The sequence below is a fragment of the Nannospalax galili genome, unplaced genomic scaffold (genome assembly GCF_000622305.1).
Source record: "Nannospalax galili isolate Female #2095 unplaced genomic scaffold, S.galili_v1.0 scaffold284, whole genome shotgun sequence".
Lineage (NCBI taxonomy): Eukaryota > Metazoa > Chordata > Mammalia > Rodentia > Spalacidae > Nannospalax > Nannospalax galili.
In genome coordinates, this window is record NW_008354281.1 from 7235953 (window position 1) to 7308041 (window position 72089).

The 72089-nt window shown below is 41.7% G+C and overlaps 1 protein-coding gene across 5 annotated transcripts; it reads left to right on the forward strand.

Moving 5' to 3' along the window:
• The first annotated feature begins 23325 nt into the window (after window positions 1–23325).
• Azin1 (antizyme inhibitor 1) lies at window positions 23326–57937 on the forward strand. Of its 5 annotated transcripts, none has more exons than XM_008851553.3 (13): window positions 23326–23710; window positions 28585–28722; window positions 36308–36453; window positions 43819–44015; window positions 46177–46350; window positions 47474–47646; window positions 49142–49276; window positions 50634–50715; window positions 51456–51530; window positions 52245–52407; window positions 53144–53259; window positions 54015–54229; window positions 55629–57937. In XM_008851553.3, exons 4-13 carry the CDS (start codon window positions 43914–43916, stop codon window positions 55738–55740), a joined length of 1347 nt encoding a protein of 448 aa, XP_008849775.1. In that variant the 5' UTR covers window positions 23326–23710; window positions 28585–28722; window positions 36308–36453; window positions 43819–43913; the 3' UTR covers window positions 55741–57937. The 5 variants fall into 5 exon arrangements, with proteins under 5 accessions (XP_008849775.1, XP_029411059.1, XP_029411058.1 ...); XM_029555199.1 differs by having other exon boundaries at window positions 53147–53259; XM_029555198.1 differs by lacking the exon at window positions 36308–36453 and having other exon boundaries at window positions 53147–53259.
• Window positions 57938–72089: the final 14152 nt, after the last annotated feature.

Sequence of the window (72089 nt, forward strand, 5' to 3'; positions counted from 1 at the left end):
CTTTCTTCTCTAAACTGTCTTGGTTTAGGGAATAAACTACTGATCTTCCTCCTAATTTTAATGCATTTGGTCTCTGGGAAATCGTATTAAGATGTACTTGGGAAAAGAAAAAAAAATAAACTTGGTTCCTGGGCATTGTATTTTTCTCTTTTTTTGGTCTTTTTTGAGGCAGGGTCTCCCCAATGCCCCAGAGCTCACTATGTAGACCAGGCTAGCCTCAAACTCACAGAGTTCACCTGCCTCTGCCCTACAAGTGGGATTAAAGGCATGTCCCACCATGCCTGGGCACTCTATTTACTAGTTTACTTAAGCAAGGGCAGAAATGTACTTATGGGGGCTTGGAGGGATTGCTACAGATTTGCTCATCCAGTGTTTGAGTGTGTAATGGGAGATGAAGGGGTAACGAAGTGAGAGACTTCAGATCAACTGAACTTAAGACCCAAGCCAGGCATGATGGTACATCTAGGTAAGACCAGCAACCTGGGAGACAAGCAGGATTGCTCGGTTCCAGAGCAGATTGGGTTACATAATGAGTTCCAGGTCAACCTTGGCTACAGAGTGAGACTATGTCTCAAAGAGGGAAAGAAGGAGGAAAAGGAAGAGGAGGAGGAGAAGAAGAGGAGGAGGGGAAGAGGAGGAGGAGGGGAGGCGGAGGAGGAGGAGGGGAGGAGGAGGAGGGGAAGAGGAGGAGGAGGAAGAAATAATAATAATAGAGCTGAGATTTGTGTCCTCAGGCCCCATGTGAAGCCAGGCTGGTCAGACGCTGTTTTTCTAGGCTTCTGGGCTTCTCTCCAGAACTGCAGTGATCTGTGGATCCTGCCAGATTCCCCCAGAAGATAGTAGGTTTCCTAAGAGAAAAGACTGGATGTTATACAGCTTTTGTTCCCCAGTATTCAATCCCATACTTGCCACACAGGAAGTGCTAATCATCATCTTTTCCTAAATGAATGAATAACCACTAAAAAGGCTTAGCTGGCATGGTGGCACATGCCTGGAATCCCAACACTTGGGAGGTGGAGGAAGAATCAGAAGTTCAAAGTCATCTTTGGCTATATAGTGAGTTTGAAGTCAGCCCAGGCGACATGAACCCTATCTCAAATAACCAAAATAAGTAATAATAATAATAACAAATTGGAGGTTTCATGTCTTCATCTGTAAAAGGGAAAACCTAGCCTTTTAGGTCGTTCTGAAGCACTGAGATAGTTTACATAACAGGTTAGCACATGATTAGCAAGTTACCAACTTGCATTAAATAAAAACTTACATGCTATTGTTCATTATTTAATCATACTTAGCCTGGAATAGTGGTTCCTGCTTGTAAGCCCAGTACTTGGAAAGTAGAGGTAGGAGGATCAGTCTCAGCTACACATCACATTCAAGGCCTGGGCTATATGAAACTTTGTCTCTAACTAACTAACTGACTAACTAATGATCATAACTAATGATACTATTTTTGCAGTACTGGGAATCAAACCTGAGTCCATGTGTATTCTAGGCAAGCATCCCACTACTGAGCTACATCTCCAGCCCTGCAATGAAGCTTTTGTTTTAAAAATATATGTAAATGTGTATAGTTAGCATGAAATTCATAATACTTTCTTTTCTTTTTTTTTGAGATAGGGTCTCCTATGTAATCCTGGCTGGTCTGGTACTATGTAGCCCAGGCTGGTCTTGAACTTGTCTCAGTCAAGTCTCAGGCAGTCCTCCTGTCTCAGTCTTTTACCTCAGGCTTGTGAGTACTGTGAAATTATGTCCAGTGAAATAAGTTTCTTTTTTCTTTTTAAATTTCATATTATTATTATTATTATTATTATTATTATTTTCAGCCCATTATAAACTCATTTAGAAGTTTTAGGCAGATTAAGAAACAGAGAGAGAGAGAGAGAGAGAGAGAGAGAGAGATTGCACTATAGTACTCATGTAGCAATCAGAGGACAACTTTCAGGAGTTAGTTTTCTCCCTCCACAGTGAGTTCTAGAACTTGAGCTCAGATCATCTGGCCTGTGAAACAAGCACTTTTACCCACCGAACCATTTTTCCAGCCCCACCAAAATATATTTCTTACTGTGCATTGAAGTAAAACAAAGCTTGAGAAGCATTCTTACTAAAAATTATAGGGAACAGTCCAGAAAAGGAGTACACAGATAGAACATTTCATATATGAAACCCAAACAAGAAAAACATAACCAAGGGACATTAAGAGAATAAACGAGCACACAGATTCTTTGAAAAAGGTGTACAAAGAGGTCAGAAAGTTAACTGTTTTCCCCATGTTTTGATTTTAGTTTTGTCAGTGGGACCACAAATCAAATCATGCAAAGACTTTAAAGTGCCCCCTGCAACAAGATTGGGAAAGTTTTGGTTGGGTGGAGGAATAAGGGCTTTATCCTTGCAAAATGATGCAGTTCAAATTTTCTAAAAATGTCATGTCTGGATGATAGTTGACAGATGTTTCTTCTAAATATGGCTTTTGAGATGTGAGATTGCAGTTCTGACTTTCATCTGAGACATCACGGAATGAGGGAAGGTACCATTGTACTTATCACCATGATGTACCAAGTACCTGAAGACTTCTGAAAGGACTGAGTTCCTTCTTGAGTTTAGTTCCTCAAGGTTTAAAATTCTCCTTACTTTGTAAAGTTGTGCCTCATCTGTCCAAGTCATGGAACCTGGATTTCTAGTTTCCAGACAATATTGACTTCAAACTTTGAATCACATTGACCGTGGTAATAACCTGCTTTGATAATCGTTGCAGGTAAGATGGGGCTTGAATTCTAGCTTTTGCTGATCACTGGGTAACCTTGGAAATAAATTCTCTCTATCCCTTTTCAAGAGTGATACAAAGTTCATATTAAGTGATATGAACTTAAGTGATATGAAATTATTAGGCGTTTCTCTTTGTGTGAACCATGTGCTAGACCCTTCACATGTATTTCTAATCCTGTTACCAATCCCACTGCACAAAATCATTGTACTTAACAAATGAATACATTTAGATTCAGAAAACAAAATGGAGGTTAAACCAGATTGGAATGCATATATGTGAAAAGGCACAGGTTCTATGTGTCCCTGAGGCCTAACTGTGACTGTGACATAGTTTGTACTCAATAAATAGTTTTTTAGTATTTATTATTTATTTTATGTGTATGAGGGTATTGCTTGGATGTGTTGTAAGCACCTGTGTTGTGAAATGTACATGGAGGTCAGAAGAGGGTGTTGGATCCCCTGGAACTCGAGTTACTGATATGTTAGCCACAATGTGGGTACTGGGAATTGTACCTGGGTCCTCTGAAGAGCAGTCAGTGCTCTTAACTGCTGAGCCATCTCTCCAAGCCCCTCAATAAATGTCTTTTGAAGGAATTACTAGAGCGGAGATTTACGTTATATTGGGCATGGTAGCACAGGCCTGTGATCCTAGCACTTGGAAGACTGAGGTAGGAGGATCAGGAGTTCAAGGCTAGCTTTGTCTATACAGTAAGGGTCAGCTACTTGAGACCCTGTCAAGAAGAAAAGCAGGGGGGGGGAGGAAGGAAGGAAGGAAGGGAGGGAGGGAGGGAGGGAGGGAGAGGAGGAGGAGAAAGGAAGAGGGAAGAGGGAGGAGAGGAAGAGAGAAAGGGGAGGGGAGAAGGCAAGGGAGGGGAGAGGAGAGAGGAGCAAAGATATAGCAGATTCCATGAGATGGTTGTAAGGGTAATAAATTTAGCCAGGCAGGTGGCACATGCCTGTGATCCCAGCACCTGGGAAGGCTGAGGCAAGAGAACAGGAAGTTTAAGACCAACTCAGTCTAAGTAATAAGACCCTATCCTAGGGCTGGAAAGATGGCTCAATGGTTAAGAGCACTGGCTGATCTTGCAGAGAACCCGGGTTTGATTTCCAGCACCCACATGGCTGTTAACAACCGTCTGTAACTCCAGTTCCAGGGGATTCAACAGCCTCTTCTGACCTCCACGGACCTTGCATGACACAGGTGCACTTACGCACATGGGCAATATACTCATACACATAAAATTAAAATAATGAAATAAATTTTTTAAAAGACCCTGGCTCAAAAAAAGAAAGATAAATAAGTAAGATATTGCTATAATTGCCTGTAGTTTGCTGAGCAGTACTTTGTACCAGGTACTATGTTAAAGGCTTTACGTGTCTTATCTTTTTTTTTTTTTTTTTAAATCTTTTTGAGACAGAGTCTCCCTGTAGCCCCAGCTGGCCTGGAACTCTCTATGTAGACGAGGCTGGCCTCAAACTCACAGAGATCTTCTTGCCTCTACCTCCTGAGTGCTGCAATTAAAGGTGTGTGCCACCATACCTGGCTTTACGTGTATTATTTTATATAGAGGATTTAATACTGTGCTGGATAGCTTTAGTGTCAATGACACACCTGGGTTGAAGGACCCTCAGTTAGGGAATTGCCTCTATTGGACTGGCCTGTGGCCATGTCTGAGGGGCATCTTCTTGATGAGTGATGTGGGAGGGCCTAGCCCACTGTGGGTGGTGTCACCCCTGGGCAGGTGGGCCTGTGTTGCATAAGAAAACAGGCAGGGGCCAAGGGAGCAAGCCAGTATGCAGCATTCCTCCATGGCCTGTGCTCCAGCTCCTGCTTCCAGGTTCCTGCCCTGAGTTCCTACCTTGGGCTCCCTGATGAACTACAACCTGGGAGATGTAAGCTGAATAAACCCTTTCCTCCCCAAGTTGGTAGTGGTCAGAGTGTTTTGTCACAGCAATGAAGAAACAAACTAGGACAAACACCAAGTACAGTAATAGGCTCCAGTGTTATTAATACTATTACCTATCACTATCATCGTAGCTGTGCTCACTACAGTAATACTGCTTAACCACATTTCTTCCAACCCACAAAGCCTCAGTGCTGCTCCTAGGACTTACTAAACAGGCTAAATTGAGGGTGAACGCTGTCAGCAGCAAACCTTAGCTTCCAACCTGGCTTCTCCTTTTCAGAGGCACCCTTACAACATGCTGTGTTGGTTAATCTCTAAATTATATAAGGTGCTCCCCCCATGTGCTTTTCTGGTGGGAGGGAGGGGGTGGTGCTCTCCAGCTTGCTCTTACTTTGTATAACACTTCTCTTTCAGAGTTGAGAAAGAAGCCACGTGGTCTGGTAATAGCAGCTAGAGGAAGGAGTGGTGATTCAGCAAGACTCTGCAGGATCAGTGCCCCGCAGTTCTGGGGAGCAGTAAAGACCACCCCCAGCCCCACCCTAGGCCATGAGGAAGTTGCATCGCTGAAGTAAAGAAGAAAAGCAAGCAGTCAGTGATAGGACCTGATCAGGCTGTATAAATGGCCCCAGAGACCAAGGTCTGGCAAACTGGAATATGTGATTTTACCCTAGCATTGACAGGTGTTGGGGGAACTGAGCTAGTATATTTCAAAGTAGGGAAGGAACTGCAGGGTATTGCCCATGGTAACAGGTAAGATCTTAAAGCCAGAGTTTAAACTTCATACACTCAAGAAGTAGAGGGAGGAATATCAAGAGTTCAAGGCCAGGTTAGGCTATATAAAAGTTAGAGGGTTAGCAGGTTCAGTTCCCAGAACCTACATCAGGTGGCTCACAACTGCCTGTGATTCCAGTTCCAGGGGAGCCAATGCCCTCTGACCTCCAGGACACCTGCACTCATGTGATAAACATAAACACACACACATACACACACACACACACACACACACACAAATAAAAAACAATCTTCTTTTTAGTTTTTTGGTTTTTTGAGACAGGGTCTCCCTGTAGCCGCAGCTGGCTTGGAACTCATTATGTAGACCAGGCTAGCCTCAATCTCACTGAGTTCCATCTGCCTCTGCCTCTGCCTCCTGAGTGCTGGGTTAAAGGTATGCACAAATAAATAAATAAACCTTAAGAAAAATTAGAGGGCCAGGAGTTCAAGGTCATCCTCAGCTACCAAGCAAGTTCCAGGCAAGCCTGGGCTACATCAAACCTGGTCTCAGAAAATTAAGAATAAGAAAAGGAGGAGGAGGAGGAAGAGGAGGAGGAGGAAGAGGAGGAGGAGGATGAAGGAGGAGGAGGAGGAGGAGGAAGAGGAGGAGGCCGCAACAGCTGTGACATGTACTGAACAAAGAGTTGCCCGAAGTCTTAATTAGCTAGTAAAGGGAATCAAAAAAGAGGTGCCAGGCGTGGTGGTGCATTCCTTTAGTCTCAGCACAGAGAATCTCAGACAGAGGCAGGTGGATCTCTTTGAGATCAAGGCCAGCCTGGTCTACTTAGTAAGTTTCAGGCCAGCTGGGCTACAGGAAGACCCTGTTTCATAAAGCCGAAAAAAGTATAAATTCAGGTGAGTGTCATGGTATGGACGGAGTTGATTAGTAAGAGCAATTGCTTTCTCTACAGTCAGGATGTGCATGACTATTGGAAGCATTAATTCACTGAGGTAAATAGGAGATATTTATTGAGAGCATATAGAGATCTCACAGCATCGAGGGGTAGAAACAAAGTATGGGTGGGTTTCACACAAATTGGCTAGAAAACTGGGGATCCCAGGAAGAGGATGGTTGTCTCTCTGTCTCCCTTTTCTCTGCCTTTGAGCCACCTACAGCTTTGCCTCCCCAAACTTACCTCCCACAGGAGGCAGAGTAGCTGCTCATCCTGAATCCTACATCATGACCACCAAGCAGCAAGTCTACACCCAGCCTGCAGTGCGGAATCCCAGCTACTCAAGAGACCAACATGGGCCACAGAGAGAGTTTAAGATTAGCCTTTGCAAGTTAACAAGATCCTGCCTCAAGAATAAAAATTAGGGGTTGGTGAGGTGGCTCAGCAGGTAAAGACACTTGCTGCCAAGCCTGAGTTCAATCCTTGGGACCTACATGGTGAAAGGAGAACACAGAATCCTGAAAGTTGTCCTTTGGCCTCCACATCTTCTCACTGACACATATACACAAACAAATGGATGTAATAAAAATGTTTTGAATTGAAAATGGGCTGAGGGGGCTGGAGAGATGGCATTAAGAGCACTGGCTGTTCTTCCAGAGGACTTGGGTTTGATTTCCAGCACCCACATGGTAGCTAACAACTTTCTGTAACTCCAGTTCCAGGGGAATCTAACACCCTCTTCTGACCTCCCTAGGTATTGCACAACACAGGCACATTTACACACATGTAGGCAATACATTCATAGACATAAGATAAAAATAATCAATAAAATAGTTTTTCAAATAGGCGGAGGATGTAGTTCAGTGGTAGAGCATTTGCCTAGCATGCACAAAACCCTAGGTTCAATCCCCAGGAACATACATATGAATATACAAAAGAAAAAACAACCTTCTATTCCCCATAGTCAATTTGACAACACAAATTCCTTCAGGGAAAAAATGAAGTAGCCTGGTTCCTCTGTAAAAATATGGGCTGTACAAGTCACTCATGAGTAAATGACTGGCTGCCCCCAGGGCCCCATCAACTGCACCTCTCAAGTCAAAAGAGCTCACATTATCTGGTGTCTATATACCTAGGAGCTGTGGGTGCCAAGGGTGCCAAACTGCTGGGTGGAGGTATGATTATCTATCTCATAAGAAACTTATAAAGAGGGTCACTTGGAATGATGTATGATGGATTTCGGTTATAAGACAAGAATTTCCTAGTTAAAAGGAAAATCAATTCAATCATGTTGGGTTCTGAAGATACACATACGTCCACGAGACACATCCAAAATAACTGTACTACAGGGCTGGATAGATGGCTCAGTGGTTAAGAGCACTGACTGCTCTTGCAGAGGACCCAGGTTCAATTCCCAGCACCCACATGGTGGCTACAAAACGTCCTTAACTCCAGTTCCAGGGGAACCTGAAGCCCTCTTCTGACCTCTGAGGCAATGCAGGACACGGGTGCACTCACGTACATGTGGGCAATACCCTCATACACATAAAATAATAAAATAAAAAATAATTTTACTATAAAGCCATTTATGAAAGCATCTCAGAGAGTGTCTTATGAGATTTCATGGAAACAAACAAACAAACAAACAAACAAAAAACGATTAAGTCCCTGAGTCAGAAAATTGTCATTAAGTGAAACGAAGTATTCATTGATTTTAAAAGATTTATCTTTATTTAATTATATGTTCATGTGTGCCTGTGCATGGGTCTGTGCACATGTGAGTGCAGTTGCCCACAGAGTCTAGAAGAGGCCATTGGATCTTCTGGAACTAGAGTTACAGGAGGTTGTTAGTCATCCAACATGGGTGCTGGAAACTAAACCCAGGTCCTCTGGAACAGCAGCAAGTGCTCCTAACCACTGAACCATCTCTCTAGCCCATATTCTCTAATTTTTATGGAAACAGGTGGGAGATATCATAGAAACACTGAGAAGAGCAAAGAATTGGAGAAATGAAATTTCAAGTCCACTCTGAGAGGGCAAACACTAATGTTGCTGAAGAGGTGCAAGAGAGGAAAAGAAATCAGCATCAATCGACTGGGATCAGCTGCTTGCTGGATGTTTCCACAGTGTATCATGCTTAATCCTTTTCAATAGCTCTTGAGGTAGTATCTATTATCCCTATTTTACCAAGGTGCACCAGAGCCAAAGCCATTCCACTCAGGATGCTATGGCAGGGATGAAGTGAAGAGTGCTATTGAGAGCAGATGGTGGCCTGCCAGCATCCTAAGGGAATTATACCTGACTCTGAAGGCACAGGAAGCTGATGCAAGTTTTCTGAGTAAAATATTGCACCATTAGGTGTGAACTGTAGAAAAATAACACTGGCAGTAATGTGAGGCTTAAATAAGTATTTTGTCTCTGCTCTTCATTCGTGTAATTAAATATATATTTTGAAATGTACTGACTGTGTCTGGGCATGACATGGCTATTGCACTTGCATGAACTCAAAGCAACTGTGAATTCACAGTTACAAAAGACCAGCTCACGATTGAGTCTGTAATGGAGTAGGGAAGGATTCATGAGGCCTCACTCCTCCCTAAGGATGTATATAATGGTTGCTTTGGGAGAGTCATTTTCTTTAGTGGTATAGCCATGGGTAAGGTGCCCATGTTCCTGTTAAGAAACCCTAGTGAAACTCATTGGGACACCACAAAAAGATAAAAAGGAAAAGACATGAAAGTGGTTGGTTAGAAACAGGAAGGGGATCCATAGGACTAGCAGGAGAACAAGAGAGGGTAATGGGGGTGAATATGATCAAAATACATTATATTCATGTCATAATGAAACCATTATTATGTATAATTAATATATGTTCATAAAAATATTTTTTAAAGTTTGCTGTGGAGCCAGGGGTGGTAGTTCACATCTGTTAACTCAGACTTAGGGAGGCTGAGGCAGGAAGATTGCCAGGAATTCAAGGCCAGCCTGGGCTATGAAGCAAGATCATATGGGGGTGAGGGGGGAGAAAGAAAAGAGAAAATTCACTGTGGGCCAGATCATGTACCAAGCATTACATGAAAAATGTTACACTTGCCAGGCCTGATGGCTTATGCTTTTAATCTCAGCACTCAAGAAGCAGAAGCAGGCGGATCTCTGTGAATTCGAGGCCAGCCTGGTCTACATAGCAAGTTCCAGACTAGCCAGGGTTACCTAGTGAGATCTTGTTTCAAAAAAAAAAAAAAAAAGTTACACTTGATAGACATGACTCCTAGTCTCATGAATTTTTATTCTGTGTGTGCTTAAAATAAGAGTTTATATATGCCTTCTGTGTATATTTTATAATATATAAACACACATGTACACATACATTTAGAGACAGTTCTAAATTTTAATCCTGTAGCTCACAAAAATACAAGAATGCTTTTGTTTTTAAAAAGTAATTTGTAGGGTACCTCTTTTGAGGTGTGTACTGCTGACCTCTCAGATGGATCTCCTCTCTTAATGCCTGTGCTTAAATCTATATTAAAACTTTCTTAATGAACCCCAACTTCTGGGCTGGGGAGATAGCTCAGGTGGTAAAGTGCTTGCCTTGAAAATATGAAAACCTGAGTTGAATTCCCATAACCCACATAAAAATATCAGGGTTTTGAGGTGTCCACCTATAATCCTAGTGCTGGGGAAGAGGAGACAGGCAGATCCTTGGAGGTAGATGGGGAGTCAGCTGAGCCTCATTGGTGAGTTCCAGGCCAGTAAAATATAAAAATAAAATAAAAAGGTGAGGGACTGGGAAGATGGCTTAGCAGCTAAAGGTACCTGCTGCCAAGCTTGACAACCTGAGTTGGATCCCAGATCTACATGGTGGAAGGGGAGAACCAACTCCCCAAAGTTGTCCTTTGACCTCCACACATGTGAGAGAATACTATGCCTCCTGCCCCAGCACAATAAATAAATATGCAGTCATAATAAAGGCGAACATCCCCTAAGGAACTATACCCAAGGTTGACCTCTGTCTTCCACAAGCACAAGAACATACGTGCTTACCAACATGTACCCATGTGCACACACACACACACATGCAAATAAAATAAGCCAGCTGTGTTTGTGGACACCTTTAATCCCAGCACCTGGGAGGCAGAAACAGATCTCTGTGAGTTCCATACCAGTCAGGGCTACATAGTAAGACCTTGTCTCAAAATAAATAAATAGAAAAAGTAAACTCTGACATTGCTTTACAAAATCATTTATGCTGGGTGTGTTGGTACATGCCTTTAGCCCCAGCACTCAGGAGGTAGAGGCAGGTGGATGTCTGTGAGTTCAAGGCCAGCCTGGTCTTCATAGTGAGTTCCAGGACAGCTAGGACTACAGGGAGATTCTGTCTCAAAAAGGCCAAAAAAAAAATTAAATCATTTATGGGCTGTGGGGGGTATAGCTCAGTAGTACAACACTTGTCTAGCATGCAAAGGCCCTGGTTCAATTCCCAGCACCATAAAAATGTATTCTTTAGTTAAGGTTATTTAATACAATATAAAAATAAGCACATAAAGCAATATATATTCTAGATACTGATCAATCCCTGAGAGAAATGATTTGCAGTTATTTTCTCTGATTTTGTACTGTCCTTTTACTTTGCTGATAGGTTTCTTTAGATTGAACCTGTGGTCTCATGCTTGCCAGGTATGTGTTCTAGCACATGTCCTGCAGTCCAGTGGGTTGGTTTGTTGTTTGAGAGAGGCCTCAAGTATCCCAGGCTGGCCTTGAACTCAGGAAGTATCAAAATGACCTTGAACTTCTGATCCTCTTGACACTATCTCCGGGGTCCTAACATTATAGGCATGCACTACTGTGCTTGGTTTCTGCTGTGCTGGGGATCAAACCCAGGGCTTCAACCATGTTGCCAACTGGGCTACATCCTTAGTCCTCTGATAGTTTCTTTTAAGGCACAATAGTTTTAATTTTTTATGAAATCCAAACTGTCTGTTTTTTCTTTTGCTGTCTGTTTTCATGTCCTATCCAAGAAACTGTTTCCAAATCCAATGTCATGGAGATTTTCTGTGTTGATGATTGTGTTTACTTTTTAACCTTGGTGGGGTTTGTCCAAGATTATGGTATCTAGGCTGAATCAACAAGGGGTGGTAAGGTATGTATTTTCTTCTAAGAGTTTTGTCATTTTAGGTCTCTTCCAGGCTAATATTTACCCAGCTGTGCTATACCCTCAGCTCCAACTTCATTCTTTTGCATGTAGGTATCCAGCTTTCCCACCATCATGTATTGAAAACTGTTCTTTTGTCCACTGAATGGTCTTGACACCCTTCTTAAAAATCACACAATATTTGTGAAGGTTTATTTCTGGTTCCTCTGTTCTATTCCATTGATTTGTATGGCTGCCTATTTTGAATGCAGTGGATTTGTAGTAAGTTTTCAAATGAGTTACTGTAAATTGGGCATAATGGTGCATGCTCTCCATCCCAGCACATGGGAGGTGGGGGCAGGAAGACTGAGGGTTTGAGGCAAGGCTGGGGCAAATAGCTAATTGGTAGAACACTGGTCAATATGCACAAGGCCCTGAGTTTAAAAAAAAAAAAAAGTTTGAGGCCAGCAGAGGTTGCAAAGTGTGATCAATGGGGAGAAAAAAAAGAGTTAAAATCCCAAATTTAACTGGGTGTGGTGGTACACACCTATAATCCCAGCACTTAGAGGCTGAGGCAAGATTTTAAGGTCAAGGCTAACTTGGGCTACATAGTAGGACCCCATTTCAAAACATCAAAACATAGGCGTAAATGAGATGTCTGGCCATATAGAGCAACTATCTCACTTCATTGATGAAAAAACATGGTTTGAGATAACACAGGACATCCTAGAAGAGATATCCTAGAGCAGTGAACATTCATGGCAGCACTTTCATGATAAAATGTGTGAGTCTCATAGGCATCATCTTGCAAAGGCTTTTACAAGAATGGGTAAAATATCCAAAAGAGAAAGGAGCATAAGAAGACTGAAACTTGGGAGAAGACAGCAGAGAATTTAATTGAGAGGTAGGCATTTTGGCTCTTGCTATTTGATAGCTGTATGCATTTGATAATTTATCAACCTTCTCCAGGTTTCAGGTTGTAGTCATAGCAAGGTTTCACTGACAGAGGATCTGCTTCCAAATTCATTCACTCAGCTTCTGGTCCCCCATACCTACAGGCTACAATCACTGGTTCTTTACTACATAGGTCCCTTTAAAGGGCACTCACACCAAACAACTGGCTTCCCTGGATGTGAGAGAGAGATGGAGAGAAGGGGCTTAAGACAAAGTTCTCACAACCTAATCCCAAGAGATGACATCTCATCCCTTTCGGCAAATGTTGTTCATTAGAAACAACCAACATTCAAGGGGAAAAGATGATGCAAGAGCCAATGAGAGGACTCAGTGGATAAAGGCCCTTGTTGCCAAGCCTGACCACCTGTGTTTCAATCCCCAGAACACATATGGTGGAAGGACAGAACCAATTTTGGCAAATTGTCCTTTTTCTTCCATGTTGCAGGCACATGTGCACACACTAAATAAACAAGAAAGATCTATCACAACGAGAGGGTGTGAATACTGAAAGGGTAGATCCCTTGGGACTGTTTGGAAAAGCCGTTGCTACACTATCTAACAGTTATATTAGTAGCCATTTTTTATTATTTATTTATTTATTTATTTATTTATTTATTTATTTATTTATTTATTTATAGTTTCTGAGACCCTGTCTCATATAGCCTAGGCTGGCCTTAAACTCAATAGACAGCTGAGTTTGGCATTCTGATTTTCCTGCTGACACCTTCCAAATTATGAGACTATGGCCTGTATTGTGTGTGTGTGTGTTTGTGTGTGTGTGTGTTTCTGACATGTGTACACTGGCTTGTGCCCATAAGTGTTGGTGCAGAAGCCAGGGAAAGACATCTGGCGCCCTGCTCCGTCACTCTATCTTATTCCTCTGAGACAGGGTCTCTCACTGAACCTAGAGCTAGGCAGGTACCCAGTGAGCTCCATTCATTGATCCTTCTGTCTCTGTCCCTGTACCCCCAGCACTGGAATTACAGACACCTGTGCAGCCATGCCTGGCTTTTTACATGGATAATGAGGATTTGAACTTGGGTCCTCATGCTTGTACAGCAAGTGCTGTTACCCACTGAGTTGCCTCCTGATCCCTGCTTATATTTTTGTCCATTTTACTAATTTTGTGTTTCCCTCCTACCTCTAGTACCTTCCTGCTTTCTTGATCTACACAGTTAGTCATCTATATGCTTAGGATGAAGAGCATAAGTGAATATCCACAAGTGGTTTGACAATTTGCCAAAATGTGAAGAGTGGAAGAAGAGGACGTAGGCTTTCCAGAACCACCGGCTTCTCTCCCTGTGAGAAAGTCATTGCTGTAGAACACACTGTCCCATAATCTGTCCTGCAAAATCTAGTTTCCTCTCTGCAGCTGTCAGATGACCCAAGCTTTGGCCCAATCCAACCAGACTCCCTGGGAGCTAAGCAACCAGATGGCTGGAACAAGCAGCAAGGAGGGGGCCCTAAGTAATGCCAGTCTTTGAACGAATATTGGATTTGCTTTTCTGATCATGGTCTTTTAACAATTAAAACTTAGCTCATTATTTTACTGTGTTTGTACCAATCTCATTTTGGATCCTAGTGCTCAACGGTGCTGTAACCCTCCTACCAGTTACAGTTCCTGGGAAGCATTAGGGTGCACTACAACACAGACCCTCTTGCATTAAATCAGCTCCCTCTTTGAGTGGCTGTTGGCAGCTGGAAATTTGATTTAGGACCCAATTTACTGTTAAGGCCCATTGTTTTGCGTACAAAGAACAATGACCGAGGCTGTTTTTCTTCTTAAGCACTCTTGATTTTATATTAGAGTGTCCTTCGTTTTCTATTCATTTTCTTTCTTTGAATAGCAAACACTCTTTTCTTAGTAATTAAGGACAAAAACAAACATGAAACACCATGTTTTGTTTGGGGTGATTTTCCCCGTGTTTCTGGGCAGAGAACTGCCTTGCTGATTCTGAGCATCAACACTCAACTATGAAACTCCACTTCCAGTCATTCAATACCCTAGTGTCCTAGTTTGTTCTTCATTGCTGTGACAAAATACTCTGACCACTACCAACTTGGGGAGGAAATGCTTTATTTAGCTTACATATCCCAGTTCATCTGGGAGCCCAAGGTAGGAACTCAGGGCAGAAACGTGGAGGCAAGAGCTGGAGCACAGGCCATGGAGGAATGCTGCTTACTGGCTTGCTCCTCTGGCCCCTGCTCAGCCTGCCTTTCTTATGCAACATAGGCCCTTTACCTGCTGAGCCATCTTGCCAGTTCCTTGTTTGTTTTTTTTTGTCTTTTTTGAGACAGGGTCTCCCTGTAGCCCCAGCTGTCCTGGAACTCACTATGTAGACCAGGCAGGCCTTGAACTCATGGAGATCCACCTGCCTCTGCCTCCTGAATGCTGGGATCAAAGGTGTGCGCCACCACGCCCTGCATCCTTGTTTTGTTTTTTAAGACAGGGTTCCACACTGTAGCCCAGACTGAACTCACTATGTAGCACTGATAGGCCTCAAACATACAATAATCTCTCTGCCTCTGTCTCTCAAGTGCTGGGATTATGTGAACTGCCATGTCCAGCTAACACATTTTTCTTTCCTGTGAAATGGTTGATTTCCCTAGGGAAGGGGAGGAGTCAATCAAATGGTCAATCACAGGTTAAAAGCATTCTAATTTTGGTATGGATAAGCAAAGAAATACCACCTTTTATATTAGTATGGAATCAGCAACTTTATAGTTGAAGTATTGCTAAATTTTTTTGAAATGTGAAAAAAATACATCCTGATTAAAGAAATACAGTGTTCAAGGGGTCCCCTCTGGTCCAACCTACTACCAATGCAAACACTCCCATGTTTTGAGCAAGTCTAGTAACAAGACAGCCTTCTGCTCCATGAGACACTCCATGGCATTTCTAGACATCTTATGAGCTAGTCATTAGAGGTCTGTGCACAAGACACTGGACTGAGTGTTCTGTGCAATTAGAAAAGGATTGAATATGGGAAGGTGGAGGGAGAAAATGGGATGGTTATAATCATATTTTGTATATGTGTGAAATTCTCAAAGAACAAAAATCTATAATAAAAAATTAGAAGCTCTTGTCTTAAAGAAAATATCTTGTTTACAAAGTTCAGACAGTAATTATTACATTAGACAAGATATTCAAAGACCCATAGAAAGGAATAAACCAAACCTGATGGAAATTCAGGAGTGACTGGATTGCCTGTCTGGCTGAGCAGTCCTACTGATCTAATCCTTTCACTATAATTTCTCATTTACCTGCCTGAGCTTGACACTTTATGGCCTAAAAGCCCTGGTCCAAAGAGAGAGTATAGCTGAGGTTCTTGCTTGAAACTTGGTCCTGTGCATTAGACAACTGTGTGTGAGAGAGAGGTTGGGGGAGCAACATTCAGGAGTCAATTCTCTCCTTTCACCATGTGGGCGTAGAGATTAAACTCAGGTCTTCAGGCTTGGCAGCAAGCACCTTCACCTACTGAGCCATCTTGCTGACCCTGAAACCATTATTAACAATTATTTAGGAAGCAAAATCATCTCATGTGACAGCACCTAGGCTAGGCTACTTATTAAAGAATCTAGAGCAAACCATAATTCAAGCTAAATAAGTAGATTTCAGAGCTCATATTTTCTAAGCCCTCCACCAAAAAATTTAGGCTATCTGCCAGTCAGTTGTTTTGAGGTAAGAGAGTTACAAACCTCTCTCGCTATATATTGTACTACCCAACAAACAGTATACTTGATATCAGACAATGCCTGGCAACAGAATACAAATGAAGTTAATTTTCCAAGGATTACCTAACTTTCAAGAAAGACAGGGAGGCATAACAGAAAAAACTTATGGGTCATGTCTAGTGATGATTCTACTCATGTAAATTGCATTTAATTTATAAAATTTGATTATCGATTTGGCCTCTTACGTAGATTTCTAAATCAGTCCTTTTAAATTGAGTAATTTATTATTTCTTGAAGTAACAAAAGACGTCAGTGTATTGCTTATGACTCACTTGTCACAGAAACCATCCAGGTCACTCAGGAAAGCTACAATGCTGACCTACATCTAGTGACACACACAGCCACTGAAATAAAAACAAGACTTTTTTTTTTGTCTTTTTGAGACAGGGTCTCTCTGTAGTCCCAGCTGACCTGAACTCACTATGTAGTCCAGGCTGGCCTTGAACTCACAGAGATCCGCCTGCCTCTGCCTCCTGAGTGCTGGGATTAAAGGTGTGCACTACCACGCCCGGCTAAAATAGGACATTTTTAACTTCCTACACATAAGAGTCAAATCTGAGTTTTATCCCCTTTTTTCCCATGCATATCAGTCTATAGTTCAGATGTGGATCTGGGTGATAGCTGATACTAGGATGCAGGGCACCTCTAGGCTACAATGCAATGCAACCCTATTGATCTGGCCCTACATTTTGTATAAATACAAAATAATCAAGCATAATAAAAAATAAATTATTCCTTATCTGAGGCAAAAGCCAACCCAGATAAAGGGATTGCATCTATAAAAGACAACTCAGCAAATAAAGGAGTGCCTGTTTATATTCGCTTTACATATTCAGTTCAGAGGGAACAGTATATGGTCTGAACTTTGTACTTGGCAAAGTAATTTTGAAACATTTTACTTATTTTAGTTGGCCATAAATACCACAGCATCTGATTTAAATTTTTTTTTTTTTACATTTATTTGGTGTGTGTGTGTGTATGTACATGTGAGCAACACACCATGGTGCACATGTGGAGATCAGAAGACAGCTTGTGGGAGTTGGTTCTCTCCTTCCACGGTGTGGGTCCTGGGAACTAATCTTAAGTTCTTAGGCTTGGTGGCAAGCATCTTTACCTACTGAGCCATCCTGCAGGCTCTAGATTCTTGATAAGTGAGTTGGGTTTTAGAAAGGTTACCTGTACATAGGGAGAAAATTGGTAGTACTTGAAATACGGACTTATTTCTTTTTGAGATATGGTCTCAGGTTGCCCATACTGGTCTCAAACTCATTATGTAGTCAAGGATGACCCTGAACTCCTGATTCTCCCATTGTCACCTCCCAAGGACTAAGATTACACAGCACAATATCACGCCTGGCTCGCAAGGATTTTCTACTCGTTTGGTTTTTGGTCGGCTTTTTTTTTCAGTGCTGAGGATCCAGCCTGGGGTTTGCACATGCTAAGCAGTGTTTTACCACCCAGCTGAGCCATTTGTATTAAGGGTTGGAGAGATGGCTCAGTGGTTAACAGCACTGGTTATTCTTGCAGAAGACCTGGGTTTGATTTCCAGCACCTACATGGTGACTAACAACTGTCCTTAACACCAGTTTCAGGGAATCCAATGACCTCTTCTGACCTCCATGGGCACTGCATGACACAGGTACACATATATGTAGGCAATACACTCATACACATAAAAAATAAAATATTTAAATAAATATTTGCATTAAACACGTTCCTCCTTTCCCCTCCCCTCCCTTCATTCCTTCTTCCCTCCTCCTCCTCCTTTCCCTCTCCCTCTCCATTTCCCTCTCTCTTTCTTCAGGGTCTTGCTATGTAATCCAGGCAATCTTCCTGCTACCATACCACCACCTAAGCTTTTTTAAAATATTTCCATTGTCTGCCTGTTCTATTTTATGTTACTATAACAGAGTACCACAGACTTGGTAATTTAGAATGAAGAGAAATTGATTGGCTTATGGTTCTACAGGCTGGGAAGTCCAAGATGGGGGTGGGGCTGAGATCTGGTAAGGACATTCTTGCTCTGACATCTTCTAATAGAAGGGCAAAAAGACGGAGAGAACAGAGGAAGGGGGTGGGAAGCTGAACTTGCTCCTTTATAAGGAACTTCTTTCCTTCAAAATGGCATTCATGTAATCTCTTTGCCCTCATGACCTAATCACCCCACATTAAGCCACACAGACTAATACTACTTCATTGGGGTTTAAGATTCCAATTGGATTAAGATTAGCTCTATCTGGGATTTCTTTAATTTCAATTACTATTGGTCACATTTATGTATATGATTCCATGAGATCTCTATTAGACACTGATGGTTTTAGGCCAACCTATTATTTTTGAGTGACTTACCTCTATCAGTTAACTCAATTTTTTTTTTTAATCTATTGGCACAAAAGCAACTAGGTCTGACTCAATGGACCAGGGTGATGTAAGTGTGAATATAATTATAGGATTTTATCTCCAGCTATTTAATATTTTCACTGGCACTACCTGTGTATCTGTGTATGAGTAACCTGACTTGGCAAAATAACCCAAACCCCAAACCTCAAACACTATTAATATGCTGTTCTCATCAAATAGTTATCATTCTGTTAGTTATGTACTGTGTTGTCTGTTCTGATGTAGTGCAGTTTTCAAGGTTCTATTGTATTCATTAAAAGATAGTATTATTCTTTCCATTTGAGTACACAGGTACTCATTACATGGCTACATGGTTTTAATGAAAGTTGCTGAATCCTTTATGGTGCAAGAATGTTGGATTAGGCTCCAGTCTAGTACCTTGTACCCCAGGAGAAGTCAACATTCCTGACTCCACTTCAGAAGCTCCCCACTAGAATCTCTGCACCCTCCTGCCCTTATACTCCACTGAGATTGTGTAATGAAGTTAAAATGAAATTTTAACTTCTCAGACCCCTTTCTTCATCAATGACTAGAATTGATAATCCTTTTTTGTCCCTTTTTTTTTTTTTTTTTTTTGATACAGGGTCTCTCAGTAGCTCCAGCTGACCTAGAACTCACTATGTAGACCAGGCTGACCCTGAATTCACAGAGATCCACTCGCCTCTGCCTCCTGAGTACTGAGATTAAAGATGTGCTCCACCATGCCTGACTTCTTTTTCAAAATATTTTATTTTTTTAATTTTATGTGTGAGTGTATTGCCTGTTTGTATGTAAATTCACCTGTGTTGTACAAGGCCCTCAGAGGTCAGAAGACAGTGTCAGATCCCCTGGAACTGGAGTTACAGACAGCCACCATGTGGGTACTGGGAATCGAACCCAGGTCCTCTGCAAGAGCAGCCAGTGCTCCTAACCACTGAGCCATCTCTCCAGCCCTGGCCAGCATCTTTTCTAAAATGGGAATAACTCCTATGGATCGCCTTTCCCAATGCCTATATGATAAAGTCTGAACAATAGTTTACCAACAATTTTCCACTTGCTGACACCAGAACCTGTTTTTTCATCCTTTTGAGTGATATGCTAATACATTCCATCTGGCAACAAATACCTGCTTAATGGGTTTTTACTGCACAATTTTAATTCTCTACTTCTTCAGCCAGTCCTCCTGGTCCTTTCTGCCCATGTCCCCTTTCCCTGGCATTTCTCTAAGTATTGTGCTTATTATCTTCTGTTTCCTGTATACTGGAACAGTTCCTCAATTATCACATCTATAGAAAAGGCTCCCAAACCCACACCAGAAGGGCTCTAGATCACTCCATTTCCAGGGAACTACCTAGATTTGGATTTGTTTCCTTTGTGACAGGATTCTTATCCTGCCATCCAGGCTGACCTAGAACTAATTTCAAACTTATGGCAGTTCTCCTGCCTTTGTCTTCCAAGTTCTAGGGTTACAGGCATATACTACTATACCTGTTTTTTTAATTTGTTGTTGTCCTTATTGTTGTCACTGTTGTTTTGAGACAGTCTTACTGTGTAGCCCTGGCTAGCTTGGAACTCACTATGCAGACCTGGCTGGCCTTGAACCTGCCTCCTGCTTTTGCTTTCCCAATGCTAGGATTACAGGTGTGCATTAACGTATTCCACTTCTTAGTAATTTTTTAAACTTCAAGATTCTGCCAAACCTACCTCTTTGCAATCCACTGAATAAACTTTCAAACCATCTCTTTACCTGGATGTGGTGGTGTATGCCTGTAATCCCAGCAGTAGAGATGCTGAGGCAGGACTAGGAGTCTGGGCCCAGTCTGGGTTACATAGTGAGACCATGAAGCAACCAAAAACAGTAAATCATGGTTATACGTTCATTATAGGCTACATGGCACTATTGGTATGATACTCCATTATGTCCCTGGCTAATGCTTTTAGAATGAAGCCCAAATTCCAATCCCTTCTTTTTATTTTCATTTTACATGTATGAGTGTTTTGCCTGCATGTATGTAAGTCTGCCATATGTGTGCGATGCACATGTAGACAGGAAGAGGGAGGTGGATCCTGGAACTGGTGTTAAGGATGGGGTGTTAGCTGCCATGTGGGTTCTGGGATCTGAACCTGAGTCCACTGCAAGAACGCTAGTGCTCTTAACCACTGAGCCATAGCTCTGGCACCTACAATCCCTTCTTGGCCTCTCACCCTAACGCTAACTTTTCAGTCTCCTTTGCAACTTTGTCACTGGTGTGAGGTAGAAAGCCCACTCACAGTTCCCTAACCCATTCATTTCTGTGCTTTCTTTCATGTTTCCTTTGCTGGAACACTGGCTTTCAAAATCACCTGTTTCCCTTTTCTGGAACAAAAGCACTCAAATTCATTCTCAACTGTTGCCTGGCAGCCTTTCTCTCAGCTGGTTATTTCTTCCTTTTTCTAAGTTCCTTGCAGCATTTATATGTTTTCTATACGTTTTATTTCCCCTGCTAGACTGTAAGCAAGATTTGTTCAAGTGGGGTGTTCACCTCTAACTTTCCTTTTTGTGGGACCGGTGTAGAGGAGTCTGGGTGGGGGGGTGGTTGTAGGGTGTCTAGTGAAGATGCTGTGTTCTGAATAGGTTAGAACTTTTAAGAAATGGGAGAGGCTGGGCATGATGGCACACAAATTACAGCCCTCCAGGGGCCAAGGCAGGACTGCCATGAATTCAAAGCCAGTATGGACTACATACCTTGTCTAAAGATAGACAAAAAAAGAAGAAAAAAAGGGGGGATGGGGAGAAAACTAAGTCATCTAAGACATGTCAGTGAAAAATTTGGAAAAATAAAATTAGGACTTGAGTCTACAGTTCCTAATTTCTACCTAATACTCTGCCTCTGAGACATTCTGGCCTCGCAAGATCTCCTGCTCTCCCACTTAAGGCTCTCTTCCTCTCCACTTTGATGATTTATTAATCACAGTGCTGCTTACAGGGAAAATGTAAGGGAAGAATGAAAGACGGCAAAAAGAAAAGTCAGGGTCTTAATTTCAAGGATCTTAACCTTGGAGGATTTCTTTTTTTTTTTTTGGTCTTTTTGAGACAGGGTTTCCCTGTAGCCCCAGCTGGCCTGGATTCTCTATGGAGACCAGGCTGGCCTCAAACTCCCAGAGATCCGCCTGCCTCTACTTCCTGAGTGCTGGGATTAAAGGTGTGTGCCCCCACACCCAGCCTTTCTTAACTCAGACACAGCCTGTAATCCCAGCATTTGTGAAGCGGAGGTAGAATAATGAATTTCATAGCTAGCCTGAGCTACATAGTAATGCCCTATCTGCCCATCCCACTCCCATTTTTGCTGAGTCTGAGTTGCAAGCTTTAGAAAGGCAAGACCAAGTATCTGATCGCTGGGCTTTTAAAAAAATGATAAAAACCCGGGTGTGGTAGTGCACGCCTTTAATCCCAGCACTTGGGAGGCAAAAGCAGGTGGATCTCTGTGAGTTCAAGGCCAGCCTGGTCTACATAGTGAGTTCCAGGACAGCTGGGGCTACGGGGAGACCCTGTCTCAAAAAGACAAAAAAAAAAAAAAAAAAAAAAAAAAAAAAAAGAGAAAAAATTAGACAGGCGTGGTAGTGCTCGCCTTTAATTCCAGCATTTAGGAGGTACAATGCACGCCTTTAATTCCAGCACTTGGGAGGTACCGGCAGGCAGGTTTCTGTGAGTTTCAGGCCAGCTGAGCTACAGGGAAACCCTGTCTCAAAAAGAGGAGGGGGGGGGGAGAGAGAGAGAGAGAGAGAGAGAGAGAGAGAATGAGAATTAAAAAGCTACGTATGCTATTTCATTTTAGATCCGCTAGCAACTTTATTAAGCAACAGAAAAATTAAAATGAACACGAAAGGGAAAATATGGGTGATTAAAATCATGTATGTCTCTAACATTGTAACACCAGCAATCTCTCAAACACAGGTCCTGCCTTAAATTGGACGGAGTCTGACTGCAGCAACCGTTTTAGAAAATGAAGACCTAGAGCTCTGAGGAGGCAGAGCCAGGCGGATCTCTGTGAATTCAAGGCCAGCCTGGTCTACATGGTGAGTTCCAGAACAGCTGGAGCTAGAGAGAGAGAGACCCTGTCTCAAAAAGACCAAAAGACAGAAAAAAGCCAAGGTCCTTAAAAAAAAAAAAAAAAAAATCCCTACTGCACCATACGAACGTGAAGGAACCTTCTGGCGCGATCAAAAGCCTCTGTAACCACACCACCCCAGTCCTTCCTGGCCACGAGGAATTCCCTGCCATAAAGGAGAGCAGGACGCCGGGGCCGAACCTGTGTGTGTGTGGGGGGGGGGGGCAGTCCCGGGCGTAGTCCACAGTTCTCACCAAGTCGAGTCAGCAGCACTGAGAAACGCCCCCGGTGGCGCCCACCAACCTCCCCTGCATAACAGGTGTCGCGGTGCCCGAGACCCAGGACGGTTCGGACCTCCGCGGTCAACGTGGACCCAGCTCACAAAGCGCCGGGTTCGCTAACAGCGTAGAGCGCAGGCGCCGCAGAGGTGGGAATGGGGGGGGGGGCTCGCTACAGCCCGATCGCCAGCCTCTGCCCCGCCCACGCATCCGTCAAGCCGACGGGGAGCCCCGGGAGGCCAGAGGGCGGGAAGCCAGCGGCGGGCCAGCACCTGCCAGCCCGACCGTCCCCTCCCCTCGGCCCCCCTGCACCGCCCTCCTTCCTCTTCCGCCCCTCCCTGATCCCCTGGAGGCAGCTGGCCCCGCCCTACTCGCGCCGCTGCCTGACCGGCTGTGACGTTGACAGGCCACGCCCCCTCTGTATAAATACTGGCGGCGCCGGCGCCGCCTTCCCACACTCTGGCTCGTCTGTCGGCTGCGGTGTTTCCTTTTCTCCCTGTCGGTCGTCGCGTTCTCTGCCTCTTCTCACCCTTCTTGCTCTGCTTCTCTGCGGTGTGACGAGGCTGAATCCTCTCCTCACGTAGCCCGCGCCTTTCTCCTTTTACTTGCGCCGCTCCATTTCTCCTGTTCGGCAGCCGCCGCCACTGCTGTTCAGCTGGTGTCGGTGCCGCGCTCTTTCCCTCACGTCGTCCCCGCAGCCTATGGCCCAGGCCGCCTTGGGTATTTCTGCTCAAGGTAACCACATCCCTCTTTAAAAATTCCGCCGAAAAAGAGAAGACGCTTTACCCGACTCTTTGGGCCGTTATCTCACGTGAGTATCGGGCGGAGGGTAGCGGGAGGGGCTGGGCGCGGGGTGGTCGGGGCGCCTCGGCGGGGACCACGCCGCCCTCGCTGTCCCCGCAGTGCCCCGCAGCCGGCGGCCTCGAACATGGCGGCCGGCGGCGTGTGTGGCGGCTGTCGGTGGTCCGGGCTGGCCGCGCCTCGCGACCCTGACTGAGGTGGCCGGCGGCCGAGGCGAGGGGGCGTGTACGCGCGGGGGCGCGCTCGGGGGGCTGGCCCGTGGGGGTCGCCGTCCCCTCCTGGTGCCTTGCGGCCCCCACCCCGCTCCCGTGGTGCATTGCTGTTTCCGGGGAGGGGGCCCGGCCGCAGCCCTGAGGGGTCGAGGGTCCCGCCGGCCGGGCTGGCGCTGTGTCCAGGCCTTGGGCGGCGGTGCCGGCTGGATAGGCTGCGCGATGGACTGCGGCGGCCCGGTCGCGGGTTATGAATGGAGCGGGGCGGGCCTCGAGCCGGTGTCTGCTGACAGCTGGGAGGAGGCCGTATTCTTGAGGGGAGGGGTGCGGGGAGCGCGGTCCCCCTCTGGCGGAGGAAGGTTGACCTCATTCGGGGCTCGACGGCGGGGAAACCCCGGTGTCAAGTAGCGAGCGGGTAGGCCTTTGGCCCCTTCTGGAAGCCTCGGTGCTGCCGCTCCGCCCCTGCGGCTCTCCTGATTGGGCCAAGTCGCCTTCACTCACCCCAGTCACCTCCTAAAGCCTGTGGATTAGTCACCAAAGGTTTGGTTTTCTGGTCCTGGGTGCGATCACCGGGCAGAACGAGGGAGAAGGGTAGGTGGACGGGGCTTATCAAGTACCATCTTGGCTGCCAGCAGTTACTGGTAGCGTGACGTGTTGGAAACCCTGAGCGCCTGTTTTCTGGCCAGGAAGCAAAAAATGGTCCCTGCACCGTTTACAGCCTCAGGGTGTTCAACCAGAGGGAACTCGTTATTGGGTGATGTTGGTGGCTCTGTTAAGTTGTTCCGTGACCTGTCGAGTTTGACCATTGAATCTCCAGCCAGCGTGAGAATTTGAAGACTAAAAGGAACTCTTTTCCTTGCTGAGTGTTCAGGAAAAGTTTGCTGTGGACTGAAAATTAGCCTGGCATATGTAGGTCTGACGATTTTTTGGAAGGCCCCTAATTTCTTAGTGTGACACCTAGGCGAGTGTGCAGGTTCTCGCCTTGCCCCAGGAGTTAACATCAAGTAGGAAAGATTGTGTTTAAAGTGATCGTAGATGATTCAGAGGTAAGTGAAAGTAATCAGTTCTTTCTCACCGGAGGTTTTATTACATGATAACGAACCTAAAAATGTGAAAGTGGTACCTCCAACTTAGACACTGCAGCTAACTTTTTGCCTTACCTTATAGTATCTTGTTGTTCTTTGTCAGACACCAGAAACTTGATACCTCCAAGTTTAGCTTGTACACATCATTAAGTACAGTTCCATACTCTGCAATTAAAAAAAAAAAGTCGCCAGGCATAGTGGTACACACCCTTTAATCCCAGCACTCCCAGCACTTGGGAGGCAGAAGCTGGCAGATCTCTGTGAGTTCCAGGCCAGCCTGGTCAATGTAGCAAGTTCCAGGCCCCCAGTTGGGGCTACAGGGAGACCCTGTCTGAAAAAAGACCAAAAAAAAAAAAAAAAAAAAGTCAGTAAGATTCTTGCTCTTTTCGATGAGGGTTTTTTTGGTTATTATTGTTTTTTAACAGTTTCACTTTGTAGCTACCTTTGACCTCCAATTGCTGATTTACTTCCTACCCTAGTCTCCCATGTGCTGAAATTACAGGTGTGAGTGGCCCACTTCCATATGATGAGTTTTAACAAAGGATACAGTGCATGCACCTGTAATTCCAGAACCCTGGAAGATTGTTTGAAGCCAATCTTGGCTACATAGTAGCAAAATCCTGCCTCCAAAGTAGATACAACTTTGGAATCTAAATCTCTTTCAAGATATAGAACACTGCTAATATCTCACAAAGTTCCCTGAACAGAGGCCTCTTTTTTAAAAATCAAAGAATTTAACACATAAATGGAATGAGTTGATCACACATTGTTTTGTGCAAAAGACTTTAATTTAGTATGCTTTCTTTAATATCAATAAATAGGCTAGACTGTGTAGTGGTCCATTATGTGAATACCTAACAAAAACTTTTTAGAAAAGTTGCCAAGATAATAGTAATATTTGGTAAAGAATGCAAAAAAAAAATGATTTTGAAAAAAATTTGAGTAGTGCCAACTGGGACAACTGAGGCTGGAGAGATGGCTCAGAGGGCAGGTATTACTCCTACAGAAGACCCAGGTTCTGTTCCCAGCACCCACATCTGGCAGGTTACACTTGCCTGTAACTATAGCTCCAGTGTGAACACATGGATACACACAATTTAAAAAATAAGTGTTTTTTTAAAAAACAAGGTGGAGCTGGTTTTGAAGCTCAGTTGGTAGAATGCTTGCCTAGCATTCACAAAACCCAGAGTTTGAGCTCCCAACACCACATGAACTGGTGAAGTGGTACATACCTGCAATCCTCACAATTGGGAGGTTGGAGACCAGAGGGTCAGAAAGTTCAGTATCATCTTTGGCTACATAGAGTTCTAGGGCCATCCCATTTATACAAAGCATTCTAAATAGAGAGTAATTTATCTTTTTCCAGTCTGCCTTTTGTCTACATCACTTGCCTTTATGTTTTCTCTTTCTAGATAAACATTGTGTTTATCTTGTATGTAAATGCACATCTTACCTTACTTTTAAAAGTATTCCTTAGAAAGTGCCTTTGAGAGCCTTAATTCCCTAGGAGTATCTGTTAAATGGGAATGGTTTAAAGTTGTTGTTTTTGTTCTTTGCTTTTTGTTTTTGAGACAGGGTTTCACTATGTGTCCCTGGCCCACCTGGAACTTGATATGTAGATCAGGTTGACCTGGGACTCAGAGATCCACCTGCCTCTCTCTGCCTCCCCAGTGCTATGATTTAAAGCAGTGCACCACTGTGCCTGGCCTAAAGAGTATTCTTCAGTGTCTAGAAAGCACTGGTCTTGGGTTGCTGTAGCAGCAAAATAACTATGAATAAGCTGGGCATGGTAGGATATACCTTTAATTCTAGCACTCTGGACACAGGCAGAAACAGGTGGCTCTCTGAAATAGGGGCCAGCTTGGTCTACAGAGCAAGTTCTAGGCCACGCGGGGCTATAGGGGAGACCCTGTGTCAAAAAAAAAATGTGAATTAAAAAGCAGGGGAAAGATGAATAATAAATCAGCCAGGATAATTATCCCATTCCTTAGGATAGTTGAGGATGAACTGCTTTCCAGCATGGTTAGGCTTTTAGTTTAAGATTAGGTATTTGAAGAAAAAAAAATTATGTGTCTGCTTAGGCCTAAAAGGACTGGTCTAACCATGCTTGGTGGTGCTCATCTTTAATCCCAGCACTCAGGAGGTTAGGGAGCTGGGGATATGTATGCACATGCGTACATATAGGTTAGTGCCTTTGTATGCACATGGTCATAGGTTTGATTCCCAGCACTGCCAAAAAAAAGTTTATAGATTAGTATCTTATTTGGAATCTAAGGTCATGATCATCATTAGAAGTTGTTTTGAGACAGCATCTCATGTAGCCTAACTGGCTTCCAATTTGCTATGTAGCCCAGGCTGATGCTGAACTCCTGATCTTCCTGCCTTTACTGCCTAAGTACTAGGGATTACAGGCATGAGCCACCACACAATTGGATGTGGGTTCTTTCCCTCAGCAAACATGAATGTCTTTAATCTTTAAAAGTGGTCAATGTTTTTGGCTGGGTGTCGTGGCACATGCCTTTAATCCCAGCACTTGGGAGGCAGGAGCAGGCAGATCTTTGTGAGTTCAAGGCCAGCCTGGTCTACATAGTGAGTTCCAGGACAGCTGGGGCTACAAGGAGACCTGTCTCAAAAAGACAAAAAAAAAAAAGTTGTCAGTGTTTTTTACTAGGTGGAACATTTTTACTTTATTCCAAGTTGCCTTGAATCCTGATTGGAGGTAAGACAGGCTTTAGGAATGTATAGAGTATTCTGAAATCGTGCAACCTTTTGAACTTGTATATAATTTTTGCTTTAGTGTTTCTGGTATCCTTATTACCCTTTTCCTAGAAAATACTATCAGGCTGAACTGCTCTAAAACAGTAACCCCTTGGGACTGGATAGATTGCTCATGGCTGCTCTGCCAGAGGACCTGGGTTCAGTTCCCAGCACTCACATGATAGCTAACAGCCATCTGTAACTCTAGTTTCAGGAAATCTGATGCCCTCTTCTGGCTTCTGTGGACATTACTAAAACTAATTCAGCACTCTCTGAAGTGTGCCAAGCTTTACATTAATTTCTTCTAATGATAATAGAATGAAGTAGGCATAGATAGGTTAGGTATAAAAAAAAAAACCTTACTTTCTCAATATAAGGGTTTTTCCTTGGTTGCTTTCTGCCTTCCTAAGTGCTGGGATCACAGGTATGCACCACCATGTATAGCTTAAGTCATAAAACCTTTTAGTATTGTAGTAGGAATTTGTACTTTAAGCAGAGAATAATTTGAACTTAATCTAAAAGATGCTCCATGTAGTTTCTGAATATTAGATTGTCCTAAAACATTATGCATTTAAAATATTTTTAGTTTTGTTTGTTTGAGACAGGATCAAAATATCTAACCCAAGCTGGTCTTGAACTCAAAGCAATCCTCCTACCTTAGCCTCCTGAGTGTTGGGATTACAAACATGTATTACCATGTCTGGTTGTAATGTCACTTTAACAGAACACACTATTAAATTAAAACTTAATTTATAGGTCATGTTTAAGTCAACCTGTTTGAAACAACACAACCTGATTTCTAAATGTAGCACTATCTACTTTCATTTCTTTAGGGCGAACTTTCTGACCGAGTATACAACTACCCAGAAGGCCTAGGAGAAGTGCTGTATAGAGAGCAGTTCGACTTCAACGCTGAGCCACCTTGGGAACCTAGCTGATGATAGGGGGGTTCCATCTCCTAACTTGTCCATGTAAGTATCTTCACATCTGATGAACTTGTAACAAAATTGAAATATTACTTTAATGATTTTCAAAATTTGGAATTTGTACCTCTTCAAGCACAGTGACTCTTAAAACCTTTTCAAGTTACAGAGATTATATAGTTATAGGTTATAGATTTTAATGATAAGATTGTATGTGCTGTTTATCAGAAATGGGAACACTTAAAACTTTATCTTGAATGAATAATAAATAGTATTATAGTGTATTAAGACATTGTGCTAGGGGGCTGGAGAAATGGCTTAGTGGTTAAGAGAACTTTGCTGCTCTTGCAGAGGACCAGAGTTGGGATCCCATCACCCACATTAGACAGCATACAACCACCTGTACAACTTCAGCTCCAGGGGTCCAACATCCTGTTGTTGCCTCCTTGGGCACCCACATTCTTAGGACATATTCCCCCCCCATATACATATGCACGAGGACATATTCTTATTCCGTGTGTGTGTGTGTGTGTGTGTGTGTGTGTGTGTGTGTGTGTCTTTGCCTCAACACAAACTACAACCCTAAAAATTTTTACTAATACAGATTTTAATATAATTTGGAGAGCAGTTTTGGCTTTAGGATATAGTTTACCATGTTCAGCCATTTATTTAGTAGGTTCATACATTGGCTTGGTCAAAAAAAGTTAAAAACCCTTTTTTGGTATTGGAGCTTGAACCGAGGGCTTCCTACATTCTAAACATGTGCTGTGCTATTCAGTTAGCGGTCCCCAGCACCAAAGACATTAAAAAACATTTTATTTGCTGTTTGTGTTGGGGTGTGTTTACAAGGGCATATATATCACAGTGAGCTTGTGGGGATCAGGCTGAACTACAGAGGTAGGTTCTTTTTCCCCTATGTGACTCCCAGGGTCCTCAGATTTGGCAGTCAGCACCTTTTCCCACAGCCATTTTTACCCATCTTTGAAGACTTTTTAAAGGAATATTCCACTCAGTAAAGCTGTATATGAAAGCATGAATATAAAAGAAGTTTTAGCTTTCCTAGTTAGGAGCATCTTGCCAGGCATTATTATTATTTTTGGAAGAGTTCTTTTTTTCATAAGCTGGCTTCTCATTATTCAGCTGGTGGAAAACTTTAGGGGACTTTTCTGAAAGACAATGCCCATGTCTCCCAGCATGTCACATCAGGAGATAGTCAAGGCCAGTTTTTGATTACATTTTAGTGCTCTTAACTGCTGAACCATCTCTCTAGCCTCAGTTTTTGATAACTTGATCTGTGTACAGAGTATTAGAATTTAGCTACTGTACAAAACGTAATTCCCCATTAACTTGTTTAAATTTGAATTGTTCAATTTAATGGTCAGATTTGAGTAGTTTTTAATTTATTCTATAGGGCAGGGGAGATGGCTCAATGAGTAAAGTGTTTGCTGTGTAACCATGAGGACCTGGGTATGATGATGCATACCTGTAATCCCACAGCTAGGGGTGGAGATGAAAGTCCTTAGTGCTTACTGCCGGTCAGGCTTGCCTAATTGGCAAGCTCTCTTGCAGTATACTCAATAAACTATGCCTTAAAAAAAAAAACAAACCAGGGCCCAGCATGGTGGTGCATGCCTTTAATCCCAGCATTTGGAAGGCAGAGGCAGGTGAATCTCTTGAGTTCAAGGCAGCTGGGGTACAAGGAGACCCTGTCTCAAAAAGACAAGACCAAAAAAAAAAAGAGTAGTTGTAGTTGTAAGGTGAAGAAGTGCTTCATCTTTTTTTTTTTTTTTTTTTTTTTTTTTTTAAAAAAGGCTGTGTAGCTTGACTGGGAACTCCCATTTGTAGACCAGGCTAAGCTAGCCTTGAACTCTCAGATCTGCCTGCTTCTACCTCGAGTGCTGGGTTTAAAGGCATGTGCTACTACCATGTCTGTCTGCAAGTTTCTTCTTTTAAAGAAAACAATAATAAAAGATAAATATCCTTTAAAATATTCTCATGTATATGAGTATGCATGTATGTAAGAGTGCCCATGTCAGGCACTGCCTTCTGAGGTCAGAAGAAGGCGTTTGATCCCTTGGGAATGGAGTTACAGATGGTTGTTAGCCACCACATGGGTGCTAGGAATTGAACCTGGGTCCTCTTCAAGAGCTGAGTCATCTCTCCAGCCCCTAAATCTTAATTCAAATCTCTTGGTTTAATCAACATTAACTCTTTCATGATATATATGGAGAGAGAGAAGAGAACATTAACTTCAGAATCTGTTCTTTCCACCTTAATTTTTTTTTTTTTTTTTTGCATTTATGTTTCTGTCAAGGAACATGGGTCATGGTATGCATGTGCGGGTCAGAGGACAACCTGTAGTTCTCTTCTTCCATCATATGTTAATCCTGGGGATTGAACTCAGGTTGTCAGGCTTGGTGGCAAGTGCCTTTCTTTAACCCACCAAGCCATCTCTCTGACCCAGCCTAAAATAATTTGGGAGAAAAACTTGACCTGAATTTGTGCTGACTTTAAGGCTAATTTTATCCTATTCATTTAGTGTTAATGGTCTTAAATTTTACTGTGGAAATACTAGGATTACAGGGAGCTGACTCATTCTCTTGGAAAGTGTTACATAATATATAACATGAACTACATTATTGCTCTGAAATTTGACAAGTTATAAATTCAGAAAGATACATTGTCTCAAAGGTTTCATTAGAGTTAAACATACTACTCAGAAATACAGTATCTTTGTGTTTGATAGTTTGTGCTCTCTTGGACACTGAAATCCTGAGATTACTTTCTGGGGAGCAACAATATAAAACATTGACCTTCAAGCCAGGTGTGGTGGTGCACACCTGTAGTTCCAGCACTTGGGAGGCAGAGGCAGGCAGATCTCTGAGTTCAAGGCCAGCCTGGTCTGCATAGTGAGTTCCAGGCCAGCTGGGGCTACAGGGAGACCCTGTTTCACACACACACACACACAAAAAAGCCATTAACCCTTCATGGAAATACTTGTGCATTGTAAGATATGTCAGTGTGTGAACTCTATTTGAACTGTTGAATATTCCAGTACTCCGTTTGGGTTTCTGTGCTCTAGGATCTGACATTAGGTTGGGTTTTCTTTTCTACACCTCTCCTACATTCCCCCACTACTAACCCCTTTTTTTGAGATGGGTTCCTATGAGGTCCTGGTTGGCCTTGAACTCAGATCTGCCTGCCTCTCTGTGTGTCAGCACATCAACTTTTTTTCATTTTTTTAAGCAGGGTCTGACTATTGTAGTTAAGGCTGGCCTAGTTCTCACTGTGGAGCCCAGGCTAGCCTTGAAATCACTGCAGTTCTGCTTTTGCTTTCTAAGTACTGGGGTTTATAGGCATGTGCTACCACACTGGCCTTCAGGATAAGGTTTTGAATTAGCCATCTATTTTGAGCTAGTTCATGCCAGTAAATGTCTAAAAACTAGAAGTTCTGAGAACCTCTTGTATTCATTCATTCAGACTGGCTTGAAATTTACTGTGTAGCCCAGGCTGGTATCAGTTGGGATCTTTCTACTTCAGTCACTACTACTAGGACTTAAAGGCCTAATCAGGATAACCCCCTACAAGCATGAGCTATCTTGTCTTCCTTACCCCACCCTTTTTTCTCTTTAACAGGGTCAGTTATAGCTGAGGTCAGCTTTAAACTCCTGATCCTCTTCCTCAAGCCAGAAGTGCTGAGATTACAGGTCGTGCATCACCATACCTAACCAAGCTCCAGTTTTTGAAAAGGGGGATAAAGAGGTTTCTGGAATTTATTACCAAGGATAGTTAGTTGTTCCTTGATTAACAGTGATGATGTATATGAATGTGTGTGTGTATGTGTGTGTGTGTAACTTGCCTACATGTATATACGTGCACCGCCTATAGAGGTCAGAAAGTGTTGAAATCTCTGAAACTATAGTTATATAGAGAGGGTTGTGAGCTGCCATGTGGGTACTGGGAACTGAAGCTGGGTCCTCTGCAAAAGTAGCAAGCGGTCTTAACCTCTGAGTCATCTCTCCAGCCCATAAGCAAAGCTGTTCTAAAGTATATTATTTTTCATAAAAGCATGGCGGTGCATGCCTTTAGTCCCAGCACTGGGGAGGCAGAGGCAGGCAGATCTCTGTGAGTTCGAGGCCAGTCTGGTCTACATAATGAGTTCCAGGCCAGCCCCAATGACTTGGTCAAAATAACCAAGATAACTCACAACCTGATGCCAGGTGTGGCAGTGCACACCTTCTATCCCAACGTAAGAGGCAGGTGTATCTCAGTGAGTTCAAGTCCGGCCTACATAGTGAGCCCACAGCTAGCTGGGGCTACAGGGAGACCCTGTCTCAAAACGACAAAAACAAACAAACAAACAAACAAACAAAAAAAAACAAGCTACAGCAAATGAACAAGAAGCAATTTAGATATGGTGGTATACACAAACACAAGTGGATGTTTAAATTTAGTATATTGGGACTAAATAAAATTTAGGGGCTGTGAGTATTGCTCATTAGTAGAGCACTCACCATGTATGAAGCCCTAGGTTAGATCCTCAGCTTTGTTGGGGGCAATTGACCTTTAAGACATTCTCTAGTTCTAGGGCTGGCTCAGTGGTTAAGAGCACTAACTGCTCTTAGGAACCTGGGTTTGATAACCAGCACCCTTATGGCAGCTAATAACTGTCCTTAACTCCATTTCTAGAAGATCTGATGGCTCTTCTGACTTCCCTGGGAATTGTACAATATGGCTGCACACATGTAGGCAATAACCTCATACACATAGAATAAAAATAATACTAAGATATTTGTGAAAGAACTTTGCAGTTCCTTGGTTTATAATGTTTCCAACATCTGGGAGCTATACCAGTAAGGAATATTTCAACTCATCAGAGAAAGTACTGCTATATAGAACTGGAGTAGCATTGACCATAGCAAACATCTTAAATAGTTACTGGCTCATGCCATGGCTATTGTACTTACGGACTCACTGCAGCTGTGGTTACCTGCACAAGATTGGTCAGCATACTGACAGGCAACACTAATTGGACTTGGTGGGTTACCAAAAAAAGGAGAGAACATGAAGAAAGGGGGGAAGGCATGTGGGGGGTGTCTTGGGGGGAGTGAGAGAGGGGAGTTGAATGGATATGATAAAGATACCTTGTTTACATGTAAAAAATTGTCAAAGAATATAGCCAGCATGGTGGCAACACTACTTTAATCCTTGCACTCAGGAGGCCAAGGCAGACTTCTTGAGTTTGAAACCACTACATAGTGAAACTGCCTTCAAAAAAAAAAAAAAAAAAAATTGCTGGGCTTGGTGGCGTACACATTTAATCCCAGAACTTTCAGAGCAGAGGCAGGCCAATCTCTGTAAGATCCAGGCCAGGGAGATCCTTTCTGAAAAAAACAACAAAAACTAAATTAAAAAATCACAGTTCTTTTTGTCTCCTTAAAAAAATCTATTCATGCTGGGCATGGTGGCACATGCCTTTAATCCCAGCACTTGGGAGGCAGAGGCAGGCGGATCTTTGTGAGTTCAAGGCCAGCCTGGTCTACACAGTGAGTTCCGGTACAGCTGGGGCTACAAGGAGGCCCTGTCTCAAAAAGACAAAAAAAAAAAAATACCAATAAAAATTATTTCACCTGCTTCTGTTGAAAGGATATTTTAGGTTGTATATAGTTGGATTCTTTACTTAGAATACAGTTCCTTATTGACTGTGCTCATGTAGACTGAACTAGTATTAGCTGTATGTTGACTTTTAATTTAATTTGCAGATATCTTACTGCAAAGATGTCACCCAGTTAGGTTTTTTTTTTGTTGTTTTAATAAGTATAGTATTGGTTTGGCGCAGTTCTCCATGGGTAAAGGCACTTGTCGTGTGAGGATACAGCCCTGATGACCTGTGCTTTTCTGCTAGAACCCACATGAAAGTGGAGGGAAGAACCAATTCTAGTTCTCTTCTGACCTTTACATGCTCACGTACAATAATAATAAATGATAAAAAACAATATTTTCTTAGTTTATCATCTAGGTTCAACATACTTTACATATTCTCTTTAGTATGATGAGAAGTAGGATGGTATATTCTACTGTGTTCAACATGGAAACTAGTTTTCCAAATGAAACATAAACTCCTATAAACTGTAGAGCATGTCAATAATGAAAAACAAATACATAATGAAAAAATGAAAGACTTGAAAACTATCTGCCACTCAAAGTCTTGTAACAGTTTCATTCCTAGGTGTGTGCCCTAGATTGAGCATTTGGCTACATTACCAGTTAGCAGGATAGTAACTTCTTTATCTGAGTGTAAAGAAGAACACATCTAAGCATGGCAGTTGTATATGTATAAATCACATCACTGAAAATTGTACATTAAGATAATTTTTTAATATTTGGGACTGGAGGGATAGCTCCGTGGTTAAGAATGGGTATACTGCCTTTACAAGAGGACTCCAGCTACAGGTGATTCAGCACCCTCTTCTGGCCTCCATGGGCATCTTATATTTATTTTGAAGTAAATCGAGCTCATTTCCATTAACACCTCCCCCCATTAACTATTAGTGGTTTTTGTTTAAATTTTTTTGTTTTTATTTATTGAGACAGGGTCTTAACTGTGAAGCCGCAGCTGATCTGGTATGGAATTCAGATCCACCTGTCTCTGCCTCCATAGTGCAGATATTAAAGCCATATGCCAACATACCTGGCTCCTATTCATTCTTGTCCTTTTTAAATATGACTTCAGTATTCTTTCTCTAGGTGTACTGAAGTCATTTTCCCCTGCCCCCCTTAATTTATCCCTTGAAAAATAAATTTATTGTGTTTATTGTGATTCCAGTTGCTGTCATTGAGGCAAACCTGTTTGGATATCATGAGGACTCTTTGTAGGCATTTTTGTCTTGTCACCTGTTTTTGACCTGTTGTGGCAAAGGCTCTTTTTACCGCCCACTAGAACATCTTAGCTACCAGCTTTAGTATGTAGCTTTCTAGGGCTGGTTTTTGGTTTTTTCTTTTAGTGGTTCAGACCCCCTTTAGGTAGAGCTTATAGTGCCAGTCATCCTTTAGAACCCTCTTCTAGTGGTTTCTGATCAGTGCTTCCAAAGTTATTCTGTGGTAAGTAACATTTTTTCTGTTGTAGGTAGAGTACAGATACACACCATTGTATTATTTTTAAAAGCTGAATGCCACGTCATCCTGTGCTTACCTGAAGTAAATAGATAAATGCCTTTAGTTAGTCATCTCTACGGTTGTAGTATAAATTTCAAAATATGGTGTTCTCATTTTTTTATTTTAATTTTTATTTTATGTGTATGAGTGTATTGCCTGCATGTATATGAGTGCACCTGTGTCGTGCAGTGCTGCAGAGGTCAGAAGAGGGCTTCAGATGCCCCTGGAACTGGAGTTAAGGATGGTTCATAGCCACCATGTGGGTGCTGGGAATCAAACCTGGGTCCTCTGCAAGAGCAGTCAGTGCTCTTAACCACTGAGCCATCTCTCCAGCCCTGGTGCTTTCATTTTTAATAAAAAAAAGTCCAAAAAAAAAAAAAAAAAAAAAAGTCCCGAGTAAAGTGGTTGTTGACTATTAAGGTAAATTTCCTGTGAAGTGATACTCTCAACCTTTCAGCTCTCCCTGTTCTACTTCCAGGGAGGTCTTCACTTCAGAAACCCAAGACTCATATTCATCCAGCTTGGTGTCAAGTGGGCTGTTGCTGCCAGAATTATCTTGTGATTATATGAAAGATGTATCAGTTTCTTCTGAAGTACAATCAACTGTAGAAGCCTCTGTAGCAGGTGTGTAACAAGGCAAGTGCCCAGCTGCTGCAGCCTCTGCTCTTGGAGTTATGCTCCCAGATATGAGGACTCAGCCACCTCATGAGAGGCTTCAGGGAGCAATGTGTGCATCTTCAGAGCTTTTGTTTTTTGGTGTTTTTTGTTTTTTAAAATGTATTATCAAAAACACCAACATAAGGGTGTATATAAGGAATGTTACACATTTTTTTTTTCAGATACAATTCCAAGAGGAAATTTACAAAAGTAGAATTAAGATTTCAACAACTTGAGATAGTGTGAAACAAATGAGCGTTTTCATTCAACTGTGTTAATAGGATGTTTAAAGTGGCTTTCAAAGTGCTAGTGAGTAGAAAATACTTTTAGTAATTGTTTTTGGCTTTTGAGTCTCACTGTACCCCCAGCTGGCTTTAAAACTTGTAGGCCTCAGCCTCTCCCTAGTGTTGGGATTTGTAGGCCTGCATCACTAGACCCAGCAATTTGGTTTTCTTAGTAAAGAGATTAAAAGGTTCAGAAAAGAGTTTTCTCTAGTATTAAAAGTTGAGGTGGAAATTCTGGCTTGTAGTATAACTGTTCCCTCCTAACACATAAATGCTTTATTTTCTTGCAGCCTTCCTGTAACATGCTGGTTATGAGGCTTTTTAACGTACTGTTTATTATTTTGCTTTGTTTTTGTTTTCTGAGATAGGGTCTTGCTATGTACCCTTGACTGGCTTGGAACTCACTATGTAGACCAGGCTGGCTTTGACCTTGGCAAGTATCCTTCCTATCTGCTTCTCATACAGGGATTACAGGCATGTGCCACCACACCTGGCTTTAACATTGTTAGGTTAAAATGTTAATAAGTTAATATCCCTTAAAAGCAAAAATATTCTTTACTTGATACTTTGAGGCAAAAATTGCTTTTGTGACAGTGGAGCTATAAACTGTTTTTGTTAAGATGAAGAAAATGATTTAGTAAAGTTACTTGCTGCCAAGCCTGGTAAGCTTTCGTGGTGGGAGGAGAGAACTGACTACCAAACACTGTCCTCTAACATCCACTTTCGTGCATGTCACAGAGTATACACACAGAGACAGTAAATCAATAAATGTTTAATAAAATCAACTTAAAAGTTGCAAGCAAAAATTCCTGGAGTCTTTGTACTGCTTTTTTAAGGTTTTTCAGTGACATAAGGTATAACAGAGATGGGAAAGGTGTGGGGTTAGCCTACCTGGACTCATATTTACCCTTTTCAATTGTTGAAAATATTGGGCTAGCAAATGACTTTTTTGAGACAGTCTTACATAGTCCAAGCTACCTTCTAACTCCCTGTTGCAAGGATGACCTTAACTCCTACCCCTATCTCCCTAGTGCTGGAATTTGTTTGAGTTGGGCCAGGGATTGAATCTAAAGCCTCTAATGCATGCTAGGCAAGCACTCTGTACCAACTGAGCTATGTCTCCAACTCTCCAAATGACATTTGAGTTTGTTAATGCAAAATGTCTTAGAAAATTTGCCTTCTGCCAGGCTTGGCGGTGCACACGTTTAATCTCAACACTCTGGAAGCAGAGTTTTAGGCAAGCCAGAGCTACGTAGTGAGACCCATCTTCTGAAGGTATTTGTAAATGGTAGATTCTTTACAGAATTAGTTTTTTTAGCTTTGCATTTATATGTCAGTCACTTGTGTATTAAGCGTATAGGCTCCTTAAGATTGTGGAAGATAGGCTTTCTCTATTTGAGTTTTATTGTTGAGACTGGTTTCAGGTAGCCTAAGCTGGCCTCTCTAGCTGAGGAAGATCTTAAAGCTTATAATCCTTCTACCTCTACTACTACCACTGCAATACTGGGATCACAGGCATTTCACCAAATCCAAGGCCCTTGTGCATGCAGGTACTCTATAAAACTGAGCTATGTCCCTAGCTCTTGGAAAATGAGCTTTGTGTTTCAGAATACCTACAGGGAGTTTCTTACACTTTTCTTACACCTTTTAAGTACAGGAGTGTCCCAGTATGGCTAGGGCTATATAAGGTCCTGTGTTTGATCTCCAAAAGCAAAACCAAAAAATCTGAACTCTTTTTTTTTTTTTTTTTTTTTTTTTTGGGGGGAGGGGGGGTTCTTTTTGAGACAGGATCTTCTTAAACCCTCAAATGGCTGGAATGTACTGTGTAGACCAGGCTGACCTTGAACTCACAGAGATCTGCCTGCCTCTGCCTCCCAAGTGCTGGAGTTAAAGGCATACACTACAATGCCAGGCAAAATCCAAGCTCTTAATATTAGAGTTGTGAAGTCCTTTGTCCTGGAGATCCTAATCTGGCTTGGAATTTGTAGGACTCTTAGAAACGAGAATCAACACATCAGAGCCTTTTTAATATTTTAGTGTTAGTTTTAGCTATTTTGTTGTGGCTTTCAGTATAAGAAATCAAATAACATACGAACATTTGTTTTCGTGGTTTCAGATGTGGCAATATTTTTTCTCCTAATACAGAATTTTATTTCACTTTCTAACAGTCTTTTGTCAGTCAGGGTTCTGGTCAGCAACCCACAGTTACTTCTGAATTGGCAGTTCCATCTCCCAGATGAGTATGCAGTCACCAAGCATCTTTTCTTTAGAACCAGGGTATGCTTTATTAATATTAGTGTATTTTTATTCCTATCAACAGAGCCATTATTTGTCCATTGTTTTGGTTTGGTCTTCAGTTAATATTTAAAATTACAAAGTGTTTGGCTGATTGGAATGGGTTTGGAGATTGATTGCTAAGGGACTTGAGAGAATGTGTCTTTATGATAATGGTAACAGTTATATGTATTTGGGTACACATTGTTGCATGCAAAATAGAAAACGTGAGGTATTCATCTCTCAGAACCAGACAAGTTTCAAAAAGAATAACAAGGGTTAGTGTGCTCAGCATGTCTATCTGATGTACTGTGTTCAATCCCTAGCACCAATGGGATAAGGAAAACACAGTAATATGAAGATAAGTAAAAGCTGTGAGTACAATAGAATGATTTTATACCAGTAAGAATAAACTTAACCAAGGGAATTTGAAGAAAAGGAGAGCAGCTCTGTTCCTAGTTACTTTTTGTTTCTGTGGTAAAGCAAGGGAATTTGAAGAAAAGGAGAGCAGCTCTGTTCCTAGTTACTTTTTGTTTCTGTGGTAAAGCACTGAACAAAAAAGCAGCTTGGGGAAGAAAAAGGATTTATTTCATCTTATACTTAAAGGTTAACAGTTAATCACTGAAGGACTGACTCTTGAGGCAGGAACCTGGAGGCAGGAACTGAAGTAGAGACCATGGAGGAATGCTGCTTACTGGCTTGTTTGCTTCTCCTGGCTTACTCACCTACCTTTCTTAACTCCTGCTCAGGCCCACCTGCTCAGGGATGGTACCACCCACAGGAGGATGGACTCTCCTGCATCAGTTAACAATTAAGAGAATGCCCCACAGACATGTCCACAGGCCACTCTGATGGGGGACAGTTCCTCATTTGAGGTTTCCATCTCCCAGCAAAGGGACAGAGATTTACAAAGATTGAGAGTGATATAGGTTTCCAAAAACCTGAATCCTGCTTTTAACAAAGAATGAGGTGCTGGTGAAACAGGTTTTTCATTTTGCTTCAAACATAATAGTTTTGTCACACATGTTTTAGAGCAGTGCCTTTTACAGTACTATAAACATGTTTGCTATTCAGTTTAAGCTATTTTTATAGGCACTGAGAATTAAACCTAGATTATATATTTAGAAAATATTTGAGTAGACATAACTGATACTACTTTATAAAAAGTTCGTGAAGAATGTGGGCATTTATCAGGTAAGAATCATCCAGTGGATCTTATTTTGCAGAAGATATGAATATTAAGGAAAATTTACCTTTCTTGAGCTATAGTAAATTGAGGCTATATTGTCCCATCTTTAAAAGCCAGAGCTGAGCCAGGGTTAATGGACTACGCCTTTAATCCCATCACTTGGGAAGCAGAGCAGGTGAATCTGTGAGATTGAGGCCAGCCTTGTCTGCATAGTGAATTCCAGGCCTCCTGGCGCTACAGGGAAGACCTTGTCTCAAAAAAAGGTCAAAAGGAAAAAGAAAACAGCTTTTGCAATTGACACCATTTACCTGTGGTGGTCTACAGCCAACCCAAGGGACCTAAGTAAATACATAATAGTAAAAAATATATATTGCGACTCGAAGTGAGCAAAGGTTGGGGTTAATTATTTTTTGTTTAGTTTGGAACAGAGCCTTTGTGTGTAGCTCAGTCTAGCCTTAAATCCTTCCTTGGTCTGAATCTGTAATTCCACCAAAACCCTGGATAGGGATGTGTGCTTTCACAGGTCATCCTGTAGCCGAATTTTCTATATTCTTGATACTACATTACAGAACTACCACAGGCAAACTTTTTTTTTTAATTATATTTTATGTGTATGAGTGTATTGCCTGCATGTATGTGAGTGCCTCCATGTTGTACAATGCCCGCAGGGGTCAGAAGAGGGTGTCATATCCCCTGGAACTGGAGTTAAAGATGGTTGTTAGGCCCCCGTATGTGTGCTTGGAATTAAACCTGGGTACTCTGAAAGAGTAGCCAATACTCTTAACCACTAAGCTATCTCTCCAGTCCCAGGCAAATTTCTTTTTATTGTAATCATCATTGATGTCTTGGACAGTGCGGGTAAGGGTCTTGCTGTCTCTATTGAATTCTTAACATTGATAAATCCTCAGTGCCACCAGGAAGCAGGTCATTGCTTCTATAAGCAAAAGTGTTGAAAGAATGGAGGTTCTGGATAACAGACACATGATACAATTCCTTTTCCTCAATGGAAAGGGCCTGTGGAAAGCATGTGTAGAAGGTGGACTGGTGGAGTGGAACATAGGAAAGATAGGCAGTTTGAGGGGAAAACAACTGAGTCTATGACAGCAGCTCGGTGACTGGGCTAGGTAGGTTTTAAATCAAGTAGGTTGCCCAGAAAGCTAGTCTTATTTCAATTACTAGTATGCAACCAGAAACCAGTATCAGCAGTGATTAGTATCCTGTGTGGAGAACTTGTTTTATCTTGTTCCTGCTGTCGTGATTAGCCGTTATGTCAGGATGTGCTGCCTCAGAGAATTGGTGACTGGGAGGAAGAGAAGGTTTACTTGACTGATTGAGGAGGAAAAGGATAAGTTAACCTAAAAACGTCTTAAAAGTTAGGGCCAGCATAGGCTACATAATGTAGCTAGACCATGTTCCTCAAATTTTTTTTTTTTTTTTAAATTCACTAGTTCACGTGCAGGTACTTGGTAGACCAGGCTGGCCTTGAACTCACAGAGATCTGCCTGCCTCTGCCTCCTGAGTGCTAGGATTAAAGGTGTGCACCACCACACCCGTCTAAATTTTTTGTTTTGTTTTTCCATCTTTGAGGCAGCGTCTCCCTGTAGCTGCAGCTGGCCTGGATTCTCTGTGGAGACCAGGCTCGAACTCACAGAGATCCACCTGCCTCTGCCTCCCAAAGTGCTGGGATCAAAGGCATGTGCCACCATGCCCGGCAGTATTGGGTTTTTTTATGAGCCCAAAACAGCATTTTGCTGTGTATCCTTGGCTAGCCTTAAACCTATTATGTAGCCTAATTTGGCCTTAAACTTGCAAGAATCCTCCTGATTTAGGTTCTCAAGTGCCGAGAATATAGATAATGCACCACCATGTGATTATTGACTCTTTTTTCCTCTTCTATTTCTGGCATTTGAGAACTTAGTTTTAGAGAATTCTATATGTCTGTCCTGTACATCCCATCTTGTTTCCTGAGAATAAGGGTCACCCAGACTGGCTTAAAATGTGCTCCCTATGTAGCTGAGTGTTACCTTGAACTGATCTACTGCCTCTACCTTCTGAGTGCCGGGATTATAGGCATGCTCTACCATAACCCATTTATGTGGTGCTGGGAATCCAACCTAGGACTTTGTACATAATAGGCAAGTACTCTACCAACCTAGCTACATCCCCAGTTCCCTAGTTTTAGCACTTCTGAGGCAACACTAAAAATGCGTGGGGTTTTGGGTTTTTTTGGTTTTATAAAGTTTTTATTTTTGTGTTTATGACTATTGTGCCTGCATGTATGTAAGTGCACATGTTTGTGCCTGGTACCCATGGAGGCCAGAAGAGGGTGTCAGATCCTCTGGAATTTTAGTTAATGAGTGTTAACCACTGTCTGGGTGTTGGGAACTAAATCTGGGTCTTCTGGAAGAGCAGTAAGTGCTTTTAGCTGTTAAGCCACCTCTCCAGCCTCCTTTAAACAGTTGTAAAAATTCATGGCTATATGATGCTTTCTGTGGCCCTCACTTACTCTTGCTAATGTTTCCGTTGCTGTTCTCGAACTCCTGATTATTGGGACTACAGGTGATTCTCACAATATACAGTTATAGCTAAGGTCTGAGCAAGTTACTGAAATAGTGACAGTTTACAGAAATTGTTGAATGTTTATACATTATTATGTTATATTGCCAAGAATCTGGTCTTTTGATGCCTGTTTGAATCTTTTCACAAAGTCACATAATCATAAAGGAGCTACATTGCCACTTTGATCAGAGTATCCATTTAACTTGAAGTAAGAGCTAGACAGTTTATATCAAAGCTGGAGATTGTCTCTCTCTAAAAGATTGAGACTGTGTCTCACTTGGTACAGTGTAGGCTGGTTGCACCCTGTAATGCAGGCTTTCCTTGAATGAACTATGGCACTCTCTTAAGAGCTTTGGCCTCTCAAGTGCTGGGATTACAGGTGGGAGACACCATGCCTGGTGTTCAGAATTTCATTTAGAATACATATATCTGCAGGTAACTTCAGTGCTGTCATATACCATATATATGGGATTGCTTTTTCAATAACTTCTATTGAGCCTATGTTTTGTGTTTAAAATCTACTTTTACTGATTTGAAGATTTGTCCTTGAACTCTTACCTCTTGTCTCTACCTCCGAAGTGCTAGGATTACAAGCATGTACACCTGGCTTTCATTTGTTTACCTTTTCTTTGCCTTGTGGGTGTGGAGGCCAGAGGCCAATATTAAGTATTAATCACTGTCTATTTTACTCTTTTGAGATAGGGTCCCTTATGAATCTAGAGCTTGCTGACTGTCCAGCAAATCCTAAGCAAGGATCTTCCTATTTCTGCCCTCCCAGCTCTGGGATTACAGGCACACTACACCTGACTTTTTACATGGGTACTGGAGATACAAACTCAGGTCCTCATGCTTTGATAGCAAGCACTTTACCACCTGAACCATCTCACCAATCCCCCTCATTAATTTACTTGTTTCTGAAAATGTAAAATGATCCCAAAATTTCCTCACAAAATGAGGCATTTGGCAACTTGTGCATCATGTTTAACTATTTTAATGCAGACTTTGATCTAACTTATATTTTGACAGTTTGTTGCATATTCTAAGGACCCAGATATAGGCTTGGTGGCCCGTCTCTTGTTTTTCCTGGTTTATGACTTTCGGCTTTGTGGAATACGGCTGAGATGAAAGGATTTATTGACGATGCAAACTACTCCGTTGGCCTGTTGGATGAAGGAACAAACCTTGGAAATGTTATTGATAACTATGTTTATGAACATACCCTGGTAAGTGTGCCATCCCACATATTGTTAAGTACAGTGTTAATAATTTTGCAGAATTGAAACATGAGTGTTACATTTCTTAGGGTGCTAAATCTGATGAAAGTACTTGGTTCAGTTAACCTATAGTTTCTTATTTAACATTGCCACTTCAATCCCAGTTCTTTTTAAATAGTGTGTGCTTCTTTTTAGACCACTTCATTGAAAAATGCAGTGCTTCGCAGTTAGATTTCTCTGCTATGCCTGGCTCTTGTATTTTGACATTTCCAGAAAATCTTGAGTACATGCCATCATACTCATTTTTCTCAACTTTTCTTCATTTGCTTTTAATTTATTTTTGTATGTTCTTGCCTGTGTATGTGATAGAATTTAATAGTCTGTACTGGTTAATACTCTTACTCTTCCCAGGAATCAACTTCCACAGAACCAAATTCATTGCTGCTCTATATCATTTATTTGTTTCTGTGAATGGTGTGATACTTTTTTGTTTCTTTGTGAGAGCCAGTTTCCTGTATTTTGCATGTTCATTGAAGACTTTAACTCTGGGTTACTCTCGTTTTCAGTATTAAAATGCCCCCAAAATGTCTTCTTGACCTTCAGTTTACAAACTTGCCCAAGTCTCCAGTCCCCCCAGCAAAATCCATTTATTTCTTTATTCTGTTGTCAAGTTGGGTTTTTTTTTTTTTTTTTTTTTTTGTCTTTTTGAGACAGGGTCTCCCTGTAGCCCCAGCTGTCCTGGAACTCACCAGGCTGGCCTCAAACTCACAAAGATCCACCTGCCTCTGCCTCCCAAGAGCTGGGATTAAAGGTGTGCGCCATCAAGCCCGGCAAGTTTCTTTCTTTCTTTCTTTTTTAAAGTATTTTATTTCTTTTTCTATATGTGTGCATGTATTGCCTGTGTGGAGGTAAGTGTACCCATGTCCTGCAGTGCCCAAGGAAGACAGAAGAGGCTGTTGGATCCCCTGGAACTAGATTTGTTAGCTGCCGTGTGGGTGCTGGGATTTGAACCCAGGTCTTCTGCAAGAACTGCCAGTGTTCTTAACCACTGAGCCATCTCTCCAGCCCCTGTTGTCAAGTTTCTTAAAAAAAAAGAGGGGGGGTTGCTTGATAATACCAGAGCCCTTAGAAAGCAAAGCCATTCTTCATTTAATTATATCATTAGGAGACTCCTGATCAGATCTTCATGGACTTTCTCTAACTCGTTTAACTTTCTCTTCTGACTATCTTTCCAAGTTGGATAGAATCTTAAGAGTACTTCTTTTATCCATTCTATCTCATATTTTAAAGTCATCTCACACTTAATGAAGATTCATCCTCTATTCTGTCTTCTAGGCTCATCTTTTATGACTCAGGTTGGTATTTGTTTTTCTGAGTCTACCTTTTGTTCCTCAGCCTTTGTCTTTCCTCCTTAATTCTTATTTCTGGTCTGCCTTTGCATATGTCATTTAGTGGCCTTCTGGTTTGCATCCCTTTTCTGTTTTCTGCTGTTTCTTTCCTACATCAGCTTAATTTTGTTGAGTAGAAATTAAATACAAAGCTTCCTTGTTCTCCAGTATATTGTCTTCTGAGATTTTTCCAGATTTACATTGTGCCTAAGAATCAGTTTCCTTGCTTCTAATATCTAAACACAGTACTCCCCTCCCCCTTTAGTAGTGTAAATATAATGTCTCTAGAGCACTGTGGATGGCATGCATTAAGAGCATAGGTAGTTTCTTAGTTTTCCCCATGCAGCCTATAATTTTCATTAATGCTTTTTCAACAGGGCAGTATATTTTAGTTATGTTCATTCTCAAGTAATATGTGTTCATTTTCATGGCATCCTAAATTAGATACTTTATTGCTGGCCATGATGGTGTGTTTCTTAGCCCCAGACTTAAGCTGAAGCAGCAGGAGGGTAGCAAGTTCAAGGACAACTTGGCCTACATAGTGAGATCATCTTAGTTAAAACAAACCAAAACAAATAAGCAAAAATTCAAAGGAATATGTGAGTGTAACACAGCAAAAAGTCAAGTTTAGAAAGAGCAGATTTGCTTAGATTTTCCTTTAATCTTTTTAGATCTAGTTTAATAACTGTATGCTTTAAATGTAGTATATATACTCTGTCCTACCTATGATATCCTGCTTTCAGTGTTTTTTGATGTTTGTCTTTTTTTCATTATCATAATAGACAGGAAAAAATGCATTTTTTGTGGGGGATCTTGGGAAAATCGTGAGGAAGCACAGTCAGTGGCGGAATGTAGTGGCTCAGATAAAGCCTTTTTACATGGTGAAGTGCAATTCTACTCCAGCTGTGCTTGAGATTCTGGCAGCTCTTGGAACTGGATTTGCTTGTTCCAGCAAAGTAAGTATTTGCCATTATTTTTTATCTAGTGGCAACATTTTAAAATTCATTAACTTCTAGCTACCCTTAAAAAATAGAACAGCTGGGCATGGTGGCGCACACCTTTAATCCCAGCACTTGGGAGGCAGAGGCAGGTGGATCTCTGTGAGTCCCAGGACAGCTGGGGCTACAGGGAGACCCTGTCTCAAAAAGACCAATGAATGAATGAATGATTAATGAATGAATGCAGTTCAGCATTGTAAGCCTTAATTTTTTAAGTGTATTAGTGAAAGGGACATTTCATTGTCCTTTGGAGGAATTCTTCATTAAGAACTTCTTTATAGCTGGCAATGGTAGTTGTTTGTTCATGAAAGCCCTTTGAAAATGGATGCAGGAGAGTCAGGAATTCAAGGTTAGTGTTACTAACATAGTGTATTGGAGCCAAGCAGGAGTACAAGAGACTTTGTCTCAAAACAGAAAATGTCTTCATCCTAGGACAGAGGTAGCTAACTCCTTTAGACAGAAATAATTCTAGCTCTTTTTTTCTTTTGAGACAGGATCTGTAGCCCTGACAGATTTTGACCACCTTGTATAACTGAGGATGACCTTGAATTGCTCCTCATGCTTCTACTCTTCAAGTGATGGGAAGAGGCATAGGTTACCATGCCTAATTTATATTTTAGGGATCAAACTCAGGGATTTATATATGCTAAGCAAGCACAAACTGAGCTGCTCAATTGTATTTTATTTTTGTGTGTATGTGTGTGGATATGCTCATGCCATAGTGTAAGTGTAGAAGTCAGGGCAACTTAGGGGTTCTGTCTTCTATGTAGGGCCAGGGAATTGGAGGATTGAATTTAGGTGGTTGGGCTTGGTGGCAAGCACTCTTACCTGCTGAGCCATTTCAAAGGCATTGTTTGTTTTTAAGCACAAAGTAGAGCAAGGAAGCTTTACCAAAATGTGTTTTCTGATATTATTATTTTAGTTTAAAACCTAAGGGATTGGGAGTGTAGCTGGTGATCATTTGTCTAGCATGCACATGGTCCCAGATTCAATCCCCAGCACTAGAAAGGAAAAAAATGTAAATCAAATCAAAAGTAATAAAATTTTGCTGTTAGATGATAGTATTAAATATTTTCCACAGAATGAAATGGCTCTAGTGCAAGAATTGGGTGTGTCTCCAGAAAACATTATTTATATAAGTCCGTGTAAGCAAGTTTCTCAGATAAAGTATGCAGCAAAAGTTGGAGTAAATATCATGACATGCGACAATGAAATTGAATTAAAGAAAATTGCACGGAATCACCCAAATGCCAAGTAAGTGTAAAACTACTTGAGAATGTCATTGTAGTTGCTCTTTAGGAGTTGAATTGTGAAGCCTGAGAAAAGGGGTTAATTGCAGAGCAGTGTATATATTGGAATTTAACCTTATTAAGAATTCTAGCAGCAGGCTATAGAGAAAGTTCAGTGGTTAAGAGCACTTACTGCTCTTACAGAGGACCCATATTTGGTTCCCAGTACCACATGGCAACTAACAACCATCTGTAGCTCCAGTTCCACGAGATCCCATATACCCTTTCTGGCCTCCATGGGTATTGTATGAATGTGATACGCTTACATACTAGCAGGTAAAATGTACACATAGAAATAAGTTAATTTTAAAAAGCAAAATAAATAAAAATGTGAGCTATGTGTTCCTAAAAATGTATTTATCCTTTGTCTATACTTAACTGACTTTAATGTTGTTCATAAGGCATTGATTAACCTGTAAACTTTGGGGTACAAACTTTTCAGGGGAAATTATAGGGAACCACTTATTTTAAAACTGCCCCTTGATCTTCACAAGCTTTGTCTTGGTATTTTCTGTGTCAGGCTATACAGTAAGTGGTAGTTGAGTCTACCAGTAAGTAAAATAAATTTGCTTTGTCAGTCTTGCTTTCTGATCTTGAGTCATTTATCAAAGCTTCCTTGGAAAGTTTTACAAACTATTTACACATTTGTAACTTTTTAATACCTTATCATTACTTATCTCTGATAATGTTTAATCAGTCAATCATTTTGTTTTAGTTGTCATGGTTTAGAAGGAAATCACTAGATTTGAAGCATCTCAGCTTTTTTCAGTTAGAAACCTGAGGTTTTAAAAAATTAGTAGAAACTGGGCAGGGTGGTGTATGCCTTTAATTTAACCCCAGTACTCAGGAGGCAGAAGCTCTGGTCTCCAGCTGGGCCTACAGGGAAACCTTGTATCAGAAAGACCACAGACAGAGAGGGAGGGGAGGGAGGGGATTAATAAGAAACTTTGAAGATATTTAAAAAACTGATATTTTGTGGTGCACACCTTTATTTAGTTCCAGCCCTGGGGGCCAGAGGCAGGCCAGTCTCTGTGAGTTCTAAGCCAGCCAGGACTTACACAGTGAGATTCTGTCTTGAAACAAAAAAGGGCCAAAACTTGATTTTTTTTGGTGGCATTGCTATTGAATTTAGTCTTTCTTGGTGGATTTATAGACTGGTGGACTTCATTTGAAAGTAATGTCATCTTTCATTACAGCCCAACTGACTCTCTTGCTGCTACAACAGTCTTAACTTGCTGCATTTTCCAAAATCCCGTCCTTTCAAGCTTCGTGCCTTAGGCCCTAATTGCTAGTTTTTTCTCTATACAGGATTGTTTTTCATTAGGTTCACTTGATTCATCCATCGCTGGATTTGGGAACACTGACAACATAATCAACACACTCCCTACAATCTTCAGGCTTCACATGTGCTGATGATGATGTAAACCAACTCTGCCCCAATCATCTTCCCCTTCTCTTAGGGTCTTACTACATATTGCAACAGAAGATAATATTGGAGGTGAAGATGGTAACATGAAGTTTGGCACTACATTGAAGAACTGTAGGCATCTTTTGGAATGTGCCAAGGAACTTGATGTCCAAATAATTGGAGTTAAGTGAGTATTTGTAATACTATGTTTTTTACTACAGAAAAGCCTTTCATACTGTTTTGTAAAGGCACCCTTTCTTTCCTCCTGATAAAGTGGCAAAATAATAAGTGCAGAGTATTTTAAGTCTGAATGTTGGTTTGGGGTTTTGGTTTTGCAATGTTAAGGATAGAACTCAGACCTTTGTATATGCTACTAAAGTGCTCCGTCACTAAACTACTATATTTTCTTTCAGAGATTTTTTTCTTAAAGATTTGTTTTTATGTGTGTGTATGAGTTTATGTGTACCATATGTGTGCAGGAGTCTGAGGAAGCAGGAAGAGGGCCATCATGTGGGTGCTGGAAACTGAATCTGGGTCTTCTGTAAGAGCAGTAAGCAGTCTAACTGCCAAGCATCTCTCTAACCTTTCTTTGAGTGTGTTGAGACTGAGTCTTACTATGTAGCTCTGGTTGACCTTGAACCTGAGATTCTGCTGTTTCCCAAATGCTGAAATTACTGGTGATTTGTGTCTTGTCTCCAGGATAAACCTCCTTTTAAATTCAATAGAAGGAATTTGGTATAGTTCTAATGCATTTTAATCTTTTAAGTTGTAGGCATCAGTTTATTTCTCATCTGATTTTTCCTCTTAATCCCTCAGAGGCACTTCAATAAATCAGACTTTGAAACTAGCTGTGTTATTTCCCTCCAATGCCAGCACTCTAGAAGTAGAGGTAGGAGGCTCATGAGTTGAAGGCCAACCTTCAAGCAAAAGCACTGTCTCAAGCAAAACAAAAGTTAGATTTTGGTTTACCTTTAAATTTTTTTATATGAGGAAACCAAGACCCAAATAGAAGTTTGATTTTTTGAGACAGGGTCTCTAGCACAGACTGGTCTGGAACTCACTATTTAGTTTGATTCAGTGTTCAAATAAAAGATTTTATGCTGTTACAAAATCTCATTTGATTGGTGGGACTTGTTAAATTGCCGTATGTACATAAAAGAATGCTGTATATTTTTATATCCATGAAGTGTGGCTAATACTAAAAATTTTTATAGCATTGTAATCAAACATTGGTATTTCTAAAAAGCTGGTATTTTAACTTATATAATTAGATGCTAGTCATATTAAGTATGTGGTGCCATGTGAATGATAATTGAAAGGATTTACAAAAATGCTTCAAAAACATACTACTTAGGCTGAGTGTGGTGGTGCATACCCTTAATCCAGCACTCAAGAGGCAGAGGCAAGCAAATCTCTAGCCTGGTCTACATAGGGAATTCCAGGCCAGCCAGGGCTACATAGTGAGACCTGTTTCAAAAAAACCAAAACAAAACAAGTAAAATTAAAATAAAGCCATGCTGATTTATTACTTTTATTTCTTTCAGATTTCATGTTTCAAGTACTTGCAAAGAATCTCAAGTGTATGTACATGCTCTGTCTGATGCTCGATGTGTGTTTGACATGGCTGTAAGTATGAGCTCTCTAATTGTAATATTTTAAACCAGGATGTCATTAATTAGGACTTAGTATTGTTTTCAGCTATTTTGAATATTCTATACCTAGTATGGCACAATACCCGATTTTTAATACTAGAAAGATTGAGGACTCCTCATAGGCATGCTTTTGTTTTTTTTTTGTTTTTTTTTGGTTTTTTTTGGCCTTTTTTGAGACAGGGTCTCCTTGTAGCCTCAGCTGTCCTGGAACTCACCATGTAGACCAGGCTGGCCTCGAACTCACAAAGATCCGCCTGCCTCTGCCTCCGAAGTGCTGGGATTAAAGGCGTGCGCCACCACGCCTGGCTACTTTTGTTTTTTTTTAAAGTGGGCAAAAGAATTGAAATAGAAATTTATTTAGCAAATGTCTTAAAGGATAGTGCAAGCAAGATCAGGGAGACAAAATAGAACTGAATTCTATTAATATGTTTCTGTTAATAAAAGTTAAAGAAGCTGAGTTTGGTAGCAGATACCTGCTAGTAACTTCAGTACTTAGGAGGCTAAGATCAGACTCAGTTGGAGGCCAGCCTAAGCTATATTATATGACTGTGTCTCAAAAATAGCTGATCATGGCCTAAACAATAAAAAAGGAAGAACTAATACTAAAGGTCAGACAGATATTTACTTAACTAGGAGGAGGCGAGGTGGGTTTGGGGAAAGGGGGTTGATTGTACACATTACAATTTGGACACATGGCTATTTTTTCATCTCTAGGGAGAATTTGGCTTTACAATGAACATGTTAGACATTGGTGGAGGCTTCACAGGAACTGAATTTCAGTTGGAAGAGGTAAACTTTTCAGGGGATGAGTATATTTGAATAATGTGTCTGCTTTCTTTGCTACTTATTTGGGTACATAGATCAGAATTTTTACAACAGCAGAAACTAAGTCATACAATATCTTAAAATTTTCATTCTAAAGTAATGAACAGGAAATTAGAAGACCTAGCTAACTTTAAAGTTTGAAATGCTCTGATCCTGTCACATCTCAAAAGATTCACTTCTTGTTCATTTATTGATTTTTCTAGGCACTAAATGAAGGGTCTCACTCACATGCTAGCCAAATGCCCTATCATGGCATGTCCATAGAAAGTATTGCTTCCATTGTGTTTTATATATTTCATGTTACACATAAACTATTAACTTAGACAGCAAAAGCTGAAATAGCCAGATGCACATAACTTCTGCTTTTCCATTGTGCTCAGCCTTCCTTTCTTTATTCTGGAGTGTCTAAAAGCTATGGATTGAAATTTTGCTCCTGTTTCTAAATACTCAAATACAATATTAGAGGTTTTCTTTTGATTAATGCTATTGTGGTTATTACCAAGTACACTGATGTGAAAGCTTGCCTGATTTCCTTGAAGATACCTCCTAGTTAACTAAGCGTTCATGTTCTGTAATTGCAATTGCTTAATTTTCCTAGGAAACTTGGCTAATAGCTATTAAATCTTGAATTCTGTAATGCAATATTGAAATCATAATCTGTAATTTTAAAATCCATAGGTCAATCATGTTATCAGTCCACTGCTGGATATCTACTTTCCTGAAGGCTCTGGCATTAAGATAATTTCAGAACCGGGAAGCTACTATGTATCTTCTGCCTTTACACTTGCAGTTAATATTATTGCTAAGAAAGCTGTTGAAAATGATAAATTTTCCTCTGGAGGTAAGTTAGGAAGTTTATAGTTACACTCTAGTTTTATTACATGTTTTATATTAATTTCCACCACCTGATTCTTACCCTTGTTAAAAACCAGTATTTTTTTGTAGTTTGTTACAAAGTGGAGAATCTTCCACATACTGTTACCTAACAAGGGCCAACAGTGTTCTTTAAATCCATTGTCAAGTGAAACAAAAGGCACAAGCTTTATTGTATCCAGTGTCACTGTAAGAAATATTTATAGTATTAATGACTAATTTTTTCTCACTATGGAATAATCCTTAGTCCATAGGAAAATTAAGGTTCCCTAATAACTGTCCTTTACAGTTTTTCCATTTTTCTTAGTTAGAATTTAGTCCAGGATCACATGTTACATGTGTCAGTTCTCCTCTGCATTTCTTTACCGTAATGTTTCTGAAGAGTAGTTTTGTAAGTGTCTCAGTTTGGATTTGTTTGATGCTTCCTTGTGGTGAGGTTCACGCTGTGCATTTTTGACAGGAAGTCCCCCAGAGTGATGGAATCTTCTGTGTATCACATTAGAAAGCACATGATAATAGTCTGTTCTAATATAAGTGATGTTGGCTTTGGGATTGGCATTAAGAACTTGATTTTTTTTTTCCCCTTAAATTTTGAGAAATATAAAAATGACATTAACTAGTTCTAGTAAAATCCCCTTTACACTAACTATATATTAGACTTTTTACTATGTAAGTTCATCTTCCTCTCCTCTCTTTCATTTTAGTAGAAAAAAACGGGAGTGATGAACCAGCCTTCGTATATTACATGAATGATGGTGTTTATGGTTCTTTTGCAAGTAAACTTTCTGAGGACTTAAATGCCATTCCAGAGGTTCACAAGGCAAGTGTTTGTTTTAAAACTTACTCATGATTTAAAAAGAAAAAAACAAGCCTTAGAGATGATTGATCTTCAGGGCCCACATGGTAGAAAGTGAGATCTGATTCATGCAAGTTATCTATCCATCTATCCTTTGATCTTCACACCTGCACTTTGGTATCCACACATATGCCCAACCAACCCCTTCCTCAAATGTGATTTTAAAAAATTTTTTGGTCTTTTTGAGACAGGGTCTCCCTGTACCCCCAGCTGGCCTGGAACTCACTGCGTAGACCAGGCTGACCTTGAACTCACAAGAGATCCACCTGCCTTTGCCTCCCAAGTGCTGGGATTAAAGGCATGTGCCACCATGCCAGATGTGATTTTAAATTTTTTAAAAAGAAAAAAAAAAAACATGCAAATGCACCTGTCTAGCCACTTAGAGTGCAGCTCAGTGGTCAAGTCTATTCTCATATTGTACAAGGCCCTGGATTCAATCCATAGGAACCGGTTTTTACCGTAAACCTTAGCTATTATGTTTAACATGTGCAGTTTTTTTTTTTTGTTTTGTTTTGTTTTTTTTTTGAGAAATACTTTAGGATGGGCAAAATGTCCTTTTTCAGGATTCTTTATTCTTCTGGCCCCTTCAGTTTGTTTCCTTGGTGTGGCGTTAATGCCTGACCCTCAACTTTCATTCCATAGACATGAGATATGAAAAATTGAAAGTTGGTGGGCTTCTTGTTTACCTACAGAAATTGACACCCTTTCTTTTCCTACAGAAATACAAGGAAGATGAGCCTCTGTTTACAAGCAGCCTTTGGGGTCCATCCTGTGATGAGCTTGATCAAATTGTGGAAAACTGTCTTCTTCCTGAGCTGAATGTGGGAGATTGGCTTATCTTTGATAACATGGGAGCAGATTCTTTCCATGAACCATCTGCTTTTAATGATTTTCAGAGGCCAGCTATTTATTACATGATGTCATTCAGTGATTGGTAAGGTGTTTTTATTTTAAAGCAGATGGAATATTTGAAGTGACATTTTAGATTAACTGGTTACTTACATAACAGATGCATAACTTCAAATAATAAAAAGAATCATTCAAGTGAAAGTTTTAATATCACAATCATGACATATGATAAAGTTGATGAAGAATCCTTGATGCATTTGGCCTTTGCATTAAAAATAGATAATCTTGGAGACTGGGGAAAATGGCTCAGTGAAGTGGTTGTCACACAAACATGCAGAGCTGAGCTGGGGTAGCCCTAGAGTTGGGGTATGGGGTAAGGGAGAAACATCCCTGGAGCTCGTTGGCCAACCAGTCTAACCAGAATGTTGTGAATTCTGGGCTCAGTGAGAGACAGTCTGAAAGGTGGAAAGTGATTAAGAAAGACATGTGATAACAACCTCTGGCCTGCATACACTTGCTCTCCTGCCCCCTCCCCACAAACCTTCTTAAAAAAGATTTTATTTGGGGGCCTGGAGAGATGGCTCAGATGGCTGTTCTTGCAGAGGACCTGGGTTCAGTTAGTTCCCAGGACCCACATGAAGGCTGACAACTGTCCTAATTCCAGTTCCAGGGGGGTCCAACACCTTTTGACTTTTACAGACAAATTCTTAAAAACATTGTTAAAAAGAAGATGAAAGATTTATTTATGTGTATGTGCCTGGGTATGGATATGTGTATGAGTACAGTTCCCGTGGAGGCCAGAAGAGAGTGTTAGATTCCCCTGGAGCTGGAGTTACAGGTGTTTGTTTGTTGATCTTCCTGATGTGGGTGCTAAACTGAACTTCAGTCCTACAAGAACAGTATTTTTGCTTGCCAGGCATGGTGGTGCACGCCTTTAATCCCAGCAGAGGCAGGAGGATTTCTGTGAATTCAAGGCTGGCCTGGTCTACATAGTGAGTTCCAGGTCACCCGGGGCTACTGGGAGACCCTGTTTCAAAAAGATTAAAAAATAAAAATAAATAAACAAAAGAACAATACACTTTAAACCCAGCACTTGGGAGGCAGAGGCAGGTGGATCTCTGAGTTCAAGGCCAGCCTGGTCTACATAGTGAGTTCCAGGCCAGCTGGGGCTACAGGGAGACTCTGTCTCAAAGACCCCCCCCCCAAAAAAAAGAGAGAGAAAAAGAACCCAGTACACTGCTGAGCTATCTCCAAGAATACCATCACTCCTCCTTTTTTTCTTTTTTTTTTTTAAACCTGGGTCCTAGAGATTGAACTCCAGTCACCAGGCTTGCATGGCAAACACCCACTGAGTCATCTCCCTGACCCAGAAATGATCATTAAGAGTGACCAGAAGACTAGTTGTTCCCCTATTTCATTGTGATTGTGTGATCTTTGTAAAGACTTTAAATCATGAATTTTGTTTTATTTCTTCTTAAATATAGGTATGAGATGCAAGATGCTGGGATTACTTCAGATACAATGATGAAAAACTTCTTCTTTGCACCTTCTTGCATTCAGCTGAGCCAAGAAGACAGCTTTTCCACTGAAGCTTAAACAGGCATTAACGCTTCTTAAGATCTGAAGTTGCAGGTTAAGCTTGTCTGGTCTACATTCCAGTGTGGGGAAAAAATTCATTCAATCTTTATTAATTCTCTTGGAAACAAATTCATAGTAATAACTATTTGGGACCAGACAATCAGCTTTCATCTATAATTCATTTGGGGGTAAAGGGAGATTTAGATAATGTATCCAGATTTAAACTTACCAGTTTGACCTACCCCATAAGCGTTTAAAATAAAATATGCAACAAAATGGATGACTTAGTGGAGATGGAAGCCCATTAGTTGGGTTCCCCATTAAATCGTTTACATACAAGTACACAGTTTTTATAATAAGAATTCTTGTTAAAAGTCTTGTAAAGTTGATGTCTTTCACCCAGATAGATCACATTAGTAGAAAACCAGTGTGACTTCATTAGATATGTTTAGTGTATTTAGAATGTGTAAATTTGTGCTTTGAACTGTAGTTTAATAAATGTAAAATTGCATCATAGTATTTGTTGTATTTGACCTAATGTAACCCTTGTATGATTGCAATAAAATTTTGTGTAGATTTTACTGGTTTTTTTCAGGCTAAAACTTTGGGAAAGGGGCTAGCTAGCAAAGGTAGTTTTGAAATAGATGTGTATATGGTCTGTTTTGAGGGGTAGTTTTCTTTATAGCCCATTTAAGTTTTACTCAGTACACTTCAGTTATTTAATTAGTAATTTAAGTAAAGTGTTTGGTAAATCATTGTGACATTCAGATTCATTATGGAGAGTTGATGTGCAGTAAGCATGATGTCTAACAATTTTAACACCAAAAATGTTAATCCTGCTTAAGCCAATTGTAATATTTAATAGGTGTTTCTGTATAGATAGACTACATAGACTACTTTAGTACATCTTTGAATCACAAATCTTTTGGCCAACAGGGAAGATTCTATTAAATACATGGTGGGGATATGAAATTGCAGAAAACTGCAGAGCAGTAAAATTTAAAGAAGGGCTACATCTATACCATATCCAGAAATGCCCCTTTGTACAGAATACTTAAATTTAATGAGGTTTGGGGGTAAAGCACACTTATTTCAATTTCTCATTTGTAGTGATACCCAGTTGGGGTTTTGTTTTTGTTGGTTTAAACTTAGTCCCTTAGTTTTTTGTTTTTTCCCATTTGTTCAATTTAGTAATTTCTTTTCATACTAAAACTTTTTGGTAGTTGGGGAAGGGAGTTAGCATCACTAACCTGTCAATTTTGCCAGGGTTTGCTTTGTTCACTGCTAGTGTATTAGAAATCCTAGATCTCAATAACAAAATAGTAATAAGACAAACTACAGGGGTCTTTTTTTCCTAACTTACTCTATGTTCAGATGTGGAATTTCTGTCCCCCAAGAGGGAATGTGACTTCACTTTGGTGCCAATGGGCAGAAAATTCTACTGTGCTACATAGAAGTTTGGAATGCACTTAATAGCTGGTTTTTACACCTTGATTTTAAGGTGCAAAGAAATTGATCATGAATCTCTTAATCTCAATCTCAAACCAGTAGGTGCTTAATATTTTTGATTTGATTATTGTCCATTTGAATATCATGGGTTCTATTAATTACAAAAAGAACTTAGGACCCCACTCCATTGTCATGTAGTTCTTGGACTTTTCCAAGGTATATATGGGGTTTTATGCAAAATTCTGAGCTACCATGTAACTGTTTTTAACTATTACAAGGAGGGATTGTTTCCTACCTTCTTTGTGTTATGCATTGTTGGGGTCCAGAAATAAAGATGGTACAAAAACAAACAATCCAAAACCCTAACAATGGAGTCTTTGGCTTGATTATATAGGCTTGAGCTTCGTGGCGTATCAATTTTGCCATCTGCAAAGGAGAGCTGTTGTGTGAAAAACAGCCCAGGGTTGCAAATAATCACATGTGAATGATAAGGTAACTTTAAGAAATATCTGTATTGTATTTGAAGACTATTTGCCATAAATCTGAAGTTTAAACCTATGTATTTCAATTTGGTATGCTTAAATAATTAATGTAAAATCTTTTATATGATACTGTAACCTCAGTTCAAAAGTTAGCTGAAAATATAAAACCCAAATGATTTCTATATATAGTAAATTGAACTGTAAAGGTAACTTGTGTGTGATTCTGAATACACAGATGCTTTACTTTGGCTTCTATCATGAAATAGATGTGAAATTTTATGACAGTTTTGTGTATATTGCCCACATTCTTTCAGAGTCTAGTACAAAGTAAAGTGATTCTGGGAGTTCCTACAATGAAAGTCTTGGTGAGCAAATCTTTCTGGGGCCACCTTTATTTAGATACCAGTCTCCTAACCATCTTTTTTTTTTTTTTTTTTTTTTTTTTTTTTTTTTACACCCCGCTCCTTTCCTTTTTTTTTTTTTTTTTTTTTTTTTTTTGGTCTTTTTGAGACAGGGTCTCCCTGTAGCCCCAGCTGTCCTGGATTCACTATGGAGACCAGGCTGGCCTGGAACTCACAGATCTGCCTGCCTCTGCCTCTGCTGGGATTAAAGGCGTGCGCCACCATGCCCGGCTAGACACCAGTCTCCTAACCATCTTAAACTTGGGCTAAATGAATACTATTTTGTATGAATTTAGATTAGAAAAGCATAGTTACTAATCTATCCTGACCTGCTGAAATGGAACCTCAGTTGTTGAAACACTGCCTGGAAACTTGATCAGAAATTCATTCTTAGTGTTTTTTCCTCAGGAGAAAATACATTTAGCTCAAACAATATTATTTATATGATAGAGTGGTTATAGCCTGGTGGTTAAAGGAAGTAGATTGACTTCATACCTCCTGCCTCTGGCCTTCTGTGTGAGCACAGGTCTAACCTTCTTATATTGAAAATTTGTACTCTAAGAAGTTAATGAACAGTTGGTTAAGGTGGCAGGTCACTGGGATTGCAAGAGAGAACATTGTAGCTTCTGTGTCTGGCAGATGGTTGCAAATGGTAAATGACACCCATGGTTGATGACCTAGCATATATTCTGCCCATTCACTTTGGCCTAGTTCATTGAACTCTTGTCAGTGTAAAAGGAAGGCTGTGCATTGCTGCCCTATTGATACTAGTGTTACCTAAAAAAATCCAGTCATTTGGACATGAATAACCAGTCAGAAAATAAATTGTACATGTATCTGCAGATACAGGTTTTCATCATGAGGATGAACTTGGCCAGGAATTTTAAGTTGCTGGTGGATGGACTTTTTTTTTTTTTTTTTTTAAAGTCTTTTAAAGACAGGTTCATTCTGTAGCCCAAGCTGGCGTAGAAACCACTATGTAGTATGGGCTGGCCTAAAACTTGGCAGTCCTGCAAGTGTGCACTGCCATTCCCAGCATAATGATGTAGGCTGGTATTTGCTAGAGGCTAGTGTCTTATACTTATTAGTGAGAGCTAACTAGCTTTAAAGATTACTATTTTCCTCCAATGAAGCTAATTTTCTTTGAAGAAATTATCGGAAAAACAAGGCTGAAAGCAATCCGGCATGTTGTATAACCACCCTTTTACAAGCTTTTTGGGCATGGGAGGTGCATATGGCTGAAGTACCAAGTGGGCCTTGAGTATAATTCCCTAACCACAAATAAAATTCGATGCATGCATGTGTCTTCTGCATTGCATTTAGAAGTGGGCCTGGCTGTTCAACTGATACATACTTCACCCATCCTAATCAAAGACTGCATTTAACATTTCCTCAGCTCTAAATTTCAGCCTTATATTTAACTTTTTGTGTGTGGTTATGCTAACGATTTTTTGAGATTGGGTGTCATTAATCTTGGCTAGCCTGGATGGAACTCAGCTATCCTTCCAGTTTAGCCTCCTGAGTTGCTGGGATCACAGGCATGAGCCACTAAACCCAGCTCTGTTTTTCATTTTTACAATTTCAAATTTCCAAGATAAAGTTTCAGCACTGTCACCTCACCAATACTGACACTGAACTCTTATTTTTTTAAAAAATAACATTATTTTATGACTGTTTTGGAGACAGGGTTTCCCTTTAGCTGGCCTTAATTTCACAGAGATCCACCTGCCTCTGCCTCCCAGGTGCCTAGATTAAAGGTGTGTGCCGCCATGCCTAGGGTGGTCTTGAACACTGGACCTTCTGAATAACTAGGATTACAGGCCTGGCTTCTGGAATCTTTGAGAAGGGTAGTTTAAGGAAGTATTCTTTGCCATCGCTTACCCTAGATAGTCTGATCATCTCCATGTTAGTGCTTTTAAAATAATATTTGTTGTTAAAGGCATTCCTCAAATAAATGGTAGCTTTTGTATCTTAGTGGGTTTGAAGAGCTAAGAAATAGCCATGAGTACAGTTTTTCAGCTGATAAAAGGAAATCTGTCCTGGCAAATTAATTGGGGAACAATGTGTCAAGATTTTGAAGTCTGCTGATTGAAAGTGAATCCTATTTCTGACTGAAGGGTGATAAACCATCTGCCAGTGGGGTAAGAGGGTTGGACTTAAATGCTTGTCACTTATCACTAGTGCTGTTGATTAAAATGTATTTCCCATTCCATAGACTCAGGTCTTGTTAGAAAAGAGATCTATTGTCAGCTGTGCAGGTGTGGAGGAACGATCAAGGACTTGGGTGCTCTTGCTTTCTGCCTCTCCTTAGTATCTGCACATCTTTGGAGGTCAGGACTATTCTTATTCCTGCACTTTCCAAATATATTTTTATTATGCATGTGTTTGTACATGTGTCACAGTATGTATGTGGAGGTCATCGGATAGCTTGCAGGAGTCAGTCCTCCACCATGTGGATTCCAGGATCAAATTCAGGTCTTCAGTCTTGGTGGCAAGTGCCTTTTACCGTCTGAGCCATCTCACCCATCAGCAATTCCTGCACTTCAAAATAGATGCCTGGAATGACCAGTTTTCCCTAGTGCTGGCTTTAGGGTTTAATTCCCTGATGGTGTTAAACTACTTGTCAACCTCCTCTTTTTGTCCTTTGATCTCCCTGTTGTTTAAAATAATTTTTAAAAAATATTTATTTGTATTTTATGTATATGTGAAAGTATCACCTTGTGTGTAGGTAGGTGGGTGCACCTGTGTTTCCCAGTGCCCGAGGAGGTCAGAAGAGGGTGTTGATGCCTAGGAACTGGAGTTGATGGATGATTGTTAGAGCCACCATGTCCTAGGTCCTCTGCAAGAGCAACCAGTGCTCTTAACTGCTGAGCCATCTCTCCAGCCCCTTGTGTGAGCATTTTCTCTGCATGCATCTAAATAAACCTGTGATGTGCAGTGCCCATAGAGACCAGAAGGGGGTGTTAGAACCCCTGGAACTGGAGTTAAGGATGGCTGTGAGCTGCCATGTGAGTGCTGGGAATTAAACCCAGGTTCTCTGTGAGAGTAGTCAGTGCTCTTAACCAGTGAGCCATCTCTCCAGTCCCATGGCCTCCCCATTCTTAATGCATTTTATCCCAGAAAATGTCACCATTTATAATGTGCTCTCCATTATGAACCACCTATAAACAGTAGTCAGAGGGCCTTTAAGATTTCAGGGGGAAGCCAGGTGGTGGAGTGCAGGTGCCAGCCAGCCAAGACGGACAGTACCTGAAAGGGGGAGTGAGGATTGAAAGGAAAAACGAGAGACAGAAAAAGATACTTGGGAGGACTGTCAGTAGAGACTGCAGCCCCAGTTTATTTTAGCTCCGCCCTTTTATACAGAACATCAGAGAGCTTAACTCAATTTCAACAGCTGTTTTTCCCACCTGTATCTGAGGGTCAAGGAGCGGTCAAATACTTGTGAGCTCCACCACATAAACACATTCCTCTAGGTACTGTGTGTTAGGCAGATTAGATACTGGTGTGCAAAACACAAACTCAGTAAACAAGCAAGCCTGCCACAGCTCAATGTACATAATGGATTAATAGCTCCCAACAGTGGAGTCCAGTACTGGGAGACCAAATTAGGAGAATTAACAGGGAGATGGCACAGTTGGTAAGGTAGTTGCTACATGTAAGAAGAACCTGAGTTTGAATTCCCCAACACCCACACAAGCCAGTTGGCAGCATCTGTTACCTCACTACTGTGGACAAGGTTTGTGGGGCAAAGACAAGGGCTAAGTCAGCCTTGCTTAATCAACACACTCTAGATTTTTCAAAAAATGAGGTGGAAAACAATAGAGGCAGACACTTGGTATGCACCACCAGTCTTCACATACACACTCCTGCACACACACTAAATTATCACAAAAGGCAAAGGTTTTGAGATGGCCTGAAACTGTAGCTGAGGATGACCTTGAATTCATGATCTTGACTTTTCCAAGGTGTAGCACCACCACACCCAGCTTTGGGAAGAATTTTAAAGATACTCTGCTATCCAAAAAAATGTGCTTACAAATATGTGAAGTGTTACAGTTGTAGACTACTGATACATATTAATTTATCATACATAATCAATTTTAATTTCTGCATTTATCAAAAGTGGGATGCTTTTAAGTAGTCATTTTCTGAATAGTCTTTGAAGCACTCCTGCTGCTTTTTAGTGTGGCAAGTTGTCTTGATGTGAATTCTGTGTTCTAGTACTCACTGTCCCTCCATGCCAACTACTTCATGACTTAAATCTGAAAATAGTGTCCCTTACTGTTAATTCTCAACAGAAATAGTGTTGTCAAAAAGTGAATCCTGCAGTTCTGGGTCATGTTAAGAGCTTTCTGTGCCCTGGAAAAATGACTCTGAGAGGGTAGAGTGCCTGCCACTTTTGCATTTCCCAGCACCCACATCTGGCAGCTTACAACTTCCTGTAATTCCAGCTCCAGAGGGATCTAACTTCTGACATCTGCTGGCACCTGTACTCATGCACACACACACAAACACACATAATTAAAAATAAGCCTAAACATTTTTTTAAGAAGAGCTTTCTGGAATCATCAAAGAAAACGTTTTAAAAAAGGGTTTCACTATATAGCCCTAGCTGGCCTGGAACTCAGAGATCCACTTGCCTCTGCTTCCCAAATGCTGAAATTAAAGAGGTGCCACTATGCCTATCCTTTCAAGTGCCTCGAAGAGCTAGATGGAGAGTAACTGGGACTGAGGGCAGAGGGGTGCAAAGCCAACTGCTGAGACCACGAGAGAAGCAAAAGGGAGATGCCGATGTTTTCATAAGTCATGCAAATTTCGGGGGGCGGAATTGGGACACAACACAGACTTTGTTAATACAACATTGCAAAGCCGGTAGGAACAAATTTAAAATGTCATTTCAATTTTACACATGACAAAGAAGTATTGGGCTGGGAGATGGCTCAGTGGGTGAAGTAGGTGAAAGCATGAGCCCAGCACCCATGTAAAAAGCTGAATGTGGTGGTGTACACCTAAAGCCTCAGCACTGGGAGAGCAGAGACTGGGGGCTTGCTGGCCAGCCCGCATGACTGAAATGGCAACCCTGTATCAAAAACAACATTGAAGATAACCAACATCACCTCTCTCCACATCGTGTTCACACATGCCCCACTGACAAAATATAGCAATGTGATAATCAGTGTTACCAAGAAGTAGAAAAGTGACAGCTTGAAAGTTATTGTCAGGTGGTGGAATATGGCGAGTTGGACATGAAATAACACTGGATGAATAGAGCTCATCTCACATAACTGAGGCATTCAGTATATACTTGAAGCACTGTTTGGACTCAACATATAAGGCGGGAACTAGGGTAAGGATCCAGGTGTAGATGTGCACATTGGTAATCCCCTGGGGAACAGTTCCAGGCCAGCCTGGGCTACCTATCCAGTTCAACCCAGTCTTAGCTGCATAGTGAGACTTTGTCTCTAAAGAAAAGGTGAAGGAAGAAGAAAAAAGAAAATAATTCAGTAACATTGAAAATTTGGTTTAGAAGTTATCTGTAACCAGGTATGCTGGTGTGCTCCTTTAATCCCAGCACTCCAAAGGCAGAGGCAAGTGAATCTCTGAGTTTAAGACGAGCCCGGTCTACATAGCTCCAGGTCAGCTGGGGCTACAGGGAGACCCTGTCTCCAAAAGAACAACAAAAAAGCTGTAAAATAGTAAGTTTAGCAATGCAGAGATTATTCTGAGGTCTTGCTTTAAGGTGACCATTTTGGGCTCTGAAATTCCTAGGGGCCCAGGTTAAGTGAGAAACACAATTCAAATTTCATAACGTTAAAAAAATAGATACTTCTATTTTACATGTATGAGTATATTGCCTGTATGTGTATGAGTGCACCTGTGTTGTACAATGCTCTCTGAAGTTACAGATGGTTGTTAGCTGCCATGTAGCTTCTGGGAATCGAACCTAGGTCTTCTGCAAGAGCTGTCTGCTTTTAACCATTGAGCCATCTTTACAGTCCACAAATTTCAAAATAAATTCAAAATCCATTAGGACAAGAGTGAGGCATTTTTCCTACAGTGCAGAATTCTAACTTGTCTCTGACAAGCTGGCCTTGGTGCAGAAAAGTGTCAAGCTGCAGGCAATTTGAAAAGCAGGGGACTGCCTCAGTAGTAACAGATAGTCCCAGTAGATGGCACTCCAAGACCGCCTTTCCTCAGTGCCCAGGAAGTTGCTCCAATTGTCTCTCCTCATGCATGACAAGTTTCACAAAGTTAAACTGTCACAGTGCCCTACCTCCCTATCCTTTGTATGGCTCCATATTCTGAAATGTAGGGGAGCCAGGAGGAAGAGATTCCAGTCTCGCTTCACCCCATCACATGCACACCCCTAGTAGCAATGGCCTTTACCACTGCAAGGTGCATATTAAGCACAGGTTCTCTGAGCAGGATAGAATCTCTGGGGATTTGGGAAGCAACCAGTGGTTGAGGCTGGACTTGCAAAGTAAGGAATGGTTGCTATTGGTTTATCGGGAGAAAGGGTACGCTGATTCAGGGCAGTAGGAAACAGTCCTTTGGCTTTGTTAAGTTCTTGGGTCTATTTTTGTGGTTTTGAAGCTTCATCCTTGAAAGAGGCAGGTCAACAGGTTTGTTGGAGACCAGGCAGGTCTAACATGTCTGTGTCCCACCACAGCTCTGTGTTTCCCACGGAGCTTTAGATATATGTGTGTGCATACATACGTGTGTGTCTCCAAGCAACTAACACCTAAATATATGAATTTGCCAAAGTGAGGTGTTGCCTCTTTGTCCTCCACCTTCCCAGGATGCCTTGCTCTTTTGATGATCCATATTTGTCTTCCATGTTTTCAGATGAATTTCCCCATTAGATTTCACCTCTTGGGACAGTTCACAATTGTTTGTGTTTTATTTGAGACAGGTCTCTGTATTGCCCAGGCTGGTCTTCAACTCAGGGGCTCAAGCAATCCTGCCTGCCTTGACTTATCAAATAACTGGCCTCTACAGGTACACACCATCAGGCCTCACTTTTCTGCTTTCACTTATTTTTGTTGGTCCTGGGAATAAGTTGACTTCAAGGCCTTGAGCTTTCTAGACTTTGCCATCCCTGAGTTGTACATATGCTTAGGCCTTTTCTGAGAGGGTGAGTGAGGTGGCATTACCTTTTCTCTGTCCTCTGCATTTTAGCTTCAACTTTATATGTAATGTGTCCTTTATGTTCCTCTCCTCCCTCCAGACCTCAGACCTAGTGGCCCAAGTGCATATCCTTGTTTAGGATGCTGATCCCAGCCTGTGCTAGACAGCTTCAACCTGACACATGTAGGAAGATGGAACCTCAACAGAGGCATTGGCCTCCATCAGATCAGCTTGTGGGTGTGTCTATGAGGCATTTTCTTGATTGCTGAGTGATGTGAGAGGGCAGCCCTCTGTAAGTGGTGCCACCCCTGGGTAGGTGGGTTGTATAAGAAGCAGGCTAAGGGGCTGGAGAGATGACTTAGCAGTTAAAAAAACTGGTTGTTATTGCAGAAGACCTGGGTTCAAATCCTAGTACCCACATGGCAGCTAACAACTGTCCATAACTCCAATCCCAGGGAATCCAACAGCCTCTTCTGACCTCTGCGGGCATTGCATGACACAGGTGTGCTTACCTACATGCAGGCAATACATGCATACACATAAAAAAAATTTAAAAATAATAAAATTAAAAAAAAAAAAGGCTGAGCACAGGCCAGAGGAGCAAGCCAGTAAGCATTCCTCCATGGTCTCCTTCAGTTCCTACCTCTGGTTCCTCACTGATAGGCTATGATCAGTACATGTAAGTCAAAAAAACCCTTTCCTCCCCAAGTTGGTTTTGGCCAGTGTTTTATCACAGCACTAGAACGCTGACTAGAACACAGCCCTTCACATCCTTCCAGATGCAGGCTGCCCCTCCTGTCTACCCGTACCTTGCTGTGCTGTGGGAGGCTGACCTGTGGGTAATTGCATCTGTGGGTACCCCTCCCTTGGCTTCATGGTCAATGAAAGGGAAGTGAGCATGCTCTGGTGGTCATTTCTAGGTTCACTCACTGCCCAGAGGCACTTGACTCGCTGGATCTCAGCAAAGTCTCAAGCTCCTGAGAAGCCCCTGTAGCTAGCTTGCTGTCTCTCCCTGGCTCTGATTCATCTCTTCCTCTTGCCCTGTCCCTCCAGCCCCCAGGTTTTCCAATGCCCTGCCCACTTTCCCCATATGAGAATCTGAAACTGTCCAGCCTGAGCATCACCTGTACCCTGCTTAGTCTCTGACCAAGACAATCCTCTAGTCTAGCATCTTTCTGTAGTTCTTGAGAATATGGGCTGCATCTTTTTAGTATTCCCAGAGGCTTACACTGCTGGGCCAGCACTCTACCACTTAACCACACCCCTCGCCTTATTTGAGGGGCTGGGTGAGGTGGTGATACCTTTTCCCAGCCCCTGATGGTTTAGGGCCAACCTAGGCAGAGTGAGACTGTCTCAAAAGGGTTTTTGTTGCTTTTTTTTTTTTTTCTGAAACAGGGTCTCCCTGTAGCCCCAGATGGCCTGGAAATCACTATGTAGACCAGGCTGGCCTTGAACTCAGAGATCTGCCTGCTTCTGTCTCCCAAGTGCTGGGACTACAGGCGTGTGCCACCACGCCCGGCTTTTGTTGCTTTTTTAAAATTTAATTATTTTTGTTTTTTTGAGACAGGGTCTCCCTGGAGCCCCAGCTAGCCAGGAACTCACTATGCAGATAAGGCTGGACTTGATTTCACAGAGATCCACTTGCCTCTGAATGAGATTAAAAGTGTGCACACCACACTCTGCTGCTTTGTTTTTAAAAAGGGAGACTAGGAATATAGCTCATGGAAGAATACTTGACTAGCATGCACTGGGTTCAGTCTCCAGCACCACATAACTAGGCATAGTGATACATACTTGTAACCTCAGCACTTGAGAGGTGGATGTAAGATCAGAAATTGAAGATCATCCTCTACTACATAAAGTTCATGGCCAACCTAAGATCTACATACATATATATATATATAAATCATACACACATGATGGTCTTTGGCCTGGTTAGGAACATTTTCTGGAGAAATGGCAGTTGTACAGAGATAGATGTGAATGAAGTGCCATTCACTAGATGAGGAGGTGGAGAGAAATGTTCAGTGCAAGAGTGTTGCACATGCTAAGACCCTGGGATAGGCACTCGAGCCTGAGAAAGCACCACTGGTGTTGAGACACTCTTCACACAACATCACAAGTGTTGTGCAGAACTAGGCCAGTCAGGACTCTGCAAGCCTTTCCATGGACTTCCAGTTTTAATCTAAGAGATGGAAGTGGCATTATTCTTTGACAGCTGGGGGTGGGGTGTGTTTCAGAGCTCTGTAGTGATTCTTCAGACTGGGAGCTGATTGTGTGTGTGTGTGTGTGTGTGTGTGTGTTTCCAAGGCACTTGTCCAGGTTCATTGTGGCGGAAGGTAACTGTATGGCTGACTGCCAGGCTCCATCAGGGACACAGGTAACAATGGAAGAGGACAGGTTTACAGGGGAGATTCATGGCTTTGGGCACAAATGTTTCAGGTGAAGATGGAGTGGAATCAAGGGGAGATGGCAGTAGGAGGACGATGCTCCATCTGTAGGTGGGGGAAGCCAGCACAGGCTGCCTGGAGGAACAGCACCACTCTGACTTTAGTAATTAAGAAGTGGCTGGCCTCTTGGCTATGTTTTAGGGAAGCCTGCTTGTTGAATTGTCCTACAGGCATGACACAGCTGTTCTCTTGAAATCAGAGCAGCTGTGATTACTTGCAAAAGACCCTCATAAGGCTAAGCCCACAAATACTCTCTCATGGAAGTAAGGGGGGTTGAGGAGTTATGAGGTGGTGCACAAGAAGCCTCCCTACGGATATATTAGCAGCTCATAACTGCTGGGGGGAAGAGGGTAGTTTTCTTCAGTTGTATAGCTGCCCAAAAGTTGCCCATACTATAGGTAGCCACTGACCCGTGGCTCCTGCAAATAACCCCAATTAAACTCTGGATCACCAAACTAGACTTGGGTAGAACTGATTCTTTGATCTGTTGTTGGTGCCCTGTCTGGGATTTACAGGTTCATGGCTCCCTGGGAAAACTCATGCACCACTTGGGCCTCGAACAAGGACATGACAGATCTGAAGATGAGATTTGGAGGAGCAGTCGTATCATCCCTGCTGTGAGAGATAAAACATGTAACTGAAGGGAGCTAGAGAGATGACTCAGTGGTAAAGAGTACTGGCCATTCCAGAGGACCCAGGTTCAGTTTCCAGCACCCACATGGTGGCTAACAACCATCCATAACTCCTGTTCTAGGGGATCTGACACCCTCTTCTGACCTCCAAGGGCATTGCACAACATGGGTACACTTGTATGGAGGCAATACACTTATACATGTTAAATAAAAATATGCTGAAGATGGAGTGTCCATGGAAGGATGTCTAGAGTGGCCATCTTCTATGTGGTGTGGAGTGATACTCCCCCTTAATGAATGGGTTTGTCACATAAGGGATGATCCCCTCCCCCCAAATGGCTAATGTGCATCTCTGCAAATAACATGTATGGAACCTGATCATACGTGGGATGGGCATCAGTTTCACAGCCTTTCCTACAGGAGATAAGACAGGTAACTGAGACTGAAGATTTTGCCCAGAAATAACTTGCCCACACAAAATACAACAAGAAAAAGACCTACAGATGTTAGCTTCTGCACTTAGCCTCTGAACTGGTAGGAAAAAAATGGAGCAAAATGAGGATGAGATGGAAGCATTAGTTTGTTGTTTCTTATTGTTGAGTGGCCAGAAGATAAGAATATAAATCAGAGCCATGCTGATAGCCCTTTCTGGGATCCAAGAACTTGGAAACCATTGGAAGAACTGAACAAGAAAGAGAAAGAAACAAGGCAGAAGTGATTGAAAATACCCCTCAGTCAGGCCAAACTTTGTAATACAGAGGAAAGGAAAATGCATGATTCAGCATGCAGACAGGGCCTTAATAATGGACCAGTACAGGAAATTGACAGGGAATACTTTTGTCTGTGAACTGTTTGAACTGGGAAAGCCTGACTTGTAATGCCGTGGACATGAGAGTGAATGGGATCAGTTTGAATGCTGTGGAAATAGGACTACTCAAGGCTGTATAATCTGAGGCAATACAAGGGAAATTAGTCTATGATGGACTGGCTCAAGCCATTAGGGACACTGGATTATCACCTGTTGAGGTCCCCATGAATATTAAGGACTGAAGACAATAGAGGAAGGACAGGTCAGTCAGATGGCTCAGTGGGGTAAAGGCAGTTGCTGCTAAGCCCTATGACCTGAGTTTGATACCTAGGACCCACATGGTAGAAGGAGAGAATCACCTCCTTTCACTTGTCCTCTGATCTCCACAAGTGCTTGGCATGTGCATGTGAGTGCACACACACACACACACACACACACACACTTTTAAAGGAAGGAAAGGCATTACTGAGGAAACTAGGCATGCAACAGGGTATTTGATGCTCAGTCACTGAGCCTGATAGTTCACAAGAGAATTAAGAAAGAATTTAATTGAGAGCTGGAGAGATGGCTCAGTGGTTAAAGAGTACTGGCTATTCTTGCAGAGGACCCAGGTACGATTCCCAGCACCCACATGGTGGTAAACAACCATCTGTAACTCCAGTTCCAGGAGATTTGATGTCCTCTTCTGACCTCCAAGGACACTGCATGAACGGGTGTACCTACCTACATGCAGGCAATACACTCGTACACATGAAATAAAAGTAGTAAGAATTTAATTCAACAGGGACTTTGGGGATTGGTATGGAGCCATTGCTGAGTCCCATGGTGGATCATGATCTTTACAAAATAGAAAAGACTCTAGCAAATCTGAGTGATTTAGATTGATATGCAAATTGCTAATGCAATCAAGAGAGGATAAAAAATAAAAGCAAATATAAAGGCCTGTCTGAGCCACTCAAAGCAAATTGGCAAGATTTGGAAGTTTTTGACAGACAGTCAAATTCAGTGCTTATGATCCTCTGGAACTTTTTGTTTTGAGACAGGGTCTCCCTGTAGCCCCAGCTGGCCTGGTGCTCACTATGTAGACCAGGCTGGCCTTGAACTCACAGACATCTGCTTGCCTCTGCCTCCTCAGCACTGGGGTTAAAGGTGTGCGCCATCATGCCTGGCTGGAACTTTTTTTTAAAAAAGAATTCTTTAAATTACTTTTAAAAATATATTTTATCTATTATTTTTATTTTATTTGTATGAATGTTTTTTGCCTGCATGTAAGTGCACCCATGTTGTGCAATGCCTGTGGAGGCCAGAAGAGTGAGTTGGGTCTCCTGGAACTGGAGTTTTAGCCCATTGTTAGCTGCCACATGGGTGCTGAGAACCAAACCTGGGTCCTCAGGAAGAGCTGCCAGTACTCTTAATCACTAAGACATCTCTCCATCCTTGTTTATTTCATTTCATTATTTAAATTTTTTTTATTTTAATGTGTATGAGTGTTCTGCCTGCATATTTGTCAGTGTACCCATGTCATGCAATGCCTGCAGAGGCCAGAAGAGGGCACTGGATGCCCTGGAACTGGAGTTATGGCCAGTGGTTGTTAACCACCATGTGGGTGCTGGGAACTAAACCCAGGTCCTTTGCAAGAGCAGCCACTGCTCTTAACTGCTGAGCCATCTCTCCAGGCCTCTGGAAGACTTCAAAGCCTGAGGAACAGTTCCATGGATGTATAAATGATGGAACACTGCAGATGAGAAAGATGAAGTGTGTATGTTGGGGGCGAGTGATTGTCTTCCAAGAGTGAGCTGTATGCAGATATGCTGGGGGGATAGGGATAGGAAGGGGTAGAGTGCTATGAACCACTGTCCTTGAGGCATAAAATGACCAGTGCAGTCTTGAAATCAGAGCAACTGTGATTATCTGCACAAAACCATCACAAGATTAGGCCCTCTGCTATTCCCTCCTGAAAGCAGGGGGAGGGCTCAGGAGGGGCGCACGAGGCCCCTCCTCTAGGATATGTAAGCCATTAGTAATTGCAGATGTAGAACTAGGGGATGTGCACCCACACTCTTGTAAATAACCTTAATTAAACACTGGTTCACCAAGCTAGACTGGGTAGAATCATTTCTTTGGTCTGTTTTCAGTGCCCTATCTGGGGTGAGTAGATATTTATGTTTCCCCAGGGAAAATCATGTAACACTGCTGCTCTTTCAAAATCCCCAAGTGGGTCCCCCCCCCCGTCGGGGGGCCAAGGGTAGCACTGGGAGTGAATCTAGGATTGAAGGGAAACCACTCAGTGCTGGTCTATTGGCTTGAAGGTGGCAAGCTGGAGTGGAGGAGGCAGCCTGGCCACATTCCCACAGTTTAACCAAACCCTGCCCTTCAATGACATCTAGGGAGAAGGCAGCACTGGGCAGTTGAAAATCAAAAGCTGGCAGTAGTGAGTTGCTCATGTCATCAACTTCTCCATGTGCATGGAGGTTAGTGCAGGGCCACTGGACTTTCAGAGTGTAAAATGCTCTGGAGACCAACATTTTTCTTTAGTTTGATCATTTGTTTGGTAAGAACTGACATCCAGCACTTTGTTTGCAGCATTTGTTCTATCTGATGTGACTAGGCATGCATTCTGCTATAGTAATTCAGCGTATTTGATTACAGGTGGTTGTCTCAGGTCTTGTCAGAGAGAGGGTCATCTGATATGTCACTGTGAACATCTCTCCAGATTCTCGTTAAGGAGGCTAATCGATCCTTTTGTCATCAGTTTTGTGGGTGTGCACATCCAGGAACCAGGGAAGCACATAGGTAACATAAATATGCTAAAATGGTGTTCCTAGGCTTGAAAAGCATGGCCCTACTTGAACAGAAACAAATGTTTTGTGAGCATCCAGGCTACTAAAATAAGGTCTCTCCATTCTTTATAAATAAATCATTTAGGAGGGGCTGGAGAGATGGCTTAGCAGTTAAGAGCACTTGCTGCTCTTCCAGAGGACCAGGGTTTGGTTCCCAGCACCCACATGATGGTTCAT

Coding starts and splice junctions, on each gene's coding strand:
- Azin1 (XM_008851553.3), top strand. CDS start 43,914: ATGAAAGGATTTATTGACGATGCAAACTACTCCGTTGGCCTGTTGGAT. Junction 47,647..49,141: donor CGGAATCACCCAAATGCCAA/GTAAGTGTAAAA, acceptor CCCTTCTCTTAG/GGTCTTACTACATATTGCAA. Junction 53,260..54,014: donor CCATTCCAGAGGTTCACAAG/GCAAGTGTTTGT, acceptor CTTTTCCTACAG/AAATACAAGGAAGATGAGCC.